General features: G+C 52.0%; 6 protein-coding genes across 10 annotated transcripts in view; 2 read left to right on the top strand and 4 right to left on the bottom strand.

Moving 5' to 3' along the window:
* The window catches only part of TPM2 (tropomyosin 2), a 7683-nt gene extending 7294 nt beyond the window's left edge, over positions 1-389 (bottom strand). The window contains exon 1 of one of the 4 annotated variants that reach the window (XM_037493527.2): positions 37-389. In XM_037493527.2, coding sequence (XP_037349424.1) covers positions 37-150 — 114 coding nt within the window. In that variant the 5' untranslated portion in view covers positions 151-389. The remainder of the gene's footprint in view (positions 1-36) is intronic. The other 3 variants (XM_037493529.2, XM_037493530.2, XM_037493528.2) reach the window with 3 other exon arrangements.
* An 8428-nt stretch (positions 390-8817) lies between these two features.
* Positions 8818-39918, bottom strand: TLN1 (talin 1). Its single transcript, XM_037495159.2, has 57 exons — positions 39657-39918; positions 32782-32944; positions 32469-32566; positions 32085-32214; positions 31829-31981; positions 31416-31558; positions 31177-31304; positions 30457-30517; positions 29732-29836; positions 29315-29470; positions 28487-28588; positions 28247-28323; positions 27818-27998; positions 27552-27665; positions 27330-27438; positions 26897-27105; positions 26633-26731; positions 25461-25628; positions 24989-25283; positions 24296-24462; positions 23420-23548; positions 23143-23259; positions 22930-23043; positions 22592-22726; positions 22316-22444; positions 22050-22152; positions 21694-21902; positions 21216-21335; positions 20810-21007; positions 20480-20619; positions 20207-20300; positions 20029-20118; positions 19800-19922; positions 18593-18736; positions 18038-18199; positions 17721-17861; positions 17450-17631; positions 17132-17264; positions 16842-16943; positions 16582-16752; positions 16336-16485; positions 16123-16224; positions 15921-16040; positions 15055-15201; positions 14734-14900; positions 14448-14631; positions 14232-14357; positions 14018-14134; positions 11572-11757; positions 11328-11435; positions 10734-10839; positions 10448-10572; positions 10220-10345; positions 10039-10101; positions 9750-9932; positions 9498-9626; positions 8818-9380 (listed from the first exon to the last, which is right to left on the bottom strand). The coding sequence occupies exons 2-57, from the start codon at positions 32909-32911 to the stop codon at positions 9255-9257; spliced, it is 7626 nt and encodes a 2541-aa protein (XP_037351056.1). The 5' UTR covers positions 32912-32944; positions 39657-39918; the 3' UTR covers positions 8818-9254.
* Positions 39919-40105: 187 nt separating this feature from the next.
* Positions 40106-44482, top strand: CREB3 (cAMP responsive element binding protein 3). Its single transcript, XM_037495013.2, has 10 exons — positions 40106-40214; positions 40292-40429; positions 40527-40659; positions 40732-40799; positions 41381-41545; positions 42552-42658; positions 42775-42843; positions 43468-43552; positions 43647-43731; positions 43809-44482. Exons 2-10 carry the CDS (start codon positions 40292-40294, stop codon positions 44162-44164), a joined length of 1206 nt encoding a protein of 401 aa, XP_037350910.1. The 5' UTR covers positions 40106-40214; the 3' UTR covers positions 44165-44482.
* On the bottom strand, positions 44241-56310 carry GBA2 (glucosylceramidase beta 2). The gene is made up of 18 exons (XM_037495012.2): positions 56179-56310; positions 54814-55376; positions 51553-51644; positions 51148-51263; positions 48639-48857; positions 48102-48341; positions 47799-47901; positions 47494-47647; positions 47279-47404; positions 46893-47065; positions 46575-46679; positions 46354-46461; positions 46099-46250; positions 45872-45978; positions 45593-45735; positions 45402-45517; positions 45119-45310; positions 44241-44833 (listed from the first exon to the last, which is right to left on the bottom strand). The coding sequence occupies exons 2-18, from the start codon at positions 55146-55148 to the stop codon at positions 44555-44557; spliced, it is 2760 nt and encodes a 919-aa protein (XP_037350909.1). The 5' UTR covers positions 55149-55376; positions 56179-56310; the 3' UTR covers positions 44241-44554.
* Positions 55787-59519, top strand: RGP1 (RGP1 homolog, RAB6A GEF complex partner 1). Of its 2 annotated transcripts, XM_037495015.2 has the most exons (9): positions 55787-55869; positions 56211-56345; positions 56710-56846; positions 57109-57192; positions 57297-57446; positions 57723-57869; positions 58084-58211; positions 58408-58597; positions 59088-59519. In XM_037495015.2, the coding sequence occupies exons 2-9, from the start codon at positions 56230-56232 to the stop codon at positions 59309-59311; spliced, it is 1176 nt and encodes a 391-aa protein (XP_037350912.1). In that variant the 5' UTR covers positions 55787-55869; positions 56211-56229; the 3' UTR covers positions 59312-59519. The 2 variants fall into 2 exon arrangements, with proteins under 2 accessions (XP_037350912.1, XP_054545800.1); XM_054689825.1 differs by lacking the exons at positions 55787-55869; positions 57723-57869.
* On the bottom strand, positions 59445-60647 carry MSMP (microseminoprotein, prostate associated). The gene is made up of 3 exons (XM_037495018.1): positions 60361-60647; positions 60066-60174; positions 59445-59710 (listed from the first exon to the last, which is right to left on the bottom strand). The coding sequence occupies exons 1-3, from the start codon at positions 60488-60490 to the stop codon at positions 59530-59532; spliced, it is 420 nt and encodes a 139-aa protein (XP_037350915.1). The 5' UTR covers positions 60491-60647; the 3' UTR covers positions 59445-59529.
* Between the last annotated feature and the right edge of the window lie 301 nt (positions 60648-60948).

Below are 60948 nucleotides of genomic sequence, written 5' to 3' on the forward strand. Positions count from 1 at the left end.
CCTGTTAGGGGAGTGTTTACAGGAGAGGGCCCCCACCTGCTTGCAGCGGTCCTCAGCCTGCTTCTTGTCGGCCTCGGCCTGCTCGGCGCGGTCGATGGCATTCTCCTTGTCCAGCTTTAGCATCTGCATCTTCTTCTTGATGGCGTCCATGGCTGCGGTGGGGGGCGGGTCGACCGGCGAGCGGTGCGGACGGGGCGAACTGGACTGTCTGCTCGGACTGGGCGCACGGGAGGCGGGAGTGGCGGGCCAGGAAGGGCTGGGATGTCCCGGCCGCGCGGGCGCCTAAAAGGCGGGGAGCTGTCGGGCGGAGCCGGGGGCCGGGACCCTCCCCCACCGCAGTTCAAACCTTGTAGGGGCAGAAGCACAGCCTGGCCTGGAGGCGCGGTCGCCCCCTGCGCCCACCCCCTCGGGACCGCCCCCTCGCAGCTCCGCCCCTCATCCACCTCCCCCTCCCCCAGCCGTCGGAAGGAAGAGTAAATGGGACTGTGGGCTGCAAACACCTAGTCCCGGGGAGGGAGCAGGAGAGGACCCTCGAGCTGGGGGCTGCTTGCTTTCTCTCTGAGTGACAGCTCGGCCCGGTGGCAGCTGCGGCTGGGGCCCCTGGGGCTATTTCGGGGCGTGAGCTCACGGCAGCTGCCCACGAGTAGAGATGCCTTCCCACCCCCCCCACCCCCTCAGCTGCTGCTGCCGCTGCCCTTAATTTAGAAGTTTCCTGCAAATCCCCCCGGATTAAATGTCTCTTGGGAGGCGGGGCTCCTCTGCAATTCTAGTGCCTCAGTTTACCCCGGGTTTATGGTACAGACGTGTAGTAGCAGCGGAGCGTCACTAGGGACTGGCGGAGACCGAGACGGGAGGGGAGCCCCGAGTCGGGGTCTCCGCGTGGATGCAGTCGTTGCGCGGCCCCCGGGGGCGGGCGTGACCTCGCTTCCCCTCGCTTCTCCCTCCAGCCCCGGCCGCGGCGGCCAGGCCCTCCCCCCGCTCACCCCGGACTCCGAAAGCGGCCCCGCCCCGCCCCCACGCGCCCGCATATTTTCCACGCGGCCACGGGGGCCCTGACGCCGCGCGCTCCCCGCTCCCCACCCGGGGCGCGCTCTCTCCCCGCCCACTCTTCGCCCCTCAGACTCCCCCCGCCGGGTCGCGCCTCGCCCCTCCCCAGCACCCCGCGCCCGCGCTCCCCTCGCCCCGGCTGCCCAGGGTGCCCCCCTTCTCCACCCCATCTCCCGGAGGACTCTCCTTTCCTCCCTCGTGGGCCAACTTTAAGAAATCTCTTTTCTGCCCTTTTTTGGGATGCTTCCCGGTGGGGAGGCGGGGCCGGGCCGGCGGGGAAGGCAGCGGCGGAGAAGAGACCAGGCCGCCCCCCCACGGGGGCCTGGACCAGCAGCTCTGGACCCCGGGCCGGGATCTGGACGTCCACGGCGCGGGGCGAGGCTGGCTGGTTCCCCGGGTGGGGGCTGGAGGGGAAGTGGAGAGCCCCCGGGGGAGGCGGGCACGAGAGACCGGGCGGAGGAACCTTGGAGGGAGCGGCCAGCCCTGCTCCCCAGAGGCGGAGGGGCAGGACGGTAGGCTCTGGCTAGTTGGGGTGGGACCGTGGGAACCCTGGGCCGAGGTTCGGGAGGGGTGGAGGGAGGCGCGGAAATGTATTTAGATCTGCTTAGCTGCGCGCTGCTACCCATGGAGCAAACCTGACCTCGCAGCGTTCACTTCAGTCCATCCCCCAGTTTTCCCAAGCTGGTGAAAGACTCGTCCAGTGCCCCTTCCCGAGCCAGCGCTGGACCCCTGGGGTAATTCAGCGCTCCCCTGTCCCGTGCTACCTATATCCACTTAATTGTGTGGATTATCCTTACAACACGTTTTTTAAAAGATTTATTTATTTATGCATACAAGAGCAGGGGTACAGGCCAGAGGTGTGGGGGGTGAGAGGATTCACCAGAGACAGAGTGGGGAGCAGAACAGGCAGACTGACTGGAATACACTGCTGAGGGGAGCAATGGGGAGACAGGAGAGGTCTGCTGCGCCATGTGGGTAGCTCCCTGGTCGCCAGAGATCCAACTCATGCTGCAGAGGCTGCAGATTGCTTCTTAGTGCGGTGCTTAGTGCGGTGCTTAACCCTTACAACACATTTTAAAGTTCCTCCTCAAAGCCTTTGTAGTTGGCTTGAGCAACGCCTATGTCACTTCCTGCCTCAGTCTGTTGTCTTATATCTGGTTCTGCAACTCTTTCATTTAGTCAACTATTCCTCAATATTGCCAACAAAGATCTTTTTAATCATTGCAGAGAGTAGACTCCTAAAAACCTCCCAACCCCTCCCTACTCCCTCCCTCCTTGGGGGATAAAATCCACATTTCTTAATATGGTAGAGAAGGCCCTTTGTTTTGGCGCTGCCTACCTCTCTAGCCTTTTATTCCCCACCTCAGCTGCAATACTCAGACTTGTGCTTCATGCCACATTCACACTCAGCTACTGCAGGAGTTGGAATTATTTGTGGTAAAGCTGCCTCCTTAGGCATCTCTTCTCTTTCCCTAAAATGCTCTTCCCTAGGCTGATTCTGTTACAGGGGAGGGAGAGGGGCACCCCAGAAGCCCCAAACCTAACTACTCTAAATGGGTTCTGCCATTTGCCGCATTAAGACAAAACATACTCTAGTGCATAAGACCTTTTTTTAAAAAAAAAAAAAGATTTATTTATTGATGCATATAAGAGCTGGGTCACAGGCCAGAGACAGTGGGGGTACAGGCCAGAGGTGTGTGAGAGGTTTCACTTGAGGCAGAGTGGGGAACAGAACAGGTAGACTGACTGAAATACACTGCTGAGAGGAGCAGCGGACAGACGAGACAGGAGAGGTCTGCCTCACCATGTGGGAAGCTCCCTGGCTGGCTGGGGATTGAACTCATGCTGCAGAGGCTGCGAATTGCTTCATAGAGCTGTGTTTTAACCCCTTGCGCCACTGGGGAGGCCCTAGTGTGTAAGACCTTTAATGGAAAGGAACTTAAAAACAATTAGTGTGCAACAAAGAGAAGGGGAAGAATATAGTTTCTTTTTTTTTTTTTAAAGATTTTATTTATTTTTATACAAGAGCAGGGGTACAGTCCAGATCCGTGGGAGGATGAGAGGATTCAACAGACACAGAGCAGGGAACAGAACAGGCAGACTGACGAAATACACTGCTGAGGGGAGCAGCAGGTGAGACAGGAGCGGTCTGCCGCGCCATGTGGGATCGAACCGGAGCTGCAGAGGCTGCGGACAGCTTCACAGCGTGGCGCTCAACCGCCTGTGGTGCCAGGGGAGGCCCAAAGAATATAGTTTCTAAATCAAGCACCTGAAGTTACCCATCCCCTCATGGGTAAATGCCCAAACAGAGTTGGCCCAAAGCAGGACCACTGAGGCCATAGTCCTGGCACACATGTAAGGCACCTTCTGGTGGGGCCCATAGGGAAGGGGCAAAAAGGGCCCAGCATGTTTGGGACAAAAGGAGCAAAATCAAAACAAAAGTTGCCATTAATAACCACCCTTCCCACCCCCCATCCCCCTGCCTCTCATCCACATCTGTTTCAACCAATCCAAAATCAAGAAGCAAGTGCAGCTTGCTCCATATGCCTCCTCCAGGTCTCCTTGGTGCTCTCCATCCTTCCTCCCTCCTTCTCCAGACTCTTCTCCAGCTTCCTCTCTGCACTGCTTAGCTCTACCCTTTCTTGGGTGGGGCAGGGAACCTGGAACCTCTTCTTTCCCTGGGGACCACAGTGTCACAATTGCTGATGGCCTTGCAGACTCAGATCCTACCAGCTCCCGCGCGACACAGAGATGGTAGTTGTATCCAAAATGACAAGTTATCATAAAAGGGAGAGAATAAAGGACAATTGCATAGATACAAGCAGGCAGAAAGGGTTGCCCCCAGAAGGGACAGGTTTGCTAAAGGAGAGGCCTACGTAAGCACAGATGGGTGGCCTTGAGGAGAGCTGCCTCGGCTGAGGGAGGTCAGTGAAGAGAAGCCCTGGCATGACTGCTCCTGCTCTACAAAAGGGAAAGATTGGGCCTCCCTGGTGGCAAAAGAGGTTACGCACAGCACTGTGAAGCTATCCACAGCCACTACAGCATGAGTTCGATCCCTGGCCTGCCAGGGAGCTACCCACATGGCACAGCAGACCTCTCTTGACTCACCCGCTGCTCCCCTCAGCAGTGTATACAGTCAGTCTGCTTGTTCTGTTCCCCACTCTGCCTCTGGTGAATCCTCTCACCCCCCGCATCTCTGGCCTGTACCCCAGTTCTTGTATGCATAATTAAATCTTTAAAAAAATAAAATAAAAAGGGAAAGATTGCTGAATAGAAGCACCTATATGGTCACAAGTGGGCAGAAGGGCTGCTGCCCTGTACCAGTGCAGAGGTTGCACTGATATGCCTCCTTTCCAACTTTTTTACTCTTAACTTCTATCACTAAGGTAATAAAGCACAAAAAGGTTATTGATAAGTTTCAGTTTCTACAAAATTCAACTAACCCTTACAAAACTACCATTTATCAAGTGGTTTTGGTATAGTATTGATGGAGGATAAGGATAGAGAAGTTGGAAAGGAAGCACAAGACCAGAAAATGGCTCACACAATGCCGGCAGCTGGAGGTGGGGTTAGAAGTGATTAATTTGGTCATTAAACCAGCTATAGTAATGAAAAATCCTTAGGCACTGAGGCGCAGACCTGAGCAGTTGTCAAACTGCTGTTAGAGTGTCATGGGGCTTGTTGAGGACAGACTAGAGGTGAGGGTATGGAGATTGAGGGCCACTGTAGAATCTCTGGTCCCTTTCAAATTCTACATAGTTATTCAAAATCAACAAAAATGAACCACTCCACAAAGGAGTGAGCGCCTCCCAAAGACTGTCTCAGTGCAATCTCTGCTCTGGCACTGGGTAGCAGCCCTTCCGCCCGCCTGTGACCATGCAGTCCTCTCTTTTAACAAACCTGTCCCTTTTGGGGACAGTCCTTTCTGCCTGCTTGTGTCTATGCAAGTGTCCTTTTTTCTCTCCCTTTTATAGTAAACCTGCCCTTTTGGATACAACTAGCGTTTCTGTCTTGTGGAGAAACTCATTTGGGAAGCTTAGTGGTGCTGCTGAAAGGGGAGTTCTGGTAAATGTTTCCTAGAGTTAACCCAAGGACTCCACCCTTCAAACCCAACTTCTCCAAAAATGACTATATTAGAATCCATTGGTCTATAATGTACTTTGGGAGGATCTTCAACCCATGGGTAGTATTGTAATGCCTTGCATTGGTTTGGAAAATAGTACTTCACTGAACTATGCAGATTTCAGGTTGATGATGTCGTTTTTGGAATGCAGTGCAGAGAAACCCCGGCAGGTACAGGTCACGGGCAGGCAGGAGGACTGCTGCCCTGCAAAGGGAGAGAGTTAGTGAAAAGGAGCACCTGCATAGGCACAGGTGGGCAGAAGGACTGCTGCCCAGTGCCAGTGCAGAGACTGCACTGATACTTTCTTCTCCTCTTTGGGAGGGGCTCATTCCTACCCAAAGTGGTTGGTTTGTTGTATAAATTTGAATAAACTTGAATAAACTTGAATAAGCCTTCAATGAACTATGTAGAATTTGAAAGGGACCAGATTTCTACTATGGCCCTCAATCTCGGTAGCTTCACCCTCAGGTCTGTGCTCCGGACACTCCCTACAGCAGTCTGACACCTGCTTGGGTCTTGTGCTTTGTGACCCAGGCTTGGTGCCTAAGGATCTTAGTTCCCATAGCTAGGTCAATGGCTATGTTAATCCCTTCTAACCCCACCTCCAGCTTTTGGCATTGTGAGTCAGGTTTCTGATCTTGTGGTGCCTCCTTTCCAGTTTTTCTGTCCTTATCCTCCATCATTAACACATTTCATTATACATTATTTTAAAAAATTGCATTCCTTGATATGACCAATTTCAACATACAAGTCCAACTTTTGGGAAGTGGTAAAGCTTCTGATGGCAGATACAAGTTTTCTACAATTTTAGTTTTCACTTGAAAGTTCAAATTGTATCACTGACAAATACTGTCAGGTTTTCCCCTGAAAAGAAAGATTTGCTTTATTCCTTTTTGAGAGAAGATCTGCCAGATACCCAAATCTGGTTAATGATTTGTCTGCCAGCCATTAAAGCACATCTAGTTCAACTTACCAGCGAACAAACGTCAAACTTGGCTGTGTATCACAAGTGTGCCACACCTAATTTCCGGTTTATCACACAGTGTCGGTAAGACATGTTACTCGAGGTTTAAGATTTAATAAAATTAGGACCTCCCTGGTAGCACAAGGGGCTAAGTGTCAACAATACGAAGCTATCTGCAACTAGATTGCCAGTCAATGAGCTGACCCACACGATGCAGCAGACCTCTCCTGTCTTGCCTGCTGCTTCCCTCAGCAGTGTATTTCAGTACATCCGCCTGTTCTGTTCCCCACTCTGTCTCTGGTGAATCCTATCACCCCTCCCACCTCTAGCCTACACCCCAGTTCTTATATGCATAAATAAATATTTTTTTAATTAATTAATTAATCTATTTATTTATTCATTGTGTAGAACGGGGGATGTAGGCCAGAGGTGCGGGGGGTGGGTGGAGTGGGGTGGTGAGAGGACTCACCAGAGACAGAATTGAGAGGAACTGAGATTAGGAGAACTTTGGGAACGGGAAAGGTTGAGACACGGGACAGTGATTTTAAACAATATAAGAACAGAAGGAACAAAACAGCTCCCAGGAAAATAGAAGTGTTTTACTGAAATGTTGCTGAGCTAGCCACCACCTAGAGTAAGATCTGGTACAGGATAATCAGGGAACAGAAAAACAACCACCACAAAACTTCCCAACCACCTCGTGCCTCATCAATATTCTGGCACATTGGACAACAGGAGTCTGACAGTGTATAGTCATAGACAGGGCTGGAGTAAATGGCATCCTCCCTTGGACCCCTCCAGCTGTCAGGAGTTCTTTCCTCTCACTTCAATAAGTCCACACTTCCTTGCTTTCACGTTTGGTGTGGTGGCTGTTATTCTTCAACCAGCTTACACACCTGGACCCACAAACATCCGCTCTCCTGACAGAATGGGGAGCAGAGGCAGGTGGATTTACTGAAATACTCTGCTAAGGGGAGCAGTGGGTGAGACAGGAGAGGTCTGCTGAGCCGTGTGTGGGTTAGCTCCCTGGCTGTGGATTAAACTCAGGCTGTAGCAGTGATAGCGCTGAGACTTAACTCCTAGGCCACCAGGGAGGCACCAATAAGCTCCTAGTTTTTTTTTTTTTTTAAAGATTTATTTATTTATGCATACAAGAGCTGGGGTACAGGCCAGAGATGCGGGGGGGTGAGAGGATTCGCCAGGGACAGAGTGGGGAACAGAACAGGCAGACTGACTGAAATACACTGCTGATGGGAGCAGTGGCCGAGTCAGGAGAGACCTGATGCACCATGTGGGTTGCTCCCTGGCTGGCGGGAATCGAACTCATGCTGCAGTGGCTGCAGATTGCTTCATAAGTTGTGTCTTAACCCTTGCACCACCAGGGAGACCCCAATAAGCTCCTAGTTTTAGTATGAAAAAAGCATTGACTTTACAGACCCTTGAGTCTTGGAAACTCCTAGGGGCCTGAGGACCACATATGAAGAACGACTGTTATGGGTATTTAAGTTTCTTCCCCGGCTCCCTGTGGCATCACCAGTAAGAGGTTGGCCACCCTTCCTGATCATGGCAGGGTCATGGCAGGGAAGTGGTAGCAAGAGTAAGCAGCTGTCGTGGACTCACAGCTGGATTTGAACAGTCTGGATTACCACTTGCTGGGGAGGTTGTAAAAAGGATTTGATCTCCCAAGTCCTTAACTCATGACGCTAGGACATTGAATCTGGGGTTAAGAGGCCCACAGCAGCATGCACTGGAGGTGCCAGTCCTCTGCGTCAGAGAGGTGATAATACATCTTTATTTTCCAGTGCTTAGCACGGGTATGGCTTAGTAAATATTGAATGAATTAATCACAGATGACATGATTGCTGGTAGGAAGTTGGCACCTTCCTTAACTGGCTGCTCTGGGGAGGACAAAGTAATTATGACTATTTGAAATTTACCCTAATGCGGTGGGAGACAAAGAGTCCATGCGGTGCAGGCAGAGGGGGTGAATGCCTAAGGGAGTGTGGAAGCATATGGCACCAGGTAGCCTCCCACAAACCTCCAGATTAGCAGGGCAGCAGGAACACCTCGACCAACCTAGGCCTGGCCACTAGGGGAGCTCTGCCCCCAAACTATGCAGTCTCACACTTGGGTCAAACCTTTCTAGTTCATTTTCTTTAGTCCTTTTCCAGGCAGGAGTTGTGACAAGGCCTCTGGGGGATTTGTGAGGCCCGAATCCAACCAACAGTAGAACCTACCAGAGCTGCCTCAGGTTGGATATTTGCTAGTTGCCTCAACCAAATCTGTGGCCACAGTTCTCTTAGACTCATACACTTCTATCTTATAGGCTTATTATTTTTAGCAAAGCTGCTTTTGAAAATTCTAGTTTGGCCGGATACCGGATTTGCTCATATACTCTGAGTAGCTATGAAGAACAGATTGTCCCTGGTAGCCACAGAGAGCAGCTGCTGCAGGCGTAGGCGCTGGCCAGTGACGGGGACAATAGGAATATATCTTCTCAGGGCCAACTTTGCTGCTGCTAGGATGACTTTAGAGATTAGGGTACAAGGAGGAGGAAGTGGTCTCAGGGTGAGTTGCCACACTCTGTCCCCACACCATTTCTGAGCCACATCATGCTGGGTGACAGAATTCAATTCCATTCTCTCCCCCACTGCCCCACCTCAGGAAGCCAGGCAGAGGTTGAAGGAAGAACCTTTACTGATGCACGACTTGTTTGGGACTTACAACCCCAGACCCCCCAAAGGTGGCTAGGGGTGGGGAAGACAGTATCAAAAAGGATAAGAAGGCTGTGAAGACCGGCTGGAAGCTGCTGGCAGGGTGGAGCGGGCTGGGGCCCTGGCACGTTCAGACTGAGGTACAGCAGCGTTAATAATACTCTCGGAGCGTTAATACTCTGGGGAGGGGCAGGCACTTGGCCTTAGGGGGCCCGAGGGCATGAAGGCACTTGGAGTTGGGGGAAGAGAGAGGGATGTGCAGTGGGACTGGGCAGGGCCAGGCCCGGGGTTGGCAAGCACTTTGGGGAGTGCTGGGGTGGGGCAAGTTGGGCCCTTCAGCCCCGAAGGCTTTGGTAGAGGCAGGCACAGTCTCTGAGCTGGGTCTGCTTTAAATAGAAGTGGCTGCCTAGTGCTCATCTCGAAGCTCTGAAGGCAGGAACTTGTACTGTTGCTGCCGGATCTGGGCCAGCTTCTTCCGAGCTTCTTCCAGCTCGCGTTCCTTCCGAAGCATTTCTTCCTGTGCAGCAATGATCTGAGGAAGGAGATCAGGGACTCAGTTCAGCAAGCACATGCGGTAGGGCATAGGGTAGTCAGGACTCGCACAGACAACGGGCCTGCCTGGCTAATAGCGTTACCCAGCCATGCTCACCTGGGCAATGCCCCCGACCATCTTCTCCTTCACCACCACAGTCTCATTCTCCTGGTCCTCAAAGGCTGCGGCCTTCTGTGCTGCCTTTACCAGGTTATCTGAGGCTCGCTTCACTGCATTGCCAGCAGCCTAGACAGAGAGATGGGCTGAGGATTTAGGGAGGGTCCCAATTGAAAGCAGAAAAGCATGTCTTGGAGATGGCAGTTTGAAGCAGTATAGCCCAAGGTACGGTGGATGGTCAGGGTTCCTCACCTGAAGCCGTTTCATTGCCTCCGAGTCCTGGTCAGCCTTGACCTTGCAGGCTACAAGGAGCTGGGCTGTGGAGGCAGCAACCTGCTTGGCTGATGAGATGAGCTTCTCCTGGCTGGCATGGCCTTGAACAGCTGCATTGGCGGCCTCACATAGATTGTTGGTAGCTGCAGCCACCATCCGGGCCTAAAGTGGTTAGATTAGATTAACATATTCCTCTGCCCTCATCCATTCCCTCTCTAGACTTCAAGTCCCTCTGCTCCGAGGGACCTGGTAAGTGTGGCATACTCACAGCGGAAATGAGGCCTTGGGACCACTGCCCATCATCCAGTGCATTGGCTGGAATGGCGCCCACCTGTGGAAGGGGAGGCACCTGCTCAACCTGTGTTCTCCCTACTTAAAAGCCTCCCACTACCAAGCAGGTGAGACAGCAAAGCTGCTCTCCCTATTCGACTGGGTGTCCAAGTACTTACCTTCCCTTGGGCCACCAGTTCCCTTTGGGCAGCTGATGCAGCCTTTACCAGGGCACTGGTGGCTGCCGCAATGGACTTGGCAGCTTCCAGTATCTGCTCCTCGAAGTTCAAGGACTCATCTGCCTCCTGAGATGAGACAAGGGGTGCAGAGAGATGCTGTCAGAGAAGGGCCATCGGTGGGTACACTGTGCCACTATGAGGTAGGGGGAGGGAAGGAGCAGTACTGGCCTTGGGTTTGGCCCGGGGCTTCAGCTGCTCCAGCTTTTTGGCTGCAGCCTCAATGGCAGCCGCAGCTCCCAGAAGCTCATTCTCAGCAATAACTGTGGGGTCCTCTGGGTCCACCCATTCTGTTCCTGGAGGGAGGAAAGGGCAAAGGAAGGGGCTAAGACAGAGCAGTGAGTTCTGGAGTACGAGGCCTCTGGCACCTTGGGGATGATGGGCAGGGGCTCTTCAGAGCAGTTCCAAGATCCTATCACAAGGGGTTCCCTTCCTTCCCTGCCCGTTTGCCCCTCACCCTTCATGGCCTCAGCAGCCTGGATGAGCTCAGTGACTGAGCCAGCCACACGCTTTGAGTGTCCCGTCAACTGCTGCTTTAGTTCTGGGTTTGGCTTCTGCAGGGTCTGGGGAAGGGGTGAGTAGGAAGGAGAAACCATCAGATCTTAGCTTCTAGCTAATCTCTGAAACAGGGCACTCCAGGCCTCCCACCCTGACTCCACAGCACAGCCCCCGAAATAGCACATTCCCCCATCCAGGTGCACACGGGCATCACACTGCACACAGCAGGAGACAGTGGGCTGCATGCCACTCACCGGCTGACAGGGAGCAAGGAGGATGGTGAAATGAGAAGAGATGACGGGAAGAGAAGGGGGAGGTCAGGTGGGAAGAGAGGAGATAAGAAAAGAGCAAGGGGAAGAGGTGAGTGAGAGCACCAAAGCGGGTAAGAATGATGGGGCCCCAGGGGAAGGGAGACTTGGAAACAAGAACAGATTTGGGAAAAGTGGGGAGGGGAGGAGATACGAACAAAAATTAGATAGTGGCTCTGAGGCTGGTGGCAAGAGGGCTGTGTATTCGGGAGGCTGGGTGGAGGAGCTGACAACTCCTTCCTTACCAGCAGCACGTGGTCCAGCAGTTCCAGGTAGCCATTGGCACATTCCCGGCCATAGTGCAGGGCTCGAAGCCGCACGTCGGGGGCCACCTCTGGGTGGTAAGCTGCTTCCTGTATCATGGAATAATATGTTAGTTTTAGGATCCCAAAGAGCTCCAGGTGCCTAGGACTCTGCAGTTTCTCCCTGTATTCTGCCTTGAAGCTGCTTCACTGATGGCAGCTTCTGCCTCACCACTAGAATTTCTACCTTGCAGGCCCGAAGCATATCTGCAATAGCACGACGACTGAGATTGGCTGTGGCAATGACATCTTCCTGGCGACAGGAGTTGCCAGCAGCAACAGCCTTGGCTGTTGCCATAGTGATACCCTTGGTCATTCGGATAAAATCTTCAGGGGTAGAGGTCTTGGCAGGTGGCTCTGGGGAACAGAAGACCTGTTGGGGCAGAACAGGAAGAAAAATTTTAAAGTGACTGAAATTGAGACAATGGAGCAGGCTACTTGTGTAATTTGGTTCATTCAACAGACATTCACTTAGGAATTACCAGAGGTCAAGTCCTTAGAAAAGTTCACACATTCATAGTTAATATAATAGAAGGCAGGTGGCTGTCATTTCTGACTAAAGTGATTGGGGAGAGTTTGTTTGAAATTAAAGAAGTATTTTGGTGCAGCCACCATGGAAAGCTGTGTGAAGGATCCTCAAAACATTAAAAATGAATCTACCTTATGATCAAGTGGTTCCACTCCTGGGAATCTACCCAAAGGGCACAAAAACACTAATTTTTCTTAAATCATCATATTATGCATTATTAGTTTCTTTTTTCTTTTTTTAAATTGATTTTATTTATTTTTTACATCATTGCTCAAACAATATTTGTATCCCCCCCTCCCCCTCAAGTCCCCAGAATTTCCTTTACCAAGGCACCTGTGCACCATCACTTCAGTCCCCTGTGTTCCTCCCTTCCTCTGATCCCTCTCCCTGCTCCTCCCCTGCAGTATGTCTCTGATTTAGAATTGTCTTATTTTTGCTTTGTTGTGAAAAACACTAATTTGAAAGGAAACCTGGACCCCTATGTTACTGCACCACTATTTACAATAGCTTAAGATATGGAAACAGGCTAAATGCCCCCAAACAGATGACTGATGAAGAAGATGTGGTATATATACACAACGGAGTACTGTTTGGCGACCAAAAAAGATAAACTCATGCTATTTATAGCATGATGAATGGAGCTAGAAGGGATTGTGCTAAGTGAAATAAGTCAGAAGGAAAAAGGAAAATATCAGATGGTTTCACTTACAGGTAGAATAGAATATAGGGAAACCGAACAAAGGGTCAAGAAAAAGACAAAACTTGCAAGCTGACCATAGATTTGTGGCATACAGCAGGGGAGTGGGAGTGTGAGGGCGAGGGTCATAATGGGAGGGAAGAGCCCTAGGGACTTTGGTGATAGTCCCTTGCGTGCTGCGGTGGGAGAACTATGGGGATTATACCTGAGGGGAGAAATCAAATATTGCACAAAAACAAACAATGATGTAAGAAAATAAGTAAATAAAAAAAAAATAAAGAAGTAGTTTGTGAGCTGAGGTTTCATTTCTAAACTATAGAGAAGCTTTGAGGAGGTGAGTGGCAGGGGTTGGGCAAGAAGGAGTTAGGATAGAGATAACAGGAGGACATGTTATGTACATGGTAGGACATGAATTAACCAGGAAGTGAAGGGACTGAGTAGCAAGGAATGTTCTAGAATATAAGGATGGTTACTAAAACGTGCCATTTACTGAGATGGGAAAGATGAGGGAATGATGAGATTTAGGAGGCAGAGAGTTCAGAGTTCATCTTGGACATCTCCAAGGAAAGGTGAAAACAGAACATCAGAAAGCTGAATTTAAGAAATGAGAGAGATGAGTAGTAGAGCTGAGACACCAGGTAGAGAACCCACACAGAGTCAAAGGGAGGAGCCACCAGTGGAAATGTGAAGTCGTTGCTATGGCAGGAGTTGAGAGGGAGGACGAAAGAAGAGAATGGAGAAGCACAGTTGGAAGGGCTTGGAAACAATGCAAATGTGGTGGATGAGGCAGTACAAAGGTGGCTGAATTGCTGACTGGGAAGTTGTCCCCATCACAGCATGGCGGCAGGAATGGCTATTCACTGCATCTTGGTGATGATGTCAAATAGGCAGTCGAAATAACTACACTGAGAAACAGAAGTCAGCTTGTGAGAGAACAGTAATGTAGGTGGTAAAACCAGCCAAAGGAAAGCAGAGCAAAGGGCTGGGTACTTGTACAATTCTGGGAAGGCCTCCATGTTTATCAGGTTGAAGGTGATTCAGGGGTGACTATATATAGAAGAAATGTTTGAGAAGCAAGAGGAAAGCCAGTGTCAAGAAGGGCAAAGGAAGAAAGAATTCCAGAGAGGCTTGTTAAAAGAGTCAAATGCTTTGGAAATGTCTGAAGAGGTTGAAGGCCAAGACTAGAGAAAGTGGGAGGATGGTAGTGAAAGAAGGTAATTGTTGAATGCTGAGGAATAAATAGGTGAGGAGGAGAGACACAAGTGCAGCTCACTTGAGAAGTCTGGCAATGAAGGAGAGGAATGTGTGTGGCTGTTTATTTTTCTGTGACCATATGAGGCACATGTTCACAGTCTGGCCAAGCCCTGTCTCTGACCCACATCCCTCATGCCCCCAGCTTGAGCTCACCGCTAGTTCCTGCCGTATGTGCTCTGTGGTTGCCTCCAGTGCCCGTGTGCCTTTGGTGGCCTCATCTTCCACAGCTTTCACGGTCTTGAGCAATGATGTCACATTGGTCACCATCACCTGGGGATGTCAGAGGGGTGGGGGAGTGGGTCACTTTAGGAACAGGAAGAAGTACATCACTCCACTCCCTCTCTTGAACGTTGTTGGTCCCTCCAACCTTGGCAGAGTTCTTGAGCTGCCACACGGCAGGGTCATCCCCGACTTTGCCTGCTGCAGCCTTTGTGGCACTGATGAGGTCTCCCAGGGCTTTGGCCACATCCTTCACTGCGTTGATCAGCACCACCTATGTGCAAGAGTGGAGGCTCGGGTCCATGGGGGGAAAATGCAGAACAGGAAGTGGTTCTGGCTAGAATTTGGGGTGTCAGGCGGATACCTGAGTCTCAGGGTCCTCAGCTCCCAGGCTGGCTGCACCCAGCTTGACCACATCAGCGAGGCGGGTGATGGTGGCCACAGAGGACTGGGCAGCCTGTGCCAACTTCTCCTGGCTCCCAGCTGCATTCTGCACCAGGACCTTGGTGTCCTCCACCAGCACCTTTGCAGTCTTCAGAATGCCCTCCCTGAGGGGACACCCAGCTAGTGAGTTCTCAAGCCTCCTCTGACCCCTCCAGCCTCTTCTGGCCCCAAGCCCCACCCTGTCTGAGTCCAGGTTCCCTCCTCACCGGTGGTCAGCAAAAGTTTCAGTGCCCTCGCGATTGAGTGTGCCGGCGGTGGCAAACATGATGGTGGTGTCGAGGTCAGCGATGATGCCAGACACAGCACTGGCAGCTGTGATGCAGGCCTGGGTGCCACGATTCCCGGCCTGGAGCGCGGCCAACACATGGGAGACCTGGGGAGGAAGGTTGTGTGGTGACAGTGGTAGGAGCCACGTGGCAGGGAAAGTGACCTGTGCCTGGGAGGAGACTGGGAAGGGTTGGAGCAGGATCAGAATGGCTACAGGGTTGGGGAGTCAGCCCCCCAGTCTGAAGGATGAGCACAGTCACCTTCTCGGAGACTCTTCGGGCACACTCGATGAGCTCCTTCTTGGTGTAGGCGTCACTTGGGCTGCACTGCAGGGCACCTGCCTTGGTGACCACAGCAGCACAGCTGTGCCCCAGCTCCTGCACCCGGTGCTTGATGTGGGCACCTATCTGTGAAAAGGTGGGAAAGGAGACGGATTTTACAAGAGGCACTCAGTACCTCCCCTGTGCCTGGAGGAGTCACTAAGGACCTAAAAAACGCACATCGCAGACTCAGGGTGTGAGAAAAGGTCCCAGCACATAGGCTTTTCCTGTCTCACATCCTTTAGGCAGGAGGTCACCTCTTCCTCCACGTGGAGAATAATAGCACGTAGGGACCAACTGGTGCCGACTGTGACGACTGTGTTAAGCACAGTGAGGAGGCGGGGAGAAGCACTTTATGCTGGGGATTTGAATCAGAGGGCATGGATTACAACTTGGCCTGTACAGGGTGGTGCAGGGTTTTGGGGTTGGGGATTAGGTGTGTCACGCTGGGATCCAATTACTTGCTTTCTTGGAAAGCCAGGAGCTTAGGAAAGGAAGAGCTCCGTGGGCTTGCCACAAGGCAGGCATGAGAAGGGAATATAGACTTGGAGTATAGTGGAGAAGCAGCCACAAGCCTGGAAGAGGGTTGGAAACTGGCAGGCAGGGAAGCCTCTAGATCCTAGGCTGTCATCTTTATCCCTTTGACTGAAGGCTTTGACGGTTCTCTACAAAGAGCCCTGATCATTCCTTAGTGAAGTGGCTCTGAGGGTGGGACAGCCCGAGGCTGACATGATGGGGACAAGGGACACAGCACTGGGATGTCCTGTGAGGAGCACGGGGGAGGTCAGAGCTGCCTCCCTCTTTACCTCTTCATTTTCAGCAGCCACAGCTGCCGGCTTAGCTTGGGAGGCCAGACGGCCATAGTCACTGGTCAGCTGGTTAGCGAGCGGGCCCAGCTCCTCAGGGCTGCTGTTTGACTTGGTTACCTGGTGATATGGAGGAAATGAAATTATTTTCAGACACAGCTCTCTAAGGGGCAAACCTCCTGTACTCCTCTCCCAAACTTACCATCTCCTGAACAGTGACAGCAATGGCCTTGGCTGTCCGCACCATAGTTGTCTGGTAATCCACAAAGGAACCTTCTGGTTCACCCATTGGTCCTTCATCTAGCTGAAGGGGGAGGATGGGCGAAAGAGAAAAATGGTCAGGGCCTCTGCCACTGTGCTTGGGAACTCTGGCTCAGGAGAGCCTCAGTGTCCACAGGCACCCCAAGACTCTAACCTGGTTGATGGCCTGGGTGATGGAGTCCACCATGCCACCAACAACCCCAGCAGCACTGGCTGCCTCGTTGAGGGTCGTTGTCAGGTCTTCTACAGCCTCCGTCATCATCTGCACAGCCTCCTCCAGGGCTTCCTGGGTATGAGCTGCTTGCTGTGGGAAAGGGGAACGTGAGTAAATGGAGGGTGTGCTGCTGTCCTGCTTCCCCCATCTTTCCAGTGGCAGCCTGGCCTTCCCAGCCCTCAGTACCTTGGGGTTACCGCCAGCCTCCTTGGCCGTGTACAGCAGCTGCAGGGCCGACTCTGCCAAGGTCTTAGTCTGGTCCAGGAGCGCCATCTGCTGCGGGTGGCTCAAGGTCTTGGAGGCGGCACCCACTGCAGCCAGGGTGAGTGGCTCGAAGTACTGAGCCATCTGGGACACCTGAGGCAAGGGGTTGGGATGGGGCTCAGCTGGGCATGCACCCTCTTTCACTCTATCTCCTGGAGAGCCCCACTTTTATCCTCAGATACCTTGTGTCCCAGTTGTGAGGCTTCTGCCCGGGCAGCACTGGCCAGTGGCTCAATAAGATGGGAGATCTCCTGCACTGCAGTGAGCATCTGAGTGTGCAAGGCCTGGGGAGGAAGCGGACTTCAGCCCTGAGTGTCACCTGGAACAGGACCCCATTCTTCCTTCCATACCGAACTAACTAACTTCCCTCAGCAAGCTCCATCCCCTTGATGTCTCCATGAAGCCTATCCCAGAGTCACCATATCCCTCTCCTCCCAGACACAACCTCTCACAGAGCCTTCTTCCCCCTTACCTCTTGAGAGATCCCCTCACGGGGAGCAAGCTGCTGGCTGACTGCAGCAAGGGAAGCCTGGTCTAGGTCTCGCAGACAGCTATTCAGAGCTGCAATGGCCGTCTCACACTCCAGTTGCCCTGGAGCCTTGTCCCTGCAGACACATCACAGGCTCCAACTCCAAGACCATCCCTTTAAAACAAGACTAGCCTATCTTTCCCTGTGTCCCCTAAATCTGTGACAAGAGGTCTCTTCCAATACTGTCTTTATCTAACTGCACCCCTCCATTCCGCCACCATGTATGTCCACAGTCACAATGGTTCTCCATGCACTCAATACCTCATGCTCGTAATAAGCTTCTTGATAGAGTCCGAGACAGTCCGGGAGTGGCCGGCCAGCACCGACCAGCTTGGGGGATCCCGGGGATTGACTGCCAGGGCCCGGGCTGTCTGGATCAGCCCCCCAGCACTCTCCAACATTGTCTTAGCAGAGATCACGATGGGTTCCATGGCAGCCCGGCCCTGGGGGGAGGAGAGGCTTGGAGTTGAGTCTTCCGACTCTAAGATGTGGGGACAGCTTGCCCATCAGTTCTCCCATTGCATTGCCTCACCTCAGGGCTGATCTGGGCAGGAATGCTGGAGAACTCAGGGTTGGATGCAAAGGCACTCAGGTTGTCCACAGCCTCCAACAGAGGGGCTGTTGCTGCTCGGCACTGGGCACGGTTCTCTTCTGTGAAGGCCCCATCAAGTGCCTGAAAGTGGGAGGGACAGAGAGGGCCTCAGGAGAGACTGCAGGCCAAGGAGGCAAAGCCTCAGCTTTCTTCCTGGGCTTAAAGGATGTGTGTGGGGGAACCTGGTTCAGGCAGAGGGATTTGGTAGAAGGCCTCAGGGAATGAAGAGGGGCTTAGGGAATTCAAACACTGGGAACCTTGATGGTCTTGACAAGGTTGGCGGTGCTGTTGGCCACTTCCTTGGCTGACTGTACAAACTGGCGCTTGGCGGTGGGATTGGCAGTCCGAGCAGAGGCCAGGCGGCAGCTGTTACACAGTGCAGAGGTGTGTTTGGCCACAATGGTGGCTGCAGAGAGCACCTGAGGAGACAGACACGTGGAACGGGCACGATGAGGGTGGGAGGGAAGTGTCCACACCCCAAGAGGAGCCATTTTTTGTTACAGGATGGAGAGCAATGCGTTGGAAGTCAAAATAGAAAGATAGAGTCCCCTGAAGAGTCAAGATTTGGGAGGCAGAAATGGATCTGGGGTGGGGTAGGTGGGGATGAAACACAGACACTAAAGGAGAAATGCAGAGGGTGTGCAGGAGAGTGAGTCCAAAGTTCACTGAGAAGAAGTGAACTTAGCAGTCACTGAAAGAGTGGTGAGAAACGGGCAGGAGAAGACAGTTACCCAGAGAAGCCATGTGTGGAAGGGCTCCACCCTCTCCTTCCCCACATGCTTCCCTGCCAGGTCACTCAGTCCTGACGTTACCTGGGCCTGGGTGCAGCCTGGCTCCCCCAAGCTTTGACAGGCCATCTGAATTGCCTGGTTTGCACGGGCAAACTGTGTGGGCTCCACCAGCCCTTGCTGTCCGGCTTGGCTGTTGGGGTCGGAGACGCCCACCAGATATGCTGCCTGTGGAGAGAGACGGGGTGGGTGTGAGAAATAAAGAATATGTCACAGTTGGGAGCGGAACAGTGATAGTGGGGACAAAGGAGTAGGTGCAAGCTTGGCAGCCAGGGTTGTGTGAGTGGAGGTATATTAGCAAAAGTAGTTATACTGTAAAAAAAGAAAAGATGGAACCTCTCCTCTCTCTCCTATTTCAGTATGTTCAAACATTCAGAAGATTAAAAAAGTAAAAACCACATAGTAAGGGTTCAATCAAACTTCTATTTAAATGTGTCTGCGTCTGTGTGTGTGTGTGTGTGTGTGTGTGTGTGTGTGTGTGTGTGTGTGCGCGCGCGCACGCTCTGGGTCTTAGGGCCTTCAGGAAAAAAGTCTAAGATTCTAAGATGATGACTTCTCAAGCCAGGATGTTTTCCTGTTTTTTTTTTTTTTTTTTTAAAGATTATTTATTTATGCATACAAAAGTTGGGGTGTAGGCCAGAGGTGTAGGGGTGAGACGCTTCACCAGAGACAGAGTAGGGAACAGAATAGGCAGATCTACTGAAATACACTCCCGAGGGCAGCAGCGGGCGAGGCAGGAGAGGTCTGCTGCGCCATGTGGGTCACCACCCTGCCCGGGGATCGAACTGGTGCTGTAGTGGCTGCTGATAGCTTCATAGTGCTGAGATTTAACCCCTTGTGCCACCTTAAAACATCCCCTCAAGCCAGGATGTTTTAAGGATTTATATACTCAAGCAAAATACTCTCTGCGTTGATCTCTACTTGATAATGTAGAAAAAGACAAAGTTAAGAAGTGACTCAAGTAATTGGAAATTTAGTAATTGTCACTATTTTACACACTAGTAATGACTGACATATGCTAACATATGCAAATCATATGACAAAGCTAGGGTTGGAGGGTGCTGGTGAATGCAATTATTGGTGTTGTGTGATGGCTGCCAGGTATCTCCAAGAGGGGTTTTCACAGAGTTGGCCTGGCAAAGATCACTTTTTGATTAATCTACATGCGTGGCAGGCTGCGACAAGGTAGGGAAAGTAGGGGTATTCCAGGTAGCCATCTTAGGACAATTACCTGTGCAGCTGCCTCTGTGAAGCCACAGAGGGCCTTGGAGGCTGTGGCAATGGCCTCCCCAAACTCCGGCAGGTTTCCATTCTTGGCATTTTGGGAGATGCCAGTCATGGCCTCACCCAGGACCTGAGGAACAGAAGGTGTCAGGCGAGTCAGAGCCTATCCTCAGAGGGCAGAGCAGCCTCATCCACCTTCCCGCTCTTCTCTCCACTGGGCGCCTGGCTATGCTCACCTTTGAATTCTCCATCACACTGTCCAGGCAGCCAAAGTAGGACATGTCGCTGACTGGCTGGACGGGGTTCTCCAGGAGCTCCCGGACCGTCTGAATAGGGGGGTGCAGTAAGCCCGGGACGCCGGCCCCCATGACCCACCTCCCTCAGCAGCCTCAGCCCCCAGCCTGCCAGGCCCACCTCCAGTTCCCGGAGGGCATTGTCACACTCCTTCTGGCCTGGCGCCTGCTGGGTGCACATGGAGATGAGCTGGTTGATGCTGTCAGTTACTGCCCTGGGGGAGGAGAAAGCTGAGTGAGCAGGTGACAGATCACCATTCGGGGTCCTGCACACATGGAAAGTCTCCGGCTATTTCCCTCGCCTGAAACCACTCCTAAGTGGGGCACTTCTCACGAAATGCCCCCCTCCCAGGCTCTCCAACATTCTAGGCTGGGCTTCCCAGCCTCTACTAACCGGGCAGCTGCGGCCAGCTGAGTCTTGAGATTGGGGGAAGCAGGGTCTGTGGACAGGGCTTTGGCAGCTAGGAGAAGTTTGCTTGAAGACATGGAGATACCCTTCAAATTGGACACGACCTTGGCACGGTCTTCCTGATTCTGTTAAAAGTAAGAAAGTCAACACATCGTCCAGTCCTTTCATCTGTCTTTAAAAGGGATCTTCTTTCCCAGACACTCAAATAATGCTAGAGGGCAGGGAGGGGAGGCAGCCAGGAGCAGCTAGGACTTGTGTAGTAACCCAAGGGTCACGTCTAACCCTTGAAATAGACCCAGTTGACACTCGTCATACCGGAGCCTGTCCTGCCATCTCCACGCCAGCTTCCAGGAAGGTGCTGAAGTCCTGCCCAAATCGACCTGAAGCTCGAGCCATGTCCTGAGGGGTGCCCCGAGAGGCCTGCACCAGTTCTGTGGCTGCCTGATTCAGCCCGGCAGCAGCTTCATTCAATCGACTCTGAGCTTCTTGAAATGTCCCAGTGCTGGGGGGAAGCTGCAGGGTCAAAGAGAAAGCTGGATGGAAAAACAGGGAATGATATGGGGCAGAGTTTGATCAAGGAACACTGGGAGGTGGGCATGTAACCTGGGAGTAACAGAGAAGGACAGATCTGGGAAGTCAGAGTCAAAGAGGGGCCTAAGGTGGAAGGAGAAGCTTGGAGTTCTTTGGCTCCGGTGCTCCCCCATTGCTTCCGTGCACCTACCGAGTCACTGAGGAGCCGCTTGCTGGCGTCTCCAATTGCTCTCAGGGCATTGTCCACATCTTGCTGGCCAGGCAGGCAGCTGACACAGCGGTTCAGAGCCTGGGTCACAGCTTTAGCCACCTGAGGTGGGAAAGGAATGGGATTACCCAAAAGGAAACAATTTGGGAATCCCCTCCACCCATGGGGCATAGCAGATAACCAGCTCTACTGCCTCTGAAAGTGAAAGAGGCAAGAGGGGGTGACTTGGCTGAACAGGCTGAAGTTAGGTCATCAAGTTTCTGTAACCAAACTTCTGCAAACTTGGTGTTTAGCTAGGTCCCTGCTTTAGTCTAATAGATGGAGAAAAAGAAGGATAGAGTCTAGATAGGCGCTCTCAAGAGTAGACCAAAGATGTCCCTCTGTCAACATGGATGAGACCATCCTTCCTTTCTGATGGGATCTGGGGGAGAGGGAAGAGTGGCTTCTCTCAACACCCAACCTGGGCAAGTCGTTGCTGGCTCTCAGGGTCCCCTGGATGGCCAGCTGCCTTTTTCGCCTCCTCGATCAGGCTGCTGGCCTTGTCCAGCACATCACTGGCTGTGTCAAGCACGATGGCCTGAACTGCTGGGTCTGACGTCAGGGCAGCTACACCCCTAGCAGCCTGGGCCAGTGCCCGCAGCCCGCCTGCCACATCCCGAGCTGCAATACCTGAGGAAGCAAAAAGGGCGAGGAAAGGAAAAGCACCCTCACTGCAGGCCCTGATCCCAGTGGTTTCCCCTGCAGTCACCTCTCTCATCCAGCTCCTATCCTCCCACCTTCTTCACCATATGCCCCATTCTTGGCTCTGCCACATACCTGCATAATTCTCATTGCCCTGGGCAACCTCTCCCAGCAGCTGGGCAATGGCAGAGCTCACAGCTTTGGTGCTGTTGCCCAGGTCCTGGGCACATTTCTCCATCTAGGGATGAAGGAGAGACTCAGAGGCTTAAAAGCGAGAACTTGAGAAACTATTTGGGGACAGCAGGCTGTTTATAAATAAACAATGCAGTGCAGTGCAGGGCATTGGAGGTGGGGGTAGAGACTTCAAGGATTGAATAAGAAGGAGGTCTTAAGAATCTTACCGTCTCCCCAGGCAAAGGTTTAAGCTTGCCATCTCGAGCTGCTGCCTTCACTTCCTGCAGGTCTCTCTCTAGGTTCTGTACCACACTCAGTGCAGAATCCATCTCCAAAGGCCCGCATGCTTCCTGAGCCTACAGCGACAGGGGGTTATAGGGGGTGTAGTAGGTACTACTGAGCCACCAATGCCTCAGGTTACACATTTTAGGTTATTCTGCACAGATTCCCCATCATCCCAGGCCTCCTCCCTCATCTTCCAAAAAGCAAGCCAGCTCCCATACCTTCTGGGCAGCAGTACGGAGCTCGGCCAGTGCGGTGCCAAGGTTTTTAGCACACTGACTCAGCTGCATGGCTGAAGCCTGGTCCTGAATTGTTGGCACTGAGGCCTTCGCAGCTGCCACCATCTTCCCACCTGGCTGTTGGGGAACAGGAAAGCAGATAAAGTGTACATCCTCCCTACAGGCTTGGGGTCAGGGGCTGATGATGACCAGGATGTGGTGAACATTGGGGCTTAGTCCTGGGACAGAGGCCACTGGCAGAGATTTAATTGTGTGTGTGGGGGGACATCTAGGAGTCTTAGAAGAGTGGGAGGGTCTGGTCTGAGAGGTGGGGGTCTTGCCTGCAGGAAGCTCTGACTGGCAGCGATGAGGGCCAGCTGAGCACTGGGACTATCAGGCTGAGCCTGGCTCCCTCGGACACCCTGCACCAGCAGTGGAATTTGCTCCGCCACCGCCTGTAAGTGAAAATGTCACAAGAGCACCTCTCCACAAGCTGGGGGAGTCTCCCTCCTCCCACACCTTCTTCTGCCCCCAAATGCTTCCTGGAGTCTCACCTTGCAGCTCTGTGCCAGCAGGGGTTGGGGGCCAGCAGAGGCCTTGGGGGCAGAGGTTGCATGTTGAGCCGCAGCAATGGTCTGCGTAGCAGAGGCTGCAGCCTGCTTGGCCGCATGCTGTGAGGACAGAAAGTCAGGACAGGCCCCAGGCCCAGGCCTACATGCCCATGCTGTCTCCCGGGAACATATTCATTGATTCTCTCTGTGTGTCCCTCCCAGTTTCATTTTCCCCACAGTACTCACACTCTCTTGCTCCTGGATTCTCTCCCAGTCTTACCTCCAGGCGCTGCACCAGCTTTTTCTTGATGGCATTCTGCGCAGCTGCATTGGTAGCCATGCGCAGCCCCTCAGCTGCCTCCCTCAGTCTCTGCTGCTGCTCCTCACTATCAGGGTGGGCAGCTGCTCCCTGAGGGAGGTGGAGCGATAGTCACCACTTAGCACTCCGTAGATCCTAAAAGCTCCGCTCTAACCCTTCCAGGCCCAGACTTATTTTTCTGAAGTAATTTCTGACTATCCCCTCTGAAAGATAGTCCCTGGAAAGGAGTAGCCTCAGGGGCCCTGGATTCTCTTAGGAATGCTGAAATCCATTAGGCAGAATTTTTCTTTCCCTCTTTGGGGAAGGGGCCACATTTTTTCCCCACTTCTCCCAGAATGCCACTAGCAGGCAGAGGTGAGCAGAGATCTCAAGAATACCAAAGCAGGGGACCCGGTTACTCCTACAAACTGAAGAGCTGGGCCTGGGAATCTTGGGTCTTCCTGAAAGTCTCTGCTCTGGGTCCCTGTGTCTAACTGCCTAGTTCTCCTCTGTTTTGCTAGGAGCAGAGGCCATGTGACTGAATGCCTCTGGCCCTTCACAGGAAGACCAGGCAGGTGGTGGCAGTAAAGTAGGGAAAGTAGAAAGAACAGACTTTAGAGTCAGGGGAGAAAAAGGGCACAGTTGCCTGTCAGTCAGCGTCACAATGAGTTACACTGGCTGGAAGTGAGGGCCACTGACCATCCACCAGCAGCCTAGGGGTGCACTTCCTTCTGCATGCTCCTCTATTTGCTCTCTTGTATTTCTGTTTTCCTGTATTTCCCCCATGAGGGTGACCATCTGGACCTTTATACTTCCCATCAGGGTCCAGTCTAGGGATCTACACAGAAGGCTCTATACCTTGGCAGCCTCTACCATCTTGGCCGTGGCGTCAGCCAAGATCTTGGCAGCACTCAGTAGCTTGCGGGAGTTCTCCAGATCACTCTCCCCCTCGGCATCAGCCTTGATGGCATTGACCAGGTCGGAGGTGGCTTGGGCTAGAATGCGGGCCTGGCGCACCATCTCACCTAAGAGGACAGGGCACAGGTGAGGAGGCCAGAGACACTGAGAGGACCCTGGGGGTGGGATAAAGAAACATGACAGGTAGGGGGAGGGCTTCTCCAGACAGGAAACAGCAGATGTAGGCAAGTGAAGGTGCTTGAAATGATTTCCCTGGATTATCATTTTCTGGGTTTGGGATCTTGGAGTGGAACAGATTTCCAGGTAGATTTTGATGGGAGGAAGGACAGTCTCCAGTGGGTGCTTTCAGCAAATAGTCTTGAGAGGTTGAGAAACTCTGTGAAAGCTTTTGAGGGCAAGGGGGTATAGTGGAGAGTGGAGAAAGCTATCTCTTAATAGTGCTGCTTTCCATCTGCTTTTGGTATGTTCTTTAAATGCGCCAAGGAAGGCAGAGCAGTGACTATTCTTGCTTTACAGGTGGGGAATTGAAAGTTTACTAAACACACAATGTCCCCTCCTAGGGAGCAGGCAGTCCTGCAAGGGAATGTCCAGTGAGCTCGGAGTTCCTAGTCTTTCCGTGGGTGGTGTGCTTACCAGCATCACCCATGGAGCTGAAGATGTTCTCAGTGACGGTAAGGATGGTGTCAGTGGCCTGGTCATAACGGCCAGTGGGCCCAGCCCCGGTGGCATGGGCCCTCACGTGCTGCAGCAGCTCATTCAGGGCCTGGGTGACAGCAGTGGCTGCTGCTCCTACCCCCCGCAATAGCTGCCCGTCCTCTGTGGCTGCTTGGGAGGCAGACACGCAGCCTTCCACAGCTTTGGCCACCAGTCGTCCTGCTTCCACCAGCTGTTCTTGGCAGACAGGTGAGCTGATTGTAGGGGCCACTACCTGTGGGCAAGCCAAGTGTCATAAATGTAGGCAAGTGGAAAGAGGTGAGGTATTTCTGTGGGGTTTACAACAATCACTGAGTTGGGATTAAGGTCTCGGGAGAGATCAAATGAGAGGCTCTTGTGTATGTGGCAACAGCACTTCTTGGTACAGGCTAGAACAACCTGTGGGGCTCACCTTGGTACACGCCACCAGCTGGGAGGTGGACAGGGCGCACTGTGTTGCGGCAGCAATAACCTGGGTCTGAAGCCCCGAGTCCTCTGTCCGCTGGGCCACACTCTTGGCCTTGAGGACCAGGGCAGCTGCGGCACTTGCCACGGCCTTGGCTAGCTGCATCAGCACGTCCTGTGAGAAACAGCAGTCAGCCTGGCTGAGACGAGGCTCGGGGTCCAGGTACTCATCTCAGAGGCATAAGCTGTTTCATTATTCCCACTGACTCCAATCACAGGACAGCGTATGCAAAAGCAACCAGAATCTACCCCAAGCCCCTGCCTTGAGCGCACAGTAGGAGAGAGCCCTCACCAAGGAACAAACCCACACCAAGAGAACAGCCTACACCAAAGGGAGACAGGCAGGAGGCGGATACACTCGGACGGCAGTGGGGAGGTGGGGGCAGTGCTGTCACAATGGGATGGTGAGAGGAGGGGCCTCTTGGGTTCCCATCCACCCCCGGCCTCTTTTCTCCATTTCTTCTCAATCTTGGTTTGGAAGTAGTCACCCTGGAGTCTCAGGATTAAGGCCCTGTACTACCTGATCCCACTTTCCCATGCCCTGCCTGTGCCATACCTCCCCATCTCCCATCACATCTGCTCCCCAGGAGGCTGGGTGCAGAAGCGAGTGTATGCGGCTCAGAGAGGACAAAGCTGGGAAGGCCCAGGCCAGAGGCCGTTACCGTGGGGGGGTCGGGGGGAGATCGAACCCCAGCCCCTCTGGGTGCACATATCTGCGTGGGAAATCCAGGATGACAAGTCAGCTGAGGAGAATGGCATGGGGCAGGGAAGGGGGGAGCTAGAGAACAGTGTCCTCAGGGTGCTATGATCTAAAGGATTGGCAGGGGGTTCAAGAGGTCAAGTTGGGGCCAGGGCTATGTATGGGCAAAGGGAAATAGGGAAAAGATGACAGACATCTGAAAACATCATCAGTGAGGGCTAAGGGTGAACGTGTAGGTCAAGTTTGGATTTGGTGTTTCTGAATTCTCTCATTCCCCCCAAAAAGAGACTGGAGGTTCCCAGTGTCAGTTCAGGTTAGTTCTGAGGGGTCATTTCATAGTAGTGAGATTAGGAGCTAGGTTCAGGATCAGAGGATACCTCCTAGAAGCTGGGGTTCTGGGAGTTGAGTAGGTCACCAACCTGGAAGTGGGGGTCAGTATCACTTTCCCCAATTTGCTGCAACAGCTCCCCACTGGCCTGGCCCACGTTCCCAGCTGCTTGCAGCAGGTTCTGACGGGGCTGTGGAGAGTGAACACCGGTCAGAAGCTGCCCAGTACCTGCCCATGTGCCCTTGGTCCCTCCATGCCCATGGCTCCCACACTTCCATCCTGTAACTTGGACTGGCTCCTTCTCCTTGGGCCGGAGCTCCCTCTCCTCCCCAGTGCTGACCCCGGGGCTCCTGACCTCGGCACTGGCTGGCTGGGCAGTGCGCAGCAGCTCTGACACTGCCCCTGCAAGGCCCTTCGCTGCCTGTAGCAGGGGGCGGCCACTGCCGCCTTCATCCTCCAGCAGGGCAGCCAGCAGCTTCACGCCGCGGGACATCTCCGTCAGGTTGGAGGAGATAGTGGTGACGGCACAGCCCACTGCAGTGTAGTCTGTCTCTGCAGGGTCCCCTGAGGGGAGGGGAAGACGAGGAGCATGTGTGAGAGACAGGGCAGGCGGGCTGATGGGCTAGGTGGTACAGTCACAGTTAGTCACACACACGTCCTGTGTGAAACACACACACATCCCTTCCATGACTCAAGGTGCAGTCACACATGGATTCAGTCACACTCATGCTTGTACACGCCCGCCTTCTCCTCCTTCACCACATACAAGGAGTTCGGATCCAGCCTACCTGCTGTCAGGTTCACCACTGAGGCAGTACCGGCGGTGATGGCATCTACCTGGGAGTGGATCTCATGCTTTGATTCGTCCATCTTGTTCTTACGCCAGGCCTTTGAGGCCTGAGGGAAAGAGAAACAAATCTCAGGATCAGCTCTACTTTGACTAAACCTAACCTGGTTTCTGGGGGGGGGGGTTCAATACCATTAATCTCTCCCCATCTGCCCATACTCACAGCGTCCTGGCCCAGAGGAGGCAGAGTGTCAAAATCATCCAGCGTAGCCTGGGCGGCCTGTACAGCCTGCATGCTGGAGTTGATGGTTCCAGTGAGTGCCTGTTGGGCTGAAGTCTGTAAGACAAGGAGAGAAGTCACAGGGACTGGAAAGGAATGTTTAGAGGAAAGAGAAGGTAAAAGTCAACCATAAGTGAAAGAGGAATACAGAAGAGACTGCCTAAGTCCTGGCTAGGCCCAGGCGGTGGTGGCAGTGGGGGCTCTCTCACCAAAGGAGGCATGTGTCCTCGGTGCATCTGGCCACTGGTAATCTGCTGCTGGGCAGGTGGCATGCTGCCCACCTGGAAATTCTCAGGCCCAGAGGCTCCGGAGCGCATGATGGCAGGCAGGGCCACAGAACCGTGCTCTACTTTCCCCACCCGGTTATATTGCTGCTGCAGGACTGTCGACCTAGAGAGGGGACACACTGGGGAGCACCCAGAGCACTTCCTCCTTGCACTCCCTCCCAGCTCTGCATTCTCTTTGCAAGTTCGGTGGTCTGGGGGGTGGAGAGGGGCTGGGTAGGGTGAGGTTTCATTCAGCCTGCGGTGAGTTCAAGAACCAGTCTAAAGATTTCCACCCTCCCTCCCTAGGTCCTTGGTGTCAAGCCTTTCCCTCTCTGTCCCTGAGGGATGGGTTCAGCCCAACTCCCTTCATACTTTTTGGGGGACACTGAGTCCTCCAGCATAGTAGACTCCTCATCTCCTTCCAGCCCAAAGTGATCTTTGCTTTTTTTCTGTAGGGAAAAAAAGAAACGAGGGTTAAAGGAGGAATTGGGGAGAAGATAGCCTCTTTTCCCCCAGTCAGCTATTTTCCAGAACCTGGGCCCCCATCTCTATCCATCTGGCTTAGGGACAAGGTAAGAAGGAGAAGGAGAAGGCAGGAGAGGTAGTGCTCACCTTCTTCAGGATGATATCGATGTAGCCAGCAATGAGCTGTGCAATCTGCTCCCCCTCAGTCGTCTGTACTGAATAGTAGCCATCCTGGTAGTCCCCGAAGTCCTAGGGTGACAAGGTGGGGGCTTAGTGGGAAAGCATGAATCTCTTCAAGCTGGAAAAGGGTAGGATGGAAGCTCTGAAGACAAAGAGGGTCTTCCCCAGGCCAACAGCCCTCTAGAGAGAAGCCGGCCTTGTTTTAGGCTCCTCTTTTCTTAGTTTCTTCCTTGGAGGGAAATACTTTATTTCTAAGTCATGGTCTCTATGATATATTTATGTGTTTTAAACACATGCCATTTAGGAAATCTCTTTCCCCTCATCTTGATAATCAAATTGGGAGGATACAAACACATTTCATTAAGCTGCCGTAACTGAAGGTTAGCACTAGTATCCACAGTGGCCAAAGTGCCTTTACTAATTTGTTTCTCTCATTGGGGCAAGTTGTTATCAGTTTTCAATTAATAACAGAAATATAATGCCAGGAAAGGAAAACTACTATATGTAGTTGATGCTGAAAGAAGGGAAGCTTTTCTTTCTCTCACCTCCCTCTCCCCTCCAAGTTTCCTGTGATCTCAGCCTGCTGGTGAGTTTTGTTTCACTGATTTAAAATAAGTTTCATTTGAGCCTCAGACATTGCCCAGCAGTTTTTCCTCTGCTCTAACCTGTGTTCTTGCATTAGTTTCCAAGTTCTCATTTTGACTAAAACCATACTCATTTCCCCTGCCCTGAGGGACCCCGGGACTGACCCTTCTCTACAAATCCCAAACCCCTTCCACCTCCGACCTGACTCACCAGGGTAAAGCTCTTGGGAGAGGCAGCCCAGCGCTTGATGTTGGTGAGGTTCCACTCCTGGATCACTTCTTTGGTCTTCTCATCCACACGCATCACACACTCCTTGGTGATACCCAGAAGCCTGGGCACCAGTTTGTTCTTTCCTTTCATTTTTTCCTGTAGGCAGGGGTTGTTGTTGGTGTTATAGGTGATTGAACAAAAAGTGAATGGACAGACCAGATCTAGACCACAAGGTGGGTAGGACAGCTAAACTGGGGTGTCTGTGGGTGGAGCCAGGACAAAGCTCCTTTAGGGCAAAGGAAAAGGGAGGGAAAATGCAGGGTAGGAGTGAAGTAGTGGTGGACTGGCCACTAGGCAAGAGTTCATAAGGACTCTTTCAGAGAGCAAAAGTAGGGGTGAGAAGGGTCCACAACCCACCTTAACCAGGAAGAAGGAGACACCATATGTCTTGAGGGAGCGGGCTAACTTCACATAGTGCACCTTGGCCTCAATCTCACTCATTTGCGTACAATTCTTGTGTGCCTGAGAGTACGAAATGAGGAAAGATTTAGCAAAATATGGGGAGGATAATATCACAGGCAAAGAGTTAAGTTGGCATGTTAACTACAATGGGAGAGTATGATGGGGACATAGGAAAGGTTAGGGGTGCAGGATATGAGAAATGAGAGGACAATGGGGGCTGATGAAGGATATGCTAAAGCAACAATTCAAGGGACACAGTTAAGGAACTTGCAGACATTCTGGAGATGTGGATGGAAAGTTAGGAAGTAGGTGAAATAGAAAGCCTTTTGGGCTGACTATTCAAAGGTAGGGGATAATACCTTCCAGTTGCACAAAGATTTACTTTTCACAGTATTACAGTACACTAGCTCATTTGATTCTCCTATCATCCTATTCAGGGCAGGTACTATTATCCCATGTTAGAGGTAAAGAAAAGAAAACAAGAATACTGAATCGAATTCTACAGCAAAAGCAGCAAAGGAGCTGTGACTAAAAGCCCAGGTCTTCTGCTTTCTTGGCACAGGAGAAGTGGGAGAATAGCTTGGTGTGGGTGGAAGCAGGGTCAGGGATCCATTTAGTCAGTAGGGTTAAGCAGCAAAGCTCCCGGGTCATCCCAAACACTTTCCCCTAGCCCCATTCACCTGGAAGATCTTACGCTCTCCCTTCTGCTTCACATACTCCTTGGGCAGGAAGTCCTTCAGGCTACACCAGAAAAGGGAGGGTCAGCATGTAGTGGACAGCATCAGGGATATGTGGGCCATGGACTGTGGGCCTAGGGGTGTGAGGAAATGTCTAGAACAGTATTATCTTTCAGAAGGGAGACTCTGAGGGAAGAGAGTCTGATTGTCCCTGAAATCAAGGTGACTTAGCATTAGCTCTTGAATGCTGCCTGTGTCTCTCCCTACAGGAAAAAGGGACTGAGGGAACTTGAGTTGGAGGCTCAGTCCCTGAGGGAAAGAGGATCGGAGCCCCATTTCAGGGAACCAAGAGCAGAAGGAGCTCACTAGAAAGATGATCAGGCACGTAGAAGCTGGGAAAGCCACACTGAACTCTATACATTCTGAGAAATACCAGCGGATGAGATTTGCCAGACTTTTTAAATCTAATGTTCCTTATGAATAGAAATGTACCCTGTTTCCCTCTGGCTACTGTAGTAAAATTAAAATAATCAGGGAACCTCAAGAAAGTTACATGCTTGCCTCAGAGGTAATGGGCCAGAGATTTTGGACTGCAATTAAGTTTCACAGGGGCCAGTTAGGAGACAAATGGATAATGGAAGCTAACAAGATACCCACATTGGCCAAACCCTAGTGCTTCAGAGGAGGCACAGGGGAAGAGGGTCTAGGAGGTGGATCACTCACTCAAGGAAGCCGGCCTTGTGCTTCTGCTCATTGTGGGGCCCAAACTGGATCTGGCACTGGAAGCCAGCAAACTCACAGGCTTTGTCGAAGGAGACAGGGTGGGAGCCATTCAGGATGTCATCTCGTGCCTAGAGAGCCAGGAACAGGAGGCAAATGCTGTGTGTGGGCACAGGGTGGTTCCTCACCGTGCTTCTGCTCCTCTCCCCACCTTCCCCACCCCGGGCAAGCCCTCTCCACACCTGCACATAAAGGAGGTTCAGCTGTACGGGGTCCCGGGAATCCACATTCTGATCTGAATAGAAGAACTTCCTCCGCAGCAGAAGCGTCTCATGCTCTTCCACTCCCTGTTCCCTCAGTGTCCGGCCATGGTCCAGCCAGTTCACTGGGGCACCAGAGAGCCCCTCAGTGCCAAGCCCACGGCCCCCATGCTCATGGCCCCTGTGCTGTCTGTGTCTGATTGCTGGCTTTTGGTTTATTTCATTTCCTACCTTCTCTCACTAAAATGTTAAGCTCTGTGAGCGTAGGACTTTATTACTAATGCATCCCAGTGTCTAAAATAGCATCTTACAAAAGCACATATTCGATAAATAATAAACAGCCCCCCGCCACGACCCAGTCATTTCCAACACCCTCTTTTTCCATTTCCGCTTACACTCGTCATCTGTGTGCAATTTCTGCTTTAGTTTCTCCATTTTCTTCTCATCTCTCAACAGTGTCTTGTCCTTTCGTAAGGTCCCCGTCACCTCCTCCTTCTTCTCTTCCATCAACTCTCGAACCAGTGAGTATTCGTCATGGTTGGTGATGCCTGTGCGAGGGGGTGGGTTGGCAGCATCCCAGGCATGGAGCCAAGTCCTTGGGCAGAGTCGGTGCCACCCTACCCCAGCCCTCGGCCCCATGGGCCCTCTTACCAATGCGGGCACAGATGGTCATGAGCATGTCGGTGACGGTCTTCGAGTCATCCACCATGATGGTCTTCACAGTTCCATCTAGCATCCGGATCTTCAGGGGTCTCTGTTTCTTCCTGTATTCCATGGTGTCCTGTTGGGGCAGGAAAAGGAGGGAGGGGCTCACTTTAAGCTAAAGGTATTACTTCCTTTTTACATGGCCAGAAGGGAGGAAAATTGAGCACCAAAAGGAAGACTAGATGCATTAAATGAGGGATATTACGGTTGTCTGTAATAAACAGAAAGCAGTGGGAGGGTCAGAGACAACATATGTGGGGACTGAAAAAAGGAGGTATGAGGACACTGATGGAAGAGGACATGAGTGATCTTAGATGGAGTGATACTCACCCCATTTCGGAGCATGTAGTAATCCAAAGCTTTCCCAGACTCCAGCCATATGCCCTTTTTGGGGTCATCATCTGACAGAAATAGCCCAAAGTCGCTGGCTAAAAGAGAGGAAGGGTCACTTCAGACTGAGGAGGACCCAAATGTAGCCATTTTCTCAGTGACCCTGGGCCAAAAGGGGAGGGAACCAAGGAGCACAGACCTGATGGAGGGGGAAAGCCTAGGGCGACAAGAGGGTCATCTCTCAAGGCTAAAAGCCTGGGGATGAGAAGGGATGGAGGACTCCCACCCCAGGCACCTGAGTAGTCAGACTCACGCGAGCCAGCTGGGGCCTCTGGTATACGCTCACGGATGATGCGACAAGCGTCGTACACCATGGTGGATGGCTCAAACTGCATTGTCTTCACCACATTTCCAATGCTGATCTTCAGCGAAAGTGCAACCATGGTGGCGGCTTCTCCTCTCCAGCCTGGCTAGACCTGGCCCATGGCATCAGGGCATTAGAATAACCCTAATTGGAGAAGGGGAGGTCCCCAGACAGAGTCCCTTGGGTGTTGTTTTTCAAATGGACTTACCAAAGCAGGTAGCAGTGAGGTTGTTTTATTTTTATTTAAAAAAATTATTTATGCATACAAGAACTGGGGTGCAGGCCAGAGGTGCAGGGGGTGAGAGGATTCATTAGAGAAAGAGTAGGGAGCAGAATAGGTGGATCTACTGAAACACACTGCCAAGGGGAGCAGTGGGTGAGACAGGTGAAGGGTCTGCTGCACCATGTGGGTTAGCTCCTTGGCTGGGGATCTAACTTGGGCTGCAGTGGCTATGGCTGCTGACAGCTTGATAGGACTGAGACTGTAACCCCTGTGCCACCAAGGTCAGCAAAGAGATTGTCTTATATAATAATTTTAAAGAGTAAAAGATTATTAACATCAAAAGGGCTAGTTCTAACCATATAAGACATGTGAAAAGAGACTAGCATGATGGTGCAATAGGGGCAGGACTAAAATGCAATGTTACCTGAAGATACCACCCTCCTGCCCTAAAGTTGGGATCTGTGCCTCCCTTCTTTCTTCCAAATGGCTCTCTCTCCTCTCTTGTCCCCATTCCTTTCCCACTCCTGCTTGCCTTTTAATTTTTTTAATCTTACTTTTATCTTTTCCTGGTATATTTTTTCCCTCCTACTATGTCCTGCTGGCTTTTCCCTCTCAGGGATTTTTTTTTTTTTTTAAAGATTTTATTTATTTATACAAGAACTGAGGTAGGTACAGGTCAGAGGTGCGGGAGGGTGAGAGAATTCACCAGAGACAGAGTGGGGAGCAGAACAGGCAGACAGACCAAAGATACTGCTGAGGGGAGCAACGGGTGAGGCAGGAGAGGTCTGCCATGCCATGTGGGTTTCTCCCTGGCTGGCCGGGAATCGAACCCATGCTACAGAGGCTGCGGACAGCTTCACAGTGCGGCACTCAACCCGCTGCGCCACCAGGGAGGCCCCCCTGTCTGGGATTTTTAAGGCTCAGCCTTGACTCATCATGTGAGCTTGTCTCGTAGGTTTAGCCTCCTTCTTTGCAAAATGAAGATCTTCAATTAAATAATTCCCAAGGGAACTTGAAGCTTGCAAACACTGTCTCTAGTTGGTCTGGTAGTGTGGTAGGGGCGTGTGTGTCAAACATCGGCTGTTCAAGTTAACTAGGCCTGAGATGTTGGGGGCTCCCCTGAGAAGCCTGGCCCCATATTTGGCTTCCCAGGCAGTCAACCTACAATTTTGATTCCCTAATCCACAGGGACCTTAGGAATGATCAACTTCAATTTTACAGAAGGGAAGCAGACCTGGGTGTGGCACTGGCAGCAAGTTTCAAGGTGGATCACAGGAAGAATCCCAGCCCTTCTAAGTAGTCCTTGCTCTTTGAAAGTCGCCAAGTTAACACCTAGATCTCACTGCAACTTTCCTGTTTTATGCAGTCCTTTTTAAACACTGCCTCCATCTCTGATGCCTCCCCTGATGGTATTTTCAGTGCAGCTCGGCATCCCACCCCACTCTGTCCTCTCGCATTCTCTTGGCACGCCTCTGGTCTGGTGGAGGAGCCCCTAGAGGCAGCAGGTGGCGCATGGTGCCTAAGACGACACCTCTGCCTGGCAGCTGATGATGCGACCCAGGTCCAGTATAGGGATTGGTGCTTTCCTAAGAGAATGAGCCACCCAGGCTGCCCAGTCCCCTCCTGGCAAATTGTTAGCTGCAGGGGAGGGAAAGCAGGACTAGAGGGGGTAAGGCTGGAAGCAGAGGAGGGGGTATAAGGATACAGAAAGCTGTTGAGAACTAGGAAAGCTGGGAAGAGGGCTGTTTTTGGAGATTGAAGAAAGAGGGCTGGGGTGAGGGAGATCACAAATCTAGGTGGAAATGGGAGACAGGAGGCAGATTAGGGAAGATCTAGATCAGGGGCGTGAGAGACCACTTCTATCTTATACACTACCCAGAGGCTCAAAAGAAAGAAAACCATTCACTATCTTCACTCCCAAATGAGAGGACCCTCCCCACACCCCCGATCCAGCTCTCTGCCCCTCTCTCCATTCCTAGGGCACCTCTCCCAGTACCTGCAGAGTCCTGGACGGTGGGTTACTGGAAGACCTGAGGTTGAGAAAAGCTGAGGGCAGGACTGAAAGGACCCACCACCCTAAGCTGAAATTGCATGTTTCCCCCATTTCCTCCGGATATATGGACACCCCCTTCTTCCTTGAGCACGGAAACCTCTGCTGAGACCCCGATAAGCAAGTTGAGTCATGCCAACCCTCACTCCCAGGCTGATCCTGAGTAGACATTCCCATAGCTACAAGAGGGTGAGGGGTGAACTGTGGGTGGTGAGATACAAGGCCCCTGAAAGTAAGGGCAAAAGCTGTCCAGTTCCTGCTCCCCTTTCCATCATGTTTTATGGAGCGGCAACAATGCACCCCCCCTCCACGTCCCCCACCCAGGGAACTCTTCCTCCCTCAAGACATTCCTGAGATGCATTCCAGAGGAGTTGGGCAATGGAGGGGGGGGGAATGGAGGACAGGAGGTCAAATCCCAGCAAGGAATGGAATGTCCTGGGGGTAAGGAATTTGGGGTACATGGAGAATATAGTCAGAATAGATACCTACAACAGAGCTGCAGGAAGGCAGGGAGTTAGAGAGGAACAGAGGGAGAGAGAAAGTTGAACACAGAGTCAGAATGTAAGGTGGGGGGGAGTAACATTCAGTCTGTTACCAAATTTGGCCTCTGAGTCCGCAACTGCGGGGTGGGGGAAGGGCTGTGGGTGAGACTGACATATCCGGCCTCAGGCTGCTAGAGGCTCATTTAGGGCTGGACTGGGCAGTGAAGGGCTGGACCTGGCTTCCCCTGACACAGCCTCTCCCCATCTACACCTCTATCCGTGCATATTCGTTCTCTCCAAATGCACCCAGGCCTAGTCACAGAGCTACTTACGCTGTGTCTACACAGTTATCTCAAACACACAGACCCCAGCACAACCACACTATCTTCCTGTAAAGACCCATCCCACGCATATAGCTTCCCCACAAATACACCTCTATCGGCCAGCACATGGGCTCAGCCCCAATGTCTCTGCTCCACAACGTAGACATTCTCCCTCCATTCACCCAGGAAGCATTTCTCATGGGGAAGGCCCAAACTCAGTGGCTGGGAACCAAGAAGAGTTAAGCCTTAGCCTTTGCAATCAAGGGGTTCCAGTCAGCTAAGTGGATAAACTCAATACAGAATTAATACCAGAACGGGATGTGGTTAAGCGCCAAGACGTGTGTGCTCAAGGGAGAGACCCCTTTTGGTTAAGGAAGGGGGACCAAAAATTCTCCATGAAAGTGTCATTTGAGGTTAGGGTTTTAAAAAATGAAGATGATAAGAAATAAGAATGATCTATTTTTTATTGACTATAAATTGCCTTATATTTTGATTAATTACTTTGTATATACATAATTTCATTTAATCCTTACAACAACCCTGCAAGGTAGGTGTGGTTATTTCCATGCTTACAGATTAGGAAACTGAGGCTCAAAGATGTTAAACACTTGTTTAGGTACTTGTCCAAAGTCATTCAGCTAAAATGCTGTGAAGCCAGGATCCGAACCCAGGTTTCGCTATTCCAAAGCCTAAGCTCTCTCCACTACGCCAGCCGGAGATGGTCCGGGTAGCAGTCCAGGCAGAGACAATAGCACAAGCAAAGGTGGAGAAGCAGAAATCGTGGAGAAGCATTCAGGGAAGTGAGTAGGCAGGCTGGCTGAAGCACAGGGTACCTGCAAGGGAGCAGTGATGGGGAAGTTAGGGTTAGGATGGACAAGCAGGGGACGACTAAAGGAGAATGAGGAATTAGATCTACTGGAGGGCAGGAGGCAAAGGGAGGCTTTGACCAGAAAAGGGGCATTTTAGGAAAGGGGAATTTGTTTTTTAAAGGTTTATTTATTTATGCATACAAGAACTGGGGTATAGGCCAGAGGTACAGGGGTGGGGGGGTGAGAGGATTCACCAGAGACACAGCAGGGAACAGAACAGGCAGACTGACTGAAATACACTGCTGAGGGGTGCAGCGGGGGAGTCAGGAACGGTCTGCTGCGCCATGTGGGTAGCTCCTTGGCCAGCCAGGGATCGAACTCATGCTGCAGTGGTTGCCACGATAGCTTCATAGTGCTGAGACCTAACCCTTTGTGCCACCAGGGAGGCCCTGAAAGGGGGCCCTGAAAGGGGGATTGAAAACAACTCTGGCAGTTACCTTGGAGAGTGGTTAGACCACTGCACCAGCACAAACGAGATGTAATGAAGTATCAGGATGGTGGGAAGAGGATGTCACTCAGAAATTTTAAGCAGCAGAAGTGACAGGGCTTGATGACAGTCTCTCCTGTCAATCCTAAAGTCCAGAGCCCAAACTCAGGCTAGTATCCCCTAGCTTCCTGTCATCGGTAGCTACTCAGTGGCTGGGGCAGCTTGAGTTTAGGTGAGGCAGTGGGAAGGGGGAAAGAAAGGATCAGAGTGAGCTGGGAATATGATGATGAGGCAGTAGTTACACTGTAGGAAAATGGGAATGGAGATGTGGTTAGCACACAGGTAGACACAGAAGAGATGATTTAGTGAATGAATCTGGCTGAAAATGGGGAAGACAATGTGTAGAGAAGAGGCTGGGGAAGATGGTAGTACGAAAAATACACATGTGATCAGTCACTCACTGATCAGGCTGGGGGTAAGGGGTAACATAATTCTGTGGATGGTGGCTAAATCAGGGAATGATGGTGTGAGGTCAGAGACCAGGTCAGGCTAGAAGAGGCTGAGAAGAGTTGGGGCTGTGATCAGTGGCTAAATTAGGCCAGGAGAGGGCAAGAATGACGTGTCTAAGTAAAGCTGGAGCTGGGAGTGGGGGTGATGGGATGCAGCCAGTGGCTGAGTCAGGCTGGGTAGGGGATACTGCTGTGGTCAGTGGCAGGGTCAGCTGGGAGTGAAATGGGGGTGTGGTTGGTGGCTTGGCTGGGCGTGGGATCAGCAAGACCCAATTTCCTCTTTGGGTCTCATTTCCTCTTTTCTGTTTTGGGAGTGGGGGAAGGGGACCTACAAATGGACCAAGAAACTAAAGAAGCTTAGAATTGGGGTAACACATAGTAGGCACTGGGGGTACCAAGCAGTTGTTTTGAGTTGTGGTAGGGTATTCAACAGATGACCAGGAGGTAGACAAATAGATGAGTCTATGATGGAAGAGTGTTTTAAAATGATAGGAACAATCAGTGGGTAGGAGGGTAAATTAAGGTAGGCTATATGGATTAGGGCAGTGGGAAAGGAGGCAGAACTGACACTGGGAAACGATGGTAACATGAACACGGGAGAGTTAAGGACAAGGGAGTACCCTGTAAGGGGCATGCAGGAAGGGTGTGAAACGCTGGGCCAAGGAGGAGAATTGGACAGACCTTAATATCTAGGGAAGGAGAGGAATGGGAGGCAATGAGGTTGACCTTTCAGAGGATTCAGTCACTCCCTTCACCCACAGCAGCAATGTTTCCTTGGTCTGCTTCCCCTTTGTCACTGATTCCCATACCCCAAGGCAGTCCCCCACTTATGACTAGGCCTGATACACCAGGCGTGGGTCCTGTCCCTTTCCTACCAGAAACCTCTGGCCCTGTGGTGGTCACAGCAAGTTACTTGGGTTTGGAAAGTAAAATAAAAAAGTTGGAGTCCCAGATATCTTCAATTCTAGTTGAAGCCCAGAACCCTGACCTAGAATCTATTTGTCATTTCTCAGGGCTAAAGAAGCCCCTATGACTACGCGGGTATAAGTTCTGCCCAGGAAATAAGGGAATCTATCTACTGCTAATCTCCTCATTTTTAGCTGTCCAAGTTCCACTCCCCTGACCTCAACCACAATCCTGAAAACTGCCCCTAATTCCTAACATCAGCTCGACCCTAATTTGTTTCCTGATTCCCAATACCGGCCTTGACATTTATCCATTTCCTAGACACCTGTACCTAACCACTGATTGCTAACGCTGATCCAATTTTTACCTTTAGTACCAAATCCCCTAACCTTAAACTCTAAATATTGACCCCTAAGTCTAATGCTCCTTTGCCACTGAATTCCTGACCCATCCCTTCACCGTTTACCTCTACTACCGACTATGCTTATGTTCTCTAATCCTTAGAACTGGGTTTCGAACCTAATTTCTGCTGTCGACCCTTAACCCGACGCTATACTAGAGCTTTGATTTATGCTGGCCATCCTAGGAAACAAAAACCTTTAATCCCAACTTTACCCACAAAAACGGAGCTGATTCACCGGTAACTGTTTGCATCCGGCTTTGGAACACCTAAGGCTCATCCTGATGCCTAAATACAAGCCCACCTGATCGCGAAGTCACCCCAAACGTTCCGACCCACAAAACATAACCGCTATCGGCTAACCGCGAAGCCCGTCCCCGCCCCGCGCCTCACCGCCGCTCCAGCCCCCGCCCCCGCCCCGGCCCAGCCCTGAGCGCGGACTGCGCGGGGCCGCGACCCGGCCACCCAGACGGCCGCCTCCACGGCGAGGCCAGCGGCGATGCCCTGGGCCCTGACCTCGGCCGCAGGACCCGAAACCGGAGGCGCAGGGAGCGGGGGCCCCGCCCGCCGCCGCCCGCCTCCCGGACGGCTCGCGGCCCCACCCCGGGGCTCCGGCGCGGCGCGGCCCGGCCTACCTGCGCTGCCCGGCTCTGCGCCCCGCCCGCCGGCCCGCTAGCCCGCGCGTCTCCCGGTGGCTCTCGGGTCCGGCCTCGCCCTCCCTTCGACACTCGCGCGTCCACTTCCGTCCCGGGGACGGCCCCCCCGCGGGCGGCGCCCTGGGCGCGCGCTCTATGGTGGCGGGGCCGCAGGAAGCTGCTCTGGCCGCCGCTCTCGATGCTCGCGCGCCTTCCCCGGCAGGAAGCGGGCGGTGGAGGGTGCGGCGCGCTCGGAGCGGACGCCCGAGCTGCGGCGCGGCGCCTTGGGCTGGTAACCCTTCCTTTTCGGGTTCAGGCGAAGGCGGAGCAGCGGCGCAGAGCCCCGCCCCCGGGCGCTGCATCTCGGGACGTGGCGCGGCTTCCGGGCAACTCCCGCGGGGACGCCAGGCCCCGAGCGCCGCCGCCCGGACGCGTCACTTCTGCTGTGTTGGAAGCCGGGGCCAGCGGACCCGGGGGGAGGGCTGGGCCGGGGGCGTCGGCCGCCGCCACGCCAAGCCCGGCTGGAGAGGCTCTAGCGGAGAGGTGGACGGACAGCCGGTGGGTGCAGGGCTCCGGGCGGGGGGTTGGCACCGGCGGCGGGGGGAACACCTGTGTTTCTGCCCCTCCTTCCGTAGATGCCCCCGATGGAGCTGGCGTTGGACCGAGATCGCCCGGACCTGCTGGACTTCCTGCTACAGGAAAGCGGAGACTTGGGGGCGGTGCCCGGCGAGTCCCCGGAGGCTCCAGAGCACTGGGAGCTGCCGCTTTCCGATGTGGGTGGGGGCGCCAAGTCCGGGAGGCGCGGGACCCGGGCGTCCTTGAGGCCAGGAGAGGTGATAGATCAAGGTCTGTTAATTTAAACCCGTGCAGGTAGACAACGATTGGGATGTAGAGGATTTCCTAAGCTCCCTGCTGAATCCGCAAGCATCCCTCTCCGACCCCTGTTTGGTCGGCCATGATCACACCTACTCCCTCCCGCAGGACCATATATCCATAGATCTAGGTGAGTCTGGAATAAATGTAGCTTGGGGAGACGACTCATGGACTTTGTTAACTCATGCTTCCCCTTTTGCAGATTGCAGAAGCTATAGAAAAGAGGGGGTCCAAATGAATCCACTGCAGATGGAGGAATCGGCAGAACAGGTATTCGACTTACGGGAGGATTATTGCTGCATTGCTTGGATGGAAGCAGGATTTATTATTTATTTATTTATTTTTAACTGAGGTGACATTGGTGTATGCTTAATCAGGTATCATCACCATAGCGCATCCACCACCGTTATTCCTGTTACAGCCGCTCACCCATACCCCACCGCCCATACTCCACCATCGCGGACCTTTAAGCCTTCCTCCCTTCCCTCCTGTTCTTTCCCTTCCCCCACCCCCTCCACCCTTGGTGTCTCAGTTCTGTAGCCAGCTCTCCAAGGGTTAGTTTTTCAGCTTGTCTTTGACAATTAATTTAGTTACTTTATATTCCACATATTAGTGACACCATCTGGTATTTCTCCTTCTGACTTATTTCACTTAGCGTTTGCATGTTGCTGCAAATGACATGAGTTTATCTTTTTTGATCACTGAGTGATCAGGCTCATCTGTTAATCCACTCATCCGTCCTGGAGCACTTAGGTTGTTGTTTCCATAGTTTAGTTACAGTAAATAGTGGAGCAATAAACTTGGGGGGACAAGTTTCCTTTTGAATTAGTGTTTTTGAATTTTTTTGATAGATGGAGCAGGATTCATCATTCCTGTCTGACATCCCCTCCCAACTCAGCTGCCCTTATCCCACTTTCCCGGAACCCCCGATTGCTAGGCTGATGCTGACAGATGAGGAGAAGAGGCTCTTGGAGAAGGAGGGGCTTACCCTGCCTGGGATACTTCCTCTCACTAAAGTAAGATTCCCATTGGTGGAGCAAGGGACGGTGTTAAATCCTAAGTATGCTAATTATGTTACATTTATATCACTAACTTGAAATCAAGTATCCAGGTGAGAAAATTTAGCAGATTTTTTGCTAACAGGAAATTAGTGCGTGTAATGTGCTAGATGCATGGGTGGATTCTGGTTTTGTGGGACTTATACAAATTTTGGTGTTCTCTTTAAGAAAAAAGAATTCTTAATTATCAGTGCTACATTAGTATTGACTGTGCAAGTGAGGGGCCCTGATTCTTATATTTCATTGGCATCATGTGTACTCCACCTTGTGCTGCATGGCAGAATTTTTAGAGTCCATGCAGCCTGAACCAATGTAATAATGTAAAATTGTGAACTTTAAGTTTCAAGCCAGGAGTAGTAGCTTCATGAGCTCAGTATTTTGATATTGTGATGAAGTCAATGTCCAATGGTAGAAAGGTTAAGAGCATTTTAATTGCTTAAAGTATGAGATGAGTCAGCAGTGTGCTATGGCTACCAAGAAAGTGAATGGGGTTTGGAGGCTGTAGCAGGGTTGCCTCTAGCAACCTTGCTCTCCTTTCTGTTGGCCAGATTGTATCTTAGTCTCCCGCTCTGACCATGGATCTTTGACAATAAGAGGATGCAGTTCGTTTTGAAGAGATAAGATCATGAGTTAAAATTTTTGCCCAGTTTTTTTTAAGTCTGAAGAAATGTCAAGTGCCTTAAAATAACTCAAGACCATTTGTTATCGATGGCCCCAGAGAGTAAATTAGGTACTAAGTCCAAAGGAAAGAAATTACAGAGGCAGATGTTGGCTCAGGATAAGGAAGATGAAAAAAAAGTTGACTGACTTGTGAGGACATTAACACCTGGTGCTTGGCCGCATTCAGACAGAAGCCAAGTGCCTATTGGATGTAGAAGTGATTCCTGCATTGGGAAGAAGATTGAATTCAGTTGCTTTCCCTCTCCGGTTCATTGTTCCTCTGTGTTTTCCTGTCTTCTCTCAGATGGAAGAACAAATTCTAAAACGTGTGCGGAGGAAGATTCGAAACAAAAAATCTGCTCAAGAGAGCCGAAGGAAGAAGAAGGTGTATGTGGGGGGTTTAGAGAGCAGGTATTAAAGAGGAAGGGACTTGGGGGTGAGGGAAACCCAGAAGTTATGGGAAGTGTTTTTCAAGGATGAATAGGATGAATACAATCTGTGCCCCCATATCCCCATTATTTCCCTAGGGTCTTGAAATACACAGCCCAGAATCTGGAGCTACAGAACAAAGTACATCTTCTGGAGGAACAGAATTTGTAAGCAACTCCCCAACATGAGTCCCTTCTAATCCCTTCTATTTAATGTGGTCTCAAATGATTCATCTGCTGCACACTTGATTTCTACCTTGGCAGTTTCCACATGCAGTATCTGGTGCTTGGCTTTTTCTGGGCTTCTAATTTCAAGAAGCTCACAGTAATGAGGAATAAATTCACAAGTAACTAAGGATAAGTTAAATACCAAGAGAGAGAAAGAAGACAGACTTCATGGGCAGATAGCATTTGATATAAGATAGAATTCCTGGGGTAGAATGGGGAGGAACATTCTAGGTAGAGAGAACACAGCAGGGTCCAGCCTGACTGGAGCCCTAACATGGGGAGCTGAGCCAGAGAGGACTGGCTCTGAACACTGAACATCTGGTGAGGATTTTGTGCATAGATGCTCAGTGTAGAATTATTGAAGGTATTTAGAAAGAAGTTTAAGTCTAGCCAGGGAGAGAGGTGTGTGTCTGTTTTAATGAGAAACTTCAGGCATTTTGTCCACAGAGAAGTCTTTTGCAAAAATATGACAAAAAGAGAATCCAGTGCACAGATGGGGGAGGGTTTCATTGTATCTCAGGGTGCCAGGCCAGGGGCTGCTCACTGTTTCCTCTCTTCCTCTAGGTCCCTTTTGGATCAGCTGAGGAGACTCCAGGCCATGGTGATTCAGGTATCAAACAAAACCACCAGCAGCAGCACCTGTGTTCTGGTGAGGATGGTGATGGAAGAATAGGTTTTCTCAGGTGGCAGGGGCAGGGGTGTAATCCAGAGCTCTTCTTCATCTCCTTTTTCCTGTGTTTCAGGTCCTACTGTTCTCCTTCTGTCTCCTTTTTGTGCCTGCTATGTACTCCTCTGACACAAGGGGGAGCCTGCCAGCTGAACATAGAGGTGAGAGGCCTGAGGATACCACCAAGGTTGGTTGAGGGCAGAAGCCTGGCCTGCCCCTGAAGTCTTTGTCTCCACAGTGTTGTCCCGCAGGCTTCATGCCCTCCCCAGTGAGGACCCTCACCAACTGGAGCTGCCTGCCCTGCAGTCAAAGACACCAAAAGATAGCCCAGACCATGTGCTCCCAGCTCCTGGCAACTCTTGCTGCCTGCTCTACAACATGTCTCAGGCTTGTGATGCAGAGCTTTCCCTGAAGTTGCCTTCCCCTGATCCCTTCTCAAAGTCCCTCTACCCAGGCCCCATCCTGCTCCTGCATGCAAATCTCACAAGAGGAGAGCCCCATACCTGCCATCTTGCAGGGCAAATACTCATGCTCAACATCAGTATATGGGGGACCTTAGCAAATGCTTGGAGCTCTCAATCTGCATCCATCTAAAAAGGAGTGGGAGACGGCTAGCCTCAGCTCCTGTGCCCTGTCATGAAGCCTAAGGGCTCACATACACTATGCTTACTGGCTTTCTGGCTCTTTCATTTGTACCCATCTATCACCCCATGAATGGGCCTGGAGGAATCAACTGAGCTTGAACATTGCATGCAGTGAGGGGAAGGGAGGAGGAAATAAATAAGTGATTCTGAAGCCTTGGTCACCCTCATCCCCTCTTTACTGGGGTGATTGTGGGGAGAAAGGGGAGAAGGGAAGGTGTGTGATTGTCTTGGTGGCTCAGGGTTGCAGGAGACTGGCAGGGGTGGGTGGTGGGGTGAGTAAGGAGGGACATCCAGGTGGGAGGCTGGGCTGCTGGCACCTCCTTCCCACAGTTCAGAGGGCTCACTTTGGGCTCAGGTTTGCTATAGCTTCCTTTGGTCCAAATTTAAGCTCAGTGCTTAGTCCTGTGCCCTGCTTGGCTATTGGCCTGGAGGCTTTTTTCTGCTGCTGCTGCTGCAGGGCCAGCTGCATGGCCCAGATGCTCAGTGGTCGCATGTAGGCCAGTGAGCGGAACACCTGCTTCTGGCAATATGCCTCAGGAGTCTGGAAGGCCAGGCCCAGGCGCTCCCACACGGTACGGTAGCAGCCTTCGGCTGTCTGGAAACCCTCCCAAGTCAGGCCCTATAAGAAGAGATGACAGTCAGATTACTTGGCAGCCCCTGAATAGCCACTTTAGTTGGACAGATGGAGACAATTAGGGTCTCTGACCACAGGGAACTCCCAGCTGGTGGGGAAGATAAACTTGACCCCACAGGCAGAAGCCTGAAGGCAGAAGATGGAATGCATGCCAAGGGAAGTGGGGAGGATTTCTGGGTGGATTACATGACATGGGGTAGGGCTGTACAAAGTGGCTGAGGAAGTCTGTTGGGCTAAGGTACAGTGGAGAAATGGGGAAAGGAGCATTACCTCCTGGATCATGGTGGCAGCCAGACCGTAGACCACGCCCACCCAGACTTCATCAGACTGGATACTGGATCTATCTGGGACGCCATGGGGCTGCATCCCATTCACAGCCCCCATGGTCCCTCCTGCAAAGGCCTGAACATTGAGCTCAAAGATAGTTTGGAGAGCACGGACCACATGTGGAGTAGGAAATACCTAAAGTGGCAAAAGGCAGAAACATGGTCTCTCTCACTTGCTTCCCACCTCCAGTGGAAAAACCTACCCTCTGGCTTCTAGTCTCTCTCACCTCAGTGTCTCCTTCTCCTAGGCCACAGGCCCTCAGGAACCATTGGCCAGCACACTGGTCAGACATGATGCTACAGGACTGAGGCTGAGAGCTGCAATCATAGTTGTAATAGCGACCTGGAGTGGAGAAAGGGCAAAGTGAGACTCCTTGCATCCCCGCTGCCTTAGGACTTCTTAGGATCCCCAACTCACCATTCCACAGCAGTCTCTCATAGGCTTCTTGGCCCCGGCTGAGGATGGAAGAAAACTTATCGTGGATGTCTTGTGCCTCACACAGAGCAGCCATCTGGACCATCACAGCCACAGCTGCCAGCCATAATCCTCCACAGTAAGCACTAATCAGGGATATGGGTTTGGGGGTCAGATTGGCAGCTACTCCCGGGGAACATGATAGGCAGTGAATCACGAGCCCACAGTCCCTTGGTGCCCAGCTCCCCACCTCAGGCCCCCTGAAAGTCCCTACCCCCCAACCTGGGGCCTGTGGTGACCCATCCATCATAGGTCTGATCTGCATAGCCTCCATTCTCAATGAGTCCATCTTGGTCCTTGTCAAACTTCATTTCAGACTCCATCACGGCCTAGAGAGGGACCAAGACACTGAAGACCTAGATACTAAGGAGAGAACAATAGCCAGCCGGGCTCTCCCCAAACACCAGTCCTGCCCCTGGTGCACAGGCCACTGCACATATATTCCTTACCAGACAAACAGGCCACATGTCCCTCAGGAAGCCCCGGTCACCAGTCAGATAGTAGTCCCTATAAACCTGTAGCACAAACTTCAGGTTCAGGTCCTTCCAGTCAGCAGTATCATGAATTAGATATGCATTGACGCGGAGCCATGGCTCGTCATCTGTGGGAGGGGAGGAAACCTGGTTCATTTGCATCAGTGGGTGGAGATGAGGGTGCACAAGTTAAGGGAGGGTGACTGACCTTGTGGTGGAGGAAATTTTTACCTGGGTCCCCAATATCGTGGGGGATGACATTCCTCCTTTTTACAGGTGCTGTTACCCCACTCATCAGGTACCGTCGCTGTGTCAGGTCCTCCCCGAGAGTTGCCAGAGCTGGGGAAACAGGCATACAAATGGGAGGGGAGCATAGAGGGTTGTGAGGCCCCACAAAGGTTCAGGAGTATGGAGAGCTAAGAGGGCAGAAGGGGTACAAAAAGGACTCTCACCCATGTCATACTGCAGGCTGAGCTCGAGTTTGGGCCAGAGCATGATGAGGGCGAAGGAAGCATAAAAGTGGACATCGTATGTGTTGTACATGCGGTATTCCTGACCTGGAGGAATAAGAGACATGCTGTTGCCAGAATTCCTGCTTCTCCTTCACCATCCCCCGCCCCTAGCTTGTCCTCAGCCATTGGCGGTGGGGCACTGTCACCCCTCCACACACACCACTTATCACCTCTTCACAACCAGTACCCTGAGGCAGGCAGAACCCATCGGCCTGCCTTGTGGTAGGGAACAAACCCTGGCCCCCCAGCAGCCCCTACCTTCAAGGTAGCCAAATCGACCGTATTCCCATAGGATGGGACGGAGCTGACACATGCTGTCCCCCAACTCCTCCGGTACAGAGTCCTCAGGAACTTCCAGCCATACTGTGCCTCCATCAGCCAAAAAATATAATTCATTGAACAGTGCAGATTTGTACCAGGCGGGCAAGGACCTGGGGAGTCCAGAGGAGGGAATGCTCGAAAGAGTGCAGACCTTCCAGGAGAAGAAGGATTGTGGGGGTGGGTGGGAGGGGTGGGGTGTTAGCAGAGTGGAGGCACCAAGTGAACCCCAGCCCAACTGCTGATTGGTGGGTAGAGAGTGAATGAGGAGTCCCAACCAGAGTGTGAGTGCCTATGAGGGTGGCAAGAGATGGAACCCCTGGCACCTGTCATCCAATATTGGGCTCTGCCAAGCCGAGATCTTTTCTTCCCAGTCTGCATATCTGCACAGGGCGTAGTGGCTAAGGGCAGGTGCTGCATTACCATCTTGGCCAAAGAACCTTGTGTACCGTCTGGAGAGGAAAGAAAGGGGAGGGGTAAGTACGAGGGTTCTACTTCAGAACCCTAGCCCCTCAGACCCCCGTACTTCCCGTCCCCTCACCTGTAGTGGTCCTGGCCCTTCGCTCCGAAAGTGATCTTGGGCATGTCCCAAGCCAGTGAGAACTCCAGCCGGCACTGGCCCCGAGGCGGCAGCTTGCCTGAGACACACACAGCCCCGGCGGTGCCGATTCCCTTCTGGGAGGGGGTGCCTGGGCCTGAGAGAAGCACAAGAGCCATCAGCACAGGCTCCCCCCAGCCTCGGACCTCTAACGGGGGTGTAAGACCTGTTCGTTACCACGCCATCCACCCCTGCTCCCCAGACAGAAACCTCTCTCCCCACCACCTCCTTGCCAGAACCCCTATCACCAGCGGGGGAGTCCAGCTGTCCATCCTGAAGGAGATCTTGCCACACCTGCTGCCCAGTGCCGTCAGGGTCAAAGGCTGTAATGTGGGTTACTGTTGTTTCTGCCTGTTAAGGGGCCAAAGGCTCTGTGAGGGAAGCGCCTCAAGCACACCGGCTTCCTTGCCCACCAGCTCAGGAGGTTGAAGGGCAGTGGTGAGCATGGGGCACAGAAGCTGAACAGATGAAGAGACTATGGTGGGGAGGGGTAGGTTGCAGGGCCAGGGCAGGAGCTCGGAGGCTAAGGTACAAGGTAGGCTCCTTCATACCGTGCATCGTGCAGCTACAGCCATTGTGTAAGGGTTCGGAAGGGTTCGATGATGCAGCAGCAGCCCCTTTACTGTCTCCCCATCACGATCCAGACAGAAGGGCTCATTCCACAAGCCCCCTGGGGCATCATCTTCACCTCCTAGTCCATTCCTCATGGAAAACATGATGGACACATCCAGGGCTTCATCTCCTTCATTTTCCACATCCCACACAAAGACTCCTACCGGCAAGCTGCTGTCCTGGGAGCAAGAGATCAGACTCAGATGGCCCCACTCCCGGGGATCCGTCCTGGACATTGAGGACTTGACTCAAATATTCCCCATTATGTGTTCTTGTCTTCCACTTGTCACTCCCCACATTCCCAGGCAAGCTGTCTACCAGGAGACACAAGGCAGTCTGGGGGTGGTCCTGGAAAACCAGTATGATGTTCATGGCTCCAACCTGCTCTCTTTCACAGATCATGGAATTCCCAGAAGCAGATCCTGGGGAAGGGAGGGCAATGGAGGAAATAGGGCAATGGAGGAAATAGGACTCACCTGGTAGTCGTGGGGTAAGATGGGTGTGATCTGGCGGCAGGTAAGGGTGACATTCTGTCCAGGAAGCTGATAGACAGTCCAGGCTCGAGGATAGAGGGCATGGTAGAATGCAAAGTACCCACACAGGCCCCAGTTCCAGCTGCGCAGTACACTCGGGCGCTCCACAGACAGGACTTGCTGGTACACAGTCTGCCCTTTCCGACGCAAGCATACTGTGAACTAAACCAAGAAGGGCAGTTAGGCTGGAATGGAGTAGCCTCAAATATATCTCCCTTCAACGTAGCTCCTCCCCTTCTAGAGCCTGAAGTGGTTGCCACTGCACCAGCCTTGCTCATCCCTCAGGCTCAGTGAGTGACCCAGTCTTGCCTCCTCCATCAATCTCCTAGGCTTCCTGTCCCGTCTCTCTGCTGTGGTCCTAAGAACCCTAACCCAGACCCTCACCATCTCTGCTTTGATGCTCTGCCTTTTCTCAACTGGGGATCAGAGTGATCTGCATATTTAATCTATGTTTTTATAATGTTCTAGTGACTCCCCATGGCCCTCAGGCTAAAATCTAAACTCTTCTACTTGGCCTCTCCCTGCCCATCAGACACTGCCTATTCAAGCACCAATTTCTGGTCATATCAAATACTCATGTTCCTTCAGCACAGTACATTTCCTCCTTTACGCCTTTACTCATGCTCATTTTTTCAGGTGGTGAAACCCCTCATCCTTCAAGACCTCAGTTAAATGCCATCTCCTCACACAGCAAGTCCTCCTGGGTGTGCCCTACCCCTCTCTTCTAGCATGTTACAGTGTATTTATTTACATTCTGACTCCCTGACTGCTCTGGGTTCTTAAAGGCAGGGATCTTCTGTAGTTTACTGAGGTGCTCCTCTCCACCTACAATTCCACACCAGAATCCAGCAAAGTTGGTATGTGTATGGGGAGAATGGGCAAAGTCTGCCACTGTGTCCCTGTTCCTCAGTATACTATTCGTCCCTCTCATTTTGGCACTGCTGTGATCTCACACATCAGAGACTCCATTTTCTCAAAGTCCTATTTCCCTAATAAAAATTCAAACTTCTGGATGGCAGGGGATATGAGGGATTAATAGCTCTTGCTCTGTTTCAAACTATGTCTGATATATTTTTTTAAAGATTTATTTATTTATTCATAAAAGAACTGGGGTGTAGGCCAGAGGTGTAGGGGGTAAGAGGAGTCACCAGAGCGTGGAGCAGTCAACAGGCAGATCTATTGAAATAACACCACTGAGGGGAGGTGTGGATGAGACAGGAAAGGTCTGCTGCAGCATGTGGGTTAGCTTCTTGGCTGAGGATTGAACTCATGTTGCAGTGGCTGATGATAGCTTGATAGCGCTGAGACTTAACCCCTTGTGCCACCAGGGAGGCCCTATGCCTGATATTTTTAATGTATATATAAAATAAATTTTTCTGTTGTTGGAAGTAGATAATGGTAGGACCATGGGTTCTTAACTACAGAGAACTGGTTCTGAATCCCCAAGCTTCCATTTGTCAACCAGGTGACTTTGGGCATGTTATACTTCTCTGGATCTTAGTTACCTCACCTGTTGAATAGGCATAAATATAGGATTGTCTTAAATATTATATATTATATAAAAAGCCCAGCACATGTTAAGCATGCAATAAGTACTTTAACTGTAGAGTCACGATTCTGGAAGGCATTCCCTTCAGGATACCTGAGGGATGAGCCAGAGAGGAAGCGTGGAACATTGGGCAGGGCTGGTAAACCTGAACTGGGAAGGGCACGGTCATTCATTGGGCTCAAGGTCTGCTAGTTATTTCTCCTTTGAAGATGAGCTGAAAGCTGGAGGCATCCCACAGACAGGAAATACAAACTTGGTGGACTGTGCAACATGGTAGGTCACCAGAAAGATGATAAAAAGTAGACCTCAAGCCTCTGGCAACTGAAGACCCACGTGTGATGAAGGAACACAGAGGGGGAAAAAGTGACGCTTCAGAAAAGGGAAGGCGGCTTGAGATTTGCATTTCCCAGATCCTCAGCCAGAGAGGCCTCCTGGAGAATGATGGGCAGAGAAGATGACCTTTGGCAAAAAGTTGGCAAATCAAGGTGAATAGTAGGTGCTCTACACATCATTTTCCCTATGCATTTGTAGACACTTGGTTTTATTTTCCTTTCTGGTCCTACCTAATACTTTTTCAACTAGGTTAAGTGATCTGGGAATATGCTGCAATCTCAGAGGTTGGGCACTGGCTCAGCTTGTGGAGCTGGGGCAGTGAAGTAGGCAGGAAGCATTTACTAGAGGAGCACAGGGATGCCAGGGCTGCTTATTCTTTCGAGGAATGTGTACTGTGTGTCTCATTCCTACTGTGCATCTTAGCACAGGGCTAGGCACCTGGAAAGTATCCCGAAAGCACTGACTGGACTGAATCCCAGACATATCTAACTGCCACATCCCACACAGCCACGCCCCTTCTTGGTCAGGGGAGATATGTCCTGGATCTCTCTTCTACCTCTTGGTTCTTACTTGGTCAGCGATGACTGTCCTGTGCTGGTACATTCCAGGGTTAAGCTGCCAACGACAGAACTCGCCTCTCCAGCCACGGGTGATAGTGCCTCCTCCAATGCCACCCAAGGGACAACCTAGAGAGAAAATCAGGATGGTTAGCAGGGCACAGGGAGAGGAAAAACATCCATTTCTCATTTTCTAGATTATAAGGATAACTTCCTCTAAAGACCCTAAGGATATCAAATCAACATGTTCCAGGTATATGAGCACCTTGAACTTATACAGTACTATATGTCAACTGTAGCTCAATAGACTGGAAAAAAAAAACAAAACACCTAAGGGGTGGGAACTTGCATAAGCTGGCAGCCTCTTTGCCTAGCTCTGCAGTAGCTGCGGGCAGGGTGGAGCTGGGGTGAGGCTCACCGTAGATCTGTCTCAGGGGTACACAATTGAGGAGGTCAATGAAAGGTGTCTTCTTCTCCACCTGGGTTTTCTGGTACCACCACCGCAAGTACCTGAGGAGCAAGTGGCAGTGTGAGTGCACGGGGAGGAGGGCTGGCCTCCCAGGCTGCAGTCACGGGCCTCTCTCTGGACACACCACCAGGACATCCCAATGAATGACAGAAATAACTAGCAGATCTTGAGCCCAATGAATGAGGGAAGGGTGGGACCTGGGCAGGCTCTGGAAGACTAGGGACACCTTTGGCAGTGTCCCATTAAATGTCATAAGGCCCACTCACCTTGGCTTCTAAACCTCTTTTCTCTTGACTTCTCTACAGTTCAAGGTTCCTTCATCTTCCTAGTCACTAATCATCCCAGCTTGCAGTGGGGATTGTCTTTGTTTCTCCTTTTTGATCTTTCCTCACCTCTCCAGCCCCACTACTACAGCTTCAGTTTACCTCAGGAACTTTTGTGTGCCATGTTGAAAATGCCAGTTATGGTTTCCTGACCTGCAGCCCCCTCTCACTCCCCACTCCTCCACAAATAGGCGTAAGCTTCTGGAATAACTTTTCTTTTCAAAATGATTTTCTTGAATATGAAAGGTGAAAATTTGGAGAATATACCAGGTGGGAAGGGAAAAAAATCCCACCCACAGACAACCAATATTTATATTTTGGGACATTTTCTTTTAAGATTTTTTTTTTTAAGTTTAGCATTTAAACTATAAGCTTTGTGATTGTGCTCTGTCATAATATTCCGTAAAGTTTCCTAAAAATCCCAATATTTTCCAGGTCTTATCACACAGCTCTGTGTTTAATAGGCAAATGACTCTGGGATTTAAGGCACGATAGCAGTCCCAGCCTATCTTCAATTCTTACTTTCTACAAATCCCCACTTGGGGTGGATCCTCAAAAAGTGATCCTGGCTCTGCTAGTCTCTCCCAATTCCACTCTCCTCTCCACCCAGTCATTTTATAACCATTATTCAAGATACTTCTTGGAATCGTGTCATTGGGTAAGTAACCCCTTTGAATTTCAGGCTCCTTATCTCAAAGTGGAATACTTTCTGCTCTACCCACCTATGGGGATGGTTCAAAGAGCAAATGACATGATTTAGATATGAAAGCCACAAAGTGGCCTATCTGTCAGGTACAGTCGTTACTAGCACATACACTATCTCAACTCCTAATCAGACACTTGTTATTTCATTATTCCTCAAGTGAGTCTGACATAGTTTTAAGTTCCTTAGAAAAAGCGACAATGACAAAGATTAGTTGAATATTACCCAGAGCTTCAAGTACAGGACAGGGTACATGGTCTGCAGACAGTAATTGTTGAATTTACAAATGTACAAACAATGGGGCATAAGAGAGACTTACTCGAACAGGAGCAAGAGGAGGAGGAATGTTATTAAAGAATAGGAAGGCTCCATTCCGGGGGTGGAGGGAGAGGAAGGGAAGACAAAGGATGAGATGTAGAAAGGCAGAAGATTCTTTCTGCCAGCTTAGGGGAAACTGGACTTTGAAACTAGAGGCCAGAAAGGATTGGTGTGGGGGTTGGGGGGTTAAGGTGTGGTTAGGGCAGGGAGAGAAGAGAAATGCACCATATGAAGATAGGCAGAACAAAGGAGTATCTCACATAGAACAAGAGCTGGACAAATATTTATTGAGTGAATGAACTCTGGCTGGAAGAGAACAATCAAAATTGAGTGCTTACCACATTCTGTCCAAGAGAACGCTTGCTGAGCTCCTAATCAGAGTTCCCCTCAGCTCAGCTCCCCCTTAGGGTTTACCTTTCTCTCCCTTAATGTAGCAGTGGGCCTTCCCTAACCTATCTGGCCTTCCCCAGAATTTTAGCCCCAACCTAAGAATTCAGAATTCTTTCTCGTCTCATCCCTAGTTTCTCCTCAAAGGAGGAATTAATCCCATTCCAAAACCCTGTGTCAGTGACCCCCACCTTATCCTGGTATGGGGAACCAAGGTCCAGGGAACCAAAAACACAACTTCAGGTCTCTATAATGACTCAGCTCATACTTGGGGATTGAGGGGCTAGGATGCCCACCTGTTTTTGCCCTCAGTGTTCCCACCACATGCACCCCATGCTTCTCTCAGTGCTCTAACCGTAGATCCTATTTTCACCCAAATGCCTTAGGAATCAAAGCTGGGCTGGGTCAGTTTGGAAGCAGTCTGGAGAGATGTTTCTCCTTGGGAATAAGCCACTCACAAAAACTAGCAAAGGAACCAGATTCCCCAGTTGCTCCAGTGAGGCATGGGGGTAGGTAAATGTCCTTCCCACCCAGCTCCACAGCACTGATTGGGGAAGGGAAGGCTCTCCTACATTAGAGGTATCACGGTTGGGTTTCCCAACCTTTAAGCCACCCTCCTCAGCTCTGTGTTTATAGTGTGGATTGACTCAGGATGACCTCAGGGTGATGCTTTCAATCCTCACATCCACCTGCTCCTGCTAATAGATCTTGGCTCTTCATCACTGTCTTTGAACTCAATGGTGATCTGGAGGGATTTAGAGTTCCACAGCCTAGGATAAGCTCTGGGGGGTGTATGTAACCACTGGGGTGGGAGAAAGGAGGGACCTGGGCAGGTTTGGAAGACTAGGGACACCTTTGGCAGTGTCTCTCTGGGCAGAGGTCTTTTTATTTTTATTTTTTAAAATATATTATCAGGAGCCATCTATCCCAGAATAGAATGAACAACACTTCTTATCGCCCTCTCTTCAGGGTTGAGAGCAGGCAAGTCCTCCTCACACATTTGGGGCTAAAGCTTAGGAAGAGCTAATGGGCATTGGAACTGTGAGGTGGTGCCCCTGATGGGTAGAGAATACTCCAACTGCTGGGGGTGGGGACTGGGTTGAGAACCTCCCTCTCCCGAATAGAACAACATTGTGTCAGTACCACAGCAGCCCCTCTATCCTTTTTTGCCTTACCACAAAGTATAGCTAACCCCAAAGAGCAGTCTTTGGAAGGAAGTATTTGAGAGGGACCCTAAATGGAAAAGGCTGACCTTAGGCCCACAAGTTCTTCTTTAATCAAAAGGCAAGTTAGTAGGAGGAAAGGGGTTACAAAAAGATGTGACTTGGTCTACCCTCCAAAACCATGGGCTTAGAATAGATTAGTGGAGTCTTGACTGGGACTAGGCACCCACCTGCTTTCTCACCCTTTCCCACCTTGCTGGGTCTTGTGCTGGAATAAAGTGAAGCCTAAAATACTCTAAGCAATGGAACTACTCACCTGAAGCCCATGCCCAGATGCTTTATCGCGTAGCTCAGAGAGACATTGTTGGCATGAAAGGGTTTCCTTTTCTCTGCAAATTCGTGAGCCAGGCAGATGCGCCAGCCAAAGGGAGGCACCTGGTAGCCCTTGGCTTTACCCTCATAGGAAGCCATCAGCTGCCCAGAGCCCTCAGGATTGCAGCAGCCCAGTTCATTTGGGGGTTGATTGTCCTTCAGGCTCTCGAAGTCTGAGATCTGCACAGCTTCCGTGCCTCCGGTATCTTCAGGGCAATAAACCTGTGGATCCCCTTTGGCACAGCTCATCTGTTCTGAGGCTGGGACTCTTGTCCCCATGTTCCCTGGATCCCCACGACCTCGATGGCCCCGGGTCCCGGTCTTTCGGTGAGGTCTCGCCAGCCAAGCGCCAACGCGGCGCTCGCTAAGTGAAGTCCCGGAGGGCCCGGCGCGGGGGAAAGCCGAGCTGAGCCGTCCCCGTGGGGCGGAGGAGCCACTCCCGCTGCGGCGGTGTCAGCGGCCGCAATGAAGCCGCCTCCGGCTCCCCCTCGGTCTTCTCTTTGGGTCCTGGGCGGGAAGGGTCGGGCCTCCGCGTCATTGGGCGGCGGTGATTAGCTCGCGGGGCCGAAGGCCGGGGCCGGCGGAGAGGGGAGGAGCCCCGGGCCAGCCCCCCAGGCACCGCCCACGGGGCCAGCCCCGGAGCTCGGGCGGCCGCGCCCCCGGGCCGTGGCACCCGACGCCCCCAGAGCTGGGCGCCGGCCCCCGCCGGCCGGTGTCCAGGCCGCGCCCCGCCCAGGTGGCAGCTCCCGGGACCCGCGGGAAGGTGACCGGGCGGCGGGCCCGGGCGGCGGGGCCTTTCCGGTCCGACCCGCCGGCGCTTCCGGCCGGAAGGGCTGGGAGCCGGCGCGGGGCGGAAGGCCGGGGAAGTCCCGCCTCTGCCGGGCCGGATCCGCGGTCGGCGCCGCCTCGCGCCAGGCCCTGTCCGGGAGGGGCGGCCGGGGAGGGTCTCGGGCCCGAGGCTCCCCGTCCCCCCGCGAGGTGCCCGGGCTTGGGGCTCCAGGTGACGGCGGCCACGGCCTCGGGCTGGGACGTGGACCCTCGAGGGGAGGGGGCGGAGGCCGGCCCGGCGCGCGGGGCGGGAGGGCCTGCGGCGCTGAGAGGGCCGGGGCGGGCGCGGGCTGCGGTGAGCTGGGGCGGTGTCTGGGACCCAGAGCGTTGCCTTCCGCCTAAGCCGAACCGAGTCAACTTCCATCCCCCTGCCCACACCCTAAATCCGGGCGTTTTCCTTTAGACTCCTTGGCACAGGCCGCTGCTCTCCTTCCTCAACCTCAGGCTCATCTCAGACCCCCTTCCCTGCCCTGGTACTGACCTCTGACCCCCGCCCCCCTTGTTTTCTTCTAGGTTTTATTCGGGAGCAGCCATGATTGAAGTGGTGGCTGAGCTGAGTCGGGGTCCTGTGTTTCTGGCTGGGGAGGCACTGGAGTGTGTGGTGACAGTCACCAATCCCCTGCCCCCCACTGCCACTTCTGCATCCAGGTGGGAATGCTGGTGCTGAAAGTGGTCCTTCTAGAAGCCTGGTCTCTATAGTGCTAAGCCAGAGCTCAGGTTGTCCTGTAAGCTACACCATCACCATTGTGCTCTGGTTGTAGGAAAGGGTCAGGTAACAGAAGATGTGGTTGATATAACCCTCCGCTCTTCTTTCCCTTTGTCCTTCCCCATTCCCTTTTCTCCCGGAGACATACTTCTTTTGTATAATGGTTTCTCTTTAGGGTTCTTCATTCCCTGATCCGCAGAACAGCAACCTCAATTGTGCTGGTTTGAGACAGTGCAGTAGGGAGTTTGAGAGAGCGTTTGTGAGGTCAGGAACTCCCTCTGATGCCTCCTTTTCCTCCTCCCATAGTGAGGCTCTGGCCTGGGCCAGTGCCCAAATTCATTGCCAGTTCCATGCCAGTGAGAGTCGAGTAGCACTGCCTCCCCCTGACTCCAGTCAGCCTGATGTCCAGCCTGAGAGCCAGACTGTCTTTCTACCACACCGAGGTTAGAGATGGGGCATTGTCACCTAAGGGTGAAGTTGTTAAGTTGGTCTGGTGGGTCTTTATAGTCCCTGTTACTTTGGGAATGTGGGGATATGTAATTATCTCTTTGGGAGTATGAGATTGTTGCTGTCTTGCAAGCAGAAAAGAGGGGTAGATTGTTTTGGGTTGCCCTTTATTGGCAGTTCTTACTGTCCCTACCTGTTGTGCTAGCCTCATCCAGTGCTGGACAACAGGGTCGTTAAATTGCAGTTATCCTTTTTTAGGTGAGAGGGGTCAGTGTATCCTGTCCACACCGCCAAAGATCCTATTCTGTGACCTGAGGCTAGACCCTGGAGAGTCCAAATCATGTGAGTGACTCCCTGCATCCCTGAATTGCCTTGTACGGATGGCTCCTGGAAGGACTTCTCTGCCCTCCAGCCTTCAGCCACCCTGACTGTTACTTCCCAACCAGACTCCTACAGCGAAGTGCTGCCCATTGAGGGACCACCCTCTTTTCGGGGTCAGTCAGTCAAGTATGTCTACAAACTGACCATCGGCTGCCAGCGTGTCAACTCACCCATCACTTTACTCAGGGTGCCCCTGAGGGTTCTGGTGCTGACTGGTAAGTATGGGCTCCTGGAGGGGAGGGCTCAAGAAGTCTCACCAAAGCAGATGTCATCATGAGACAGCTTGTGAGAGGGGCTGGAGGGAAGCTTCCTGTTCTTAGTGACCATGCGAGGGATTTGGGAAAGGGAAGGTTCTGGAAAATAGGTTGAGATGTATTATATCGGCTTGTGGCTCCCCTTTCTTATAGCCTTCTCAGGTTGAAGGCTTAAAACCTTAAACCCCTACTCTTTGTTTCCTCCCAGCACTACTTTTCCACTCATTCTCCCTCTAGGCCTTCAAGACGTCCGGTTTCCCCAGGATGAGGCTATAGCCCCATCCAGTCCTTTCTTGGAGGAGGATGAAGGTGGGAAGAAGGATTCATGGCTAGCCGAGCTGGCTGGGGAGCGCCTCATGGCTGCCACATCCTGCCGCAGCCTCCGTGAGAATCCTTTCTTAACTACCTTCCTCTTACTCCCTCCCGCCCCCGCAGTATTCTTGTCCCCTATGGGTTTTCCTAACTGCCACATATTTCTGAGGATTCACTATCTCACCTCAGATTAGAAAGAAAAGTCCCACCTTTGGGCTTCTGGATCTTAGTTCTAGACATTCCCTAGTGTGGACTTCAGGCTTAACACTCTTCCGTTGTCCCCCAGATCTATACAACATCAGTGATGGCCGAGGAAAAGTTGGGACATTTGGCATCTTCAAATCTGTATACAGACTCGGCGAGGACGTGGTGGGGACCTTAAACTTAGGGGAAGGAACTGTAGCTTGTTTGCAGGTGAGAGGAAGAGAGGCTCTGAGGCACTGGCCTGAAGGGCTAGGTTGGAAGGAGGGAAATGGCTTGCATAAAGAGGGGTGATATGACGAAGTAGACAGTGGGGTTACTCAGCATCCCTTGGGTGAAACAACTTGAGGTTGGGCTGCCCTCTCGCTTATCACTGCCTGCTAGCACACATTTCTCTTCTTGCTCCCAGTTTTCAGTAAGCCTGCAGACTGAGGAGCGTGTGCAGCCTGAGTACCAGCGACGCCGAGGGGCAGGAGGTGCTCCCTCCGTGTCCCATGTGACTCACGCCCGGCACCAGGAGTCCTGCCTGCATACAACCAGAACCAGCTTCTCCCTCCCCATCCCTCTCAGCTCCACCCCAGGCTTCTGCACTGCTGTTGGTGAGACCCTGAGCATTATTGGAAAGTGGGTAGGAGCAGGGTAAAATACTGGGCTTAGGTGAGTGTAGTGGATCCCGTTTCCCGCACACTTTCAGACGTACCCAGGCCCCCCTTTTCTCAGACTTTCAACATCTGGCCTTATCCTAAATCCTCTGACCCCTAAACTCTTAACAGCTTTGCAGCTCTCTTTCCCTACCCCTACCTCCTGGGAATCTATTGGAATCTGATTCCCCAGAACATTTAATTCAAACAACTAAAGCCTTGATTGTTCCACACTTAGGTTATTAGGTGCATGATACCACTAACCATATTGTCAAGTTTCTGGTTAACACAATAGATTTCTTCAGAGAGACCACTGATCCTAGCTCCCTGCTGTGATTTCTCTCCCTCTTCCTGAATATAGGTTTTTTTGCCATTTGCTAACCTTGTCTTGTTCCTGACTTTTTTTCTTTAATTCTGATGTCTCTGACTTTATCTTTTTCTACCATAGTTTCACTGAAGTGGCGACTACATTTTGAATTTGTCACATCTCGAGAACCAGGTTTGGTGCTCCTGCCGCCCGTGGAACAGCCTGAGCCAGTCACCTGGACGGGACCTGAACAAGTGCCTGTAGACACCTTCAGTTGGGACCTCCCCATCAAGGTGCTGCCTACGAGCCCTACCCTGGCCTCGTATGCAGCTCCAGGCCCTAGCACCAGCACCATAACCATCTGAAACTGGCCCACCCTGGCACTACTTTCTTCAGGATACTAAAATCTCGGCACCTGGACTCTAGTAGGGCCCACTTTTCCTACCTGGGGTTCAGTGGCATGGACAATGAGAAAGAGACAGGCTTTCAGCTGGAGCATTAATTTATTTATTCTGAATAAATTGGCAGCTGCTTAGTGGTTTCCCTGGAAGTGGCAGCAGCAGTGGGCAGTCAGCAGAAAGGTTTAGCTGGAGTGGGGAACAGGAGCCCCAGGAACAGGGGTATTTGCTGAACCCCACTCTGGGTCAGGTCCACCTCCTTTGCAGGGAAGCCGAGGGTCGGATTTTTGCACCAGGGAGAACTGGCAGGTTCCTGCCTCCTGCCGAACCTCACACTCAGCTGGAAAGTCGATGGGATGTTGGGATCTGGGAAACCAGAAGGTGGGGAAGCAGTCAGTATAAAGGCCTCTTTTGTCCCTGCCCCACTTCCCTCTCTCCAGCATTCCTCTCATACCTTCCTCTAGATCTCCTGTCACCCCCCTACCTAAGCTCTCATCTACCACTGATGGTGATTTTTTTTCTGTTTCGTAGCAGGAATATTTTCCCTCCACACCCATTCCTTTACCCCTCACTCTAGCCTGAAACCTCTCACACTCGTGTTGGTACCTTCAGCCTCATATTGCTCTTCTGTTCATGCTCACACAATAATCTAGTCATTCCCTGGCCATGCCTTGGTCACTCATGCCAGAACCATTCTATCTGGTCATCCTGGGTCACTCACGTGTCACAGCAGCCCACACCGACAGGATGCAGACAGGTGCAGTGGAAACAGTCCTTGCGGAGCCAAGACTCACCCAGGGTGTAATACTTCCCATCATGGTGGCAGGGGGCTAGGGAAGAACAGGAGATGTTAGTGTGCGGGGAGTGGTGGTGGCTGACAGAACCCCTTCTGCCAGACAGCCCCATTATTTCCAAGCTGGAAGAAGCCTGGGTCTTCTGACACCACATCCTCTCTCAGCCCACTTCCTCCCAACTCCCATTGTCCTTGTCCTGTCCTAGGTCTCACCCGCCTTTACCTTGAGCTTGGAAGTAGCACTTGCTGTGAACTCCTGGGTACTGGAGGAACAGAGATATCACCAAGCAGACCATCCCCCAGCCTCCCAGGGTCCCCTTAACCTGTCCAGCCCAGGGCATTCCTAGGGCCATCCCTGCAGCACAGCCCTCGTGGACCCTTGTTGGCTTCTCTTTAGGCTACTTTGATCTTGTCTCTTTGGCTTTTCTTTATTTCTCTCCTTGAGTCTCTCAGTTTCTGTGTTTCTCCCCTGGGCTCCTGTCTCACACCATCTCCCTGCCCTCTGCTTTCACAGGCTTGGGAATGTTTATAAAGTGAGGACCCTGGCCCCCTGCTGAGTAGAGCTGGAAAAGCTGTAACTGTGTTTCCTGAGGTGAGGGCATGAAAACAAGAGGTCTAGCTTTAACAAGCTGTGAGAGCTGATTCATGCCCCAGCATAGCTAGCAGGAAGGAGGTGGCCGAGGAAGGGGCACTGGACTGGGCATTTGCCCAGCAAAGAGGTGGGAGGGATGAGGGCCCCCAGGTGGTCCCCAGATTTCTTCCCTGACCTGGAGAGAAGGAAGCATTCCATCTCTTCCACCCCCAACCCATA

The sequence above is a fragment of the Talpa occidentalis genome, unplaced genomic scaffold (genome assembly GCF_014898055.3).
Source record: "Talpa occidentalis isolate TD23 unplaced genomic scaffold, MPIMG_talOcc4v2.1 talOcc4.7, whole genome shotgun sequence".
NCBI classification, from domain to species: domain Eukaryota; kingdom Metazoa; phylum Chordata; class Mammalia; order Eulipotyphla; family Talpidae; genus Talpa; species Talpa occidentalis.

What these genes read in the sequence shown, in the direction of transcription:
- CREB3 (XM_037495013.2), top strand. Translation starts at nt 40,292, where the DNA reads ATGCCCCCGATGGAGCTGGCGTTGGACCGAGATCGCCCGGACCTGCTG. An exon ending in CCATATATCCATAGATCTAG is followed by an intron (nt 40,660 to 40,731) that starts GTGAGTCTGGAA and finishes CCCCTTTTGCAG; the next exon opens with ATTGCAGAAGCTATAGAAAA. An exon ending in GCAGCAGCACCTGTGTTCTG is followed by an intron (nt 43,553 to 43,646) that starts GTGAGGATGGTG and finishes CCTGTGTTTCAG; the next exon opens with GTCCTACTGTTCTCCTTCTG.
- RGP1 (XM_037495015.2), top strand. Translation starts at nt 56,230, where the DNA reads ATGATTGAAGTGGTGGCTGAGCTGAGTCGGGGTCCTGTGTTTCTGGCT. An exon ending in TGTCTTTCTACCACACCGAG is followed by an intron (nt 56,847 to 57,108) that starts GTTAGAGATGGG and finishes ATCCTTTTTTAG; the next exon opens with GTGAGAGGGGTCAGTGTATC. An exon ending in GAGGGTTCTGGTGCTGACTG is followed by an intron (nt 57,447 to 57,722) that starts GTAAGTATGGGC and finishes TTCTCCCTCTAG; the next exon opens with GCCTTCAAGACGTCCGGTTT.
- TLN1 (XM_037495159.2), bottom strand. Translation starts at nt 32,911, where the DNA reads ATGGTTGCACTTTCGCTGAAGATCAGCATTGGAAATGTGGTGAAGACA. An exon ending in TCGATATCATCCTGAAGAAG is followed by an intron (nt 28,324 to 28,486) that starts GTGAGCACTACC and finishes TTTTCCCTACAG; the next exon opens with AAAAAAAGCAAAGATCACTT. An exon ending in AAGCTTATTACGAGCATGAG is followed by an intron (nt 17,265 to 17,449) that starts GTATTGAGTGCA and finishes ATGTGTCTGCAG; the next exon opens with GGACAAGGCTCCAGGGCAAC.
- GBA2 (XM_037495012.2), bottom strand. Translation starts at nt 55,148, where the DNA reads ATGGGGACAAGAGTCCCAGCCTCAGAACAGATGAGCTGTGCCAAAGGG. An exon ending in AGCCCAATATTGGATGACAG is followed by an intron (nt 47,066 to 47,278) that starts GTGCCAGGGGTT and finishes TGGACTCCCCAG; the next exon opens with GTCCTTGCCCGCCTGGTACA. An exon ending in CTGCCACCATGATCCAGGAG is followed by an intron (nt 44,834 to 45,118) that starts GTAATGCTCCTT and finishes CTCTTCTTATAG; the next exon opens with GGCCTGACTTGGGAGGGTTT.
- MSMP (XM_037495018.1), bottom strand. Translation starts at nt 60,490, where the DNA reads ATGGCCCTAGGAATGCCCTGGGCTGGACAGGTTAAGGGGACCCTGGGA. An exon ending in GTGCTACTTCCAAGCTCAAG is followed by an intron (nt 60,175 to 60,360) that starts GTAAAGGCGGGT and finishes GTTCTTCCCTAG; the next exon opens with CCCCCTGCCACCATGATGGG. An exon ending in GGTGTGGGCTGCTGTGACAC is followed by an intron (nt 59,711 to 60,065) that starts GTGAGTGACCCA and finishes CTGGTTTCCCAG; the next exon opens with ATCCCAACATCCCATCGACT.